At 34.0% G+C, this 72,089-nt stretch overlaps 2 protein-coding genes across 3 annotated transcripts; one reads left to right on the top strand and one right to left on the bottom strand.

The window, feature by feature from the left end:
• Nucleotides 1–29,466: 29,466 nt before the first annotated feature.
• LOC139098241 (uncharacterized) lies at nt 29,467–41,910 on the bottom strand. 2 transcript variants are annotated; one of them, XM_070650373.1, is made up of 4 exons: nt 40,961–41,910; nt 35,227–35,460; nt 30,673–30,927; nt 29,467–29,791 (listed from the first exon to the last, which is right to left on the bottom strand). In XM_070650373.1, exons 1-4 carry the CDS (start codon nt 40,962–40,964, stop codon nt 29,649–29,651), a joined length of 636 nt encoding a protein of 211 aa, XP_070506474.1. In that variant the 5' UTR covers nt 40,965–41,910; the 3' UTR covers nt 29,467–29,648. The 2 variants fall into 2 exon arrangements, with proteins under 2 accessions (XP_070506474.1, XP_070506473.1); XM_070650372.1 differs by lacking the exon at nt 40,961–41,910 and having other exon boundaries at nt 35,227–35,771.
• Nucleotides 41,911–45,695: 3,785 nt separating this feature from the next.
• LOC139098534 (nose resistant to fluoxetine protein 6-like) lies at nt 45,696–51,291 on the top strand. The gene is made up of 7 exons (XM_070650765.1): nt 45,696–45,762; nt 46,836–47,620; nt 47,764–48,182; nt 48,893–49,006; nt 50,482–50,647; nt 50,724–51,053; nt 51,130–51,291. The coding sequence occupies exons 1-7, from the start codon at nt 45,696–45,698 to the stop codon at nt 51,289–51,291; spliced, it is 2,043 nt and encodes a 680-aa protein (XP_070506866.1).
• Nucleotides 51,292–72,089: the final 20,798 nt, after the last annotated feature.

Genomic DNA, 72,089 nt, shown 5'->3' with positions numbered 1-72,089 from the left:
TCAACACAAAAAAGTAAGAATCGTCCAGAGCTCGAAGTCGATATGATTAAAGTCGACTCGAGTCGACTCGACACGACTTCGATCTCTGGAATAATCCAAAAATCTACCAAAATCTAATCCCAAAACAAGTCAATAACAGCAGCATGAAACTTATTACAAAGTATCATTAAAAATGAAATAGAGTTACTTTACTTCGCCCACTGCCGCGATATATACAAAATAAATGTAAAAAATAAAATAAAATAAAACTGAGAAAAGCATTGAAACAGAAACATATTTTTGTACGTCACGATAAGTAAGTGAAAACCATGAAACAAAAAACAAAAGAAGCCCGAAAGGATGGAAAATTTATTTTCTTACGCATGAAAAATAAAAATAAAATAAAAAATAAAAAATTACAATTTTACACAACAGAAAATAAGGAACAAAAAAAAAAGAGTAAAGTTACAAATTTCAAATTTCTTCAAAAAAAAGTTAAATTGAAACTGCCACAAAATGCGAAAAAATTAAATTATTATAAAGCCACAAGTCTTCAGGAATATTAAAATTATTATTAAATTCATTGCTGAACAAGCAGAACGAAAAAATAAAAAAAAAATTGAAGATAATGAATAATTTTAACAAGTAGTTTGGCGGAAATACAAAAGAAATTTCTCTCGTCATCATCATTATACTCATAATAGTTAATGTCAGTCTGTCTCATCATCATCATCATCATCATCATCCAATGTTTGACCATTTTTGAAATTATCTTATTCGCTACGGTAAGAATATAAAAAAAAAAAAATAGGAAAATTACAGAAAAATAAATTAAATTAAATGTGAAAAAGCGCAAGGAAGAACATTTTTTTTTTTGTTGCCGCTTTCTTTCTTCCGTGTTTTCTTTCCTGTGTTCAATAGAACTGCATTTTAGAGAAGAAAAAAAAAAACTTTTATGCTGTTGAAAATGATGTAATTTAAGGTCTTTAAATGGGGCATTTACTAATGACGTTTATCTATAAATAATGATGGGAAGAAGTCTGAAGTAGAGATTGAAGTATATAACATTAACTTTCTCTGATGATCCAACCATTAAAGCTGACTGAAAAAGCCATCTGTATAATGATTTTATTACCAGCAGATGTCTTTGACATGCTAACGATTGAGACATATTGAGAAGAAGCTCGTGGGGTCCAAAAATACATTAAAACTTTTAAAAAAGAAGTTAATGTCCAATTCGTGACTAGTTTTAACAGAAGTTCGTCCAAGAACCTACAATTCTGTAGTTTTAGACATTTCCATAAAGTTCGTTTAAGGCTGTAGGCCTAAATTTTTGAATGAATCATAATTTTAACGTATTTTTGTCTACTCGAGGTTTAAGCATTACTGAAGCAGACAGGATAATTAAAATCGAGCTATTGTCGCTTGACTGAACCTACTAGGAAAGCACATGACGTAAAATAGGAAAAAAATGTGGCTTCTGATCAGGTTTACACTAGAATTCGCCGAATTTGGTCGCATGTCAGAGTCACACCTGTTTGATAACACATTCTTTCCTCTTTTTTGGAACGTATGCCTTCCGAGAAAGTGGCTCTCAAGTTGTTGCTGCTATCAGTTGTATGATATGCTATGACCATCCCATGACACTCTAAATGAGTCTACTCATGAGTATACTCAATATATATAATCGAGCATGCTCCATTTCTTAATTATACTCATGAGTACGTTCGAGTGGACTGCATTCTAATGTTTTTTAATCGGAGCTGTTGGACACTTAAAGGAGCGCATCTCACAAACTACCTTAACTTCGAATAAATATGATGAACGTCATTATGTAAACGACCCCAAAAAAGCCATTAAAGACAGCATAAACAAAACAAAATATTCAACGATGAATAATTGGTGGAAAAATAATTTATTCTGGTAAGGAAGAATTCTGTCGTGTAAAAGCATGTCTTGATGTCTTTCGATGATTGAAAGTTCATTAAGTCTCTTTGGATGTGACTGAAATCTACATAAAATACATCGAAATACAACAATATTACCTTGAAATGTTCAAAAAAAAATCACATTGACTTGGAATTTTCAATTTTCGTAAAGCATCAAAGCTGCTTACCGCCCCCTATTCCTACCCCCATAAAATATGTAATAAGAAAATTATGTGCATTATCCGTTTAGACGTTCAAAAAGAAGAAAACTTACTGTTGAGGTTCAATATTACGAGATATTTTTAACCCTACGGCAGTAAATACAATGGAAGCCACAGAAGGTTTTCGGTAAAGAAAAATATAAAAGTTCTCATTTTGAAAAAATTTTCTTGACTTGCTCAAGAACTTTTCTTTTATTTCCTTATCGCTGATGAAATGTAACCAATTCGTTGGTGCAGTGTTGTCCGAAATGTGTGTCGCGGAACATTCGGGTACCGCTGAAATTGCTAGGAAATGCCATGAATCGTAGGCGGCTTCAATCAAGACTTACCAAGAACATGTTCCATGCCACAAAACAGTTTGGACAGCACTGCCTTAGTGCAATTCATATTCAAAATTATTGAATCGTTTTTAGATAAAATTTAGCATTTCATTTGAAGAGCTACTTTTATTAGCATACTTTAAACAAATTTTAGTTCCATTTCTATATCTAAATTTCTATCAAAATTTATTTGAAGGACATTCGAGTGACAGTTTTGAAATGGTTAAGGTTGAATGGATTTTTTTTAATTTAACACACATTTATCAACATTTTGGCAAGGATTGAAAGTATCAGAAAAATGTTGCTATTGAAATAAATTGGCAAAGACTTTAGATTGACAAATTGCCGTCATCAATAAAAAGAAGAAAATTTTTAATAAAGCATGATGTATGAGTTAAGCTTAGAGGAGTGGATGTTTGAGTAATGGGGAGGTTGAAGAGTTCAGCATATTGGAGACTTTTTAAGGTAGGCTGGAAGGATGGCAATATTAGGATGACTAGAAGATGCTCCCCGGTTAACAAAAATACGTTATAACTAGTTGATGGCAAATTAATATACAGTTGATGTCTAGTCCTAACATATTTTTGTTCACTCGGTGCCCGAGCAGTAGAATGAAATCACTAGGGCGCCGATATGCCACTGTGTAAGCGGCTAGATGCGAGGAAGCTCTGCCGACGCCCAAAGACTTAGTCAGAAATTTTTTGTGGATGAGTTTCAAATTTTTTCACAAAAAGTCCAAGGAAATTAAATAATTCATTCAAAAAATGAGAAAAGGTGTGAGTTTGGGGGTCAATATGCCCCTGCCGACACAGTTATATCCAGCTGTTACCGGTACATTTTGACTAATTTACTTACTTACGTACAGATCAAGTGTGCATATTGGATGGCCTCCCTCAGTCGGCTCCTGAAGCTGACTCTATCGCTGGTTACCGCTTGTCAATTTTGTCTTAGAACATTAAAATTCACCAATCAATAGCTTGATTGATCAATTATAGATTAAATTGATATATTGATACAAATATTTATGATTGATCGGCAGATTAGCATTAAGATTTGAGTTCAACACAACTTTCCAAAGGAATACAAAGAGAATGAAACATTAAGTCTGGATTATGCTTGTATTTGATACAATGAAAGGCTTTTAACTCGATTAAATGATACATTGTGATTAATATCATTCAATGACTCAGATTTTGGATGAAAAAGTCGATTCTGATTTGATCTGATTCATCTTAATGAGTATAGCCTGATCCAAATGAGTCTAGTCACCTAAATGAGCATTTTCATGAGTATTCTTAATCGATATAATTGAGCATGCTCAATTTTGTGAATAAACTGATGATTTATGAGTATGCTCCATGTTTGTTCGAGGACGAGCAGCCTTCGAGCTCTAAAAAATTCATCCATTTCTCTCGCAACCCTCAAATTAGACTCAACTCGAATAACCTTAAATGCAGCTTACATTCACTGCCATTTCTTTTACATATAACCCCTTTAATCCACGAAAATCTACTTCCATTTTGACTCAATTTCATCAACTCATACAACACGTCTTAGCATGTAAAACTCTACAAAGCAACCACAACGATACACAAAGTGTGCTAACATTTGAACAGAAAAAAAGTTCAAGGAATAGCATCCAATTTATTTCAAATACATTTTAAATTTTTTTTATTTCCATTCGTTGGAATTAAAACCATAAATCCCTAAACTGCTTCATCACTCGACACTCGAAAGTTCACTGAATGAATTTTTGTTCTTTTCATTCATCCTAAACTCACATAATCTTTTTTTTTATTCTATTAAAAAAAGGGATTCACAGTTGAATGTCCTTGAAACATAAATGATTCCATTTTCACCCATCACAAAATCTGAAAAATGTTTTTATTACTTTTTTTTTATTATTTGTGAATCAAATCAAAATGAAATTAAAATGGGAAATCAGTTACTTTTTGAATTAAATATGATGAATAAAAAATTTTGGGTTGGCGTTTGACTGATCTTTTTTTTTGGGTCAATGATTGGATTGGAATTGCTGATGATTTTAAGAAGTTATTTTTGAAGAATTGGTTGTAAATTTGTGATCTATTTTTGAATTTTTATGAGCTTTTGGCAGATCCTGTGAACCAGTGTTGTCCAAATTGTATGCCGGGGCACACTGACGTGCTTCAGAGTGCTTCAGGCATACATAAAAAGTATGCCGTAGGTCAAATAAGATCGGACAACACTGTTATGGGCTGTTGAATTTGAAAATTTGAAGGCAGACTGAGGTGGATTTAAGTCGACTTGAATTCGAGTTGATTTAGAAGAAAATGACTAAGCCAAGTACAGAAACAAGTTCAACAGCTTTATTGACGTCAAACAATTTTCATTAGATCGAGAGAGTTGACGGTCTATTTATCTGGAAAAGCACATGATGCTGTTATTGCCGAAAATCCGGTCTAAGGTCGACTTAACTCTGACTTTAGGCTGAATTCATCAATTCTGGCATTTCCGTGTGTCACATCTATGCCGAGTGCCTTCCGGGTTTAGAGCCAAAACAAATGATATTCAAAGATAGTCAATAATTTACATCCAGTCAAATGTGCACAGTTACACAATTTATCCCGAATTAGTCTTGGTCAAGTAATATGACTCATATTTTTCTATTTTTGTAATGAGATCAATTAATTAACAAACTTGCAAAACTGCTTTCATATACCAAATTACTCCTAAATCTAAATCTATATAGATCAGTGGTTCTTGAACTTTTCAGCAGACGACAAAATAAAGTTTTAAAAATTATTTGCGACAAACTAAAAGTTCTATCATGAGTCTCGAAAGGCATACAATCTCATATGAATCCCAAAAGGCACAAATTTCATCAAAAAAATAAAATTTTGGAAGCAAATTATCATTAAAAATGTTTATGAAATGCACACACCTTGAAAAAGTGTGTCTCCAGGCCATTGTGACCCTGACTTCCAGTCAGATTGGACACACGCTAGAATCACAACAGACTGGGACACTATTTTACATCAGCGTGTTTCTTTCAGGAACAATTTTGATTAAAAAATGCATAAAATCAAAATTTTTGTGTTTTTAATGAGACAACAATCTGAATAGCACTATCCGGTTAATCAATCCGAAATACGGCAACAGATCGAGGTAACTCTGGCATGATGCCGAATTTAAATCAAATCCCAAATAAAGTCACGCTATCCTGGTTCCGGATTATTGATTGATTCAGAAATGTGTGCTATTTGGGTGAGCTTTTTGTGACAATTTGGAGATCACGTTGCTATCTGCTTTCTTTAAAAACTTGTATTAAAATAAGAATGCAAAAAACATAGTTTGTGAGACCCTGATTCTAGACCTAGACCCAAAAAACTCCATCAGTCACATCTCCAACTCACCCCAAAAAAAAGTTTAAATAAAATAAGAAGAAAAAAAAATATTTAAAAAATTTGAATGAAAGGTCATACAAAAAAATGACGTAAAAAGGTGGGCTGTGTTCTATTATTATATGTAAATGGTTAAATATTAATAAATTCATCAATTAAATGACACATTTTTTCGACTAAGAAATTTGTATAAAAAAATGTTAATGGAACAAAAAAAAAGATTTAATTCGAGAATTTATAAAAAAATTAAAAAAATTGATGAAAATTATCCTCCTATTTATAAAGAAAAACTATGTTTTTATGTTAATAAATAAATAAAAAAAAATTCATACTTAAGCAGTATACAGTTTAATTCAAAGTAATCAACCCGAGCAGCATAAAAAAAATTATCCGCGAATAAAAATTTGACAAAAACTCGCGTAAAAATTTTTACAAATAAATATAAAAAATGGTGCATAAATCTCGATAAATTCCGCATGGTCGCCACACGAAATCCACAAATAAAATGTTTGTGCTCCTCGGGACGAAAATTATAAGATTTAAAACTAACAAAATATTAAATTTTCATATTTAATTTCCATACCTTATTTAAGTTCTTTGTAAATTTCTGTGCATAAATAATTTTACAATTATTAATGAAAAAAACAACACTAATAAGTACATAACTATGTGAAAAAAAGTACATCCTTTATTTACTCTTCTATCGTATAAAATCACATTTAAAATGAAAAAAAGAATTAAGTAAATAATTTGCAAAAAAATGAAGAATAAATTAAGTGAAAAAAACACATTGAAAAGAGAGAAATTTTGTAGATTGTAAAAAGAAAAACAAAAGCAGATAAATAAAAATGCTATAAGTGAATAAACAACAATAATTTTGTGGAATTTTGATGACTTCTTTTACAGGTCCTTTTTTTTAGCTCAATGGATGAAGACATCAATTAATTCCAACGCTAAATATGCACCCTTACATAGCCGTATTAACTGTAACATAAGAAGTTGTCTTGATGAAATCGTGGCGGCTTATTTGGGTCTATTTTACAGCAAAAATGCGTTTCTTCGCATTGTACCGCTCGGGTGAAATGGCTACATATTCAAAGCTATCTTTGTGGTTATACGGTCAGGATCCTTTGTCAAATAAGAAGATCTTTAAATTTTTGTGGGTTAAAATTTGGTTCGATGAATTCAAATTGTGTCTTAATTAATTTGTTTCATTTGTCTGCACTAATCTGACCAGAGCAGTACATTGTAACAAACCTCTGAAAACAGCAATAATCCCAGAAACTAGATAATACAAATTTCTGAAATAGATGTAAATTTTTCAAGTGATAAAATTCGAAGAATTGCATTTTTTGCCGTAAAAGTAGATGGAATTCAGTCTACAAGATACCATCAGTACAACTTCGAGTCTTACCGGCGAAGAATCGAAGTCTTTATGAGTATGTTGTGCTGTTCGCATTTTTAAAGTAGCCCAGAAGACTCACTGCTTGAGAAATTTGTAAAACAATATCCCCAGCCACAGTTTGTCTCTCAGTAGTATCTTGAAAGTAGGATTATTTTACATCAAAGCTTCACACCTTATAAGCACACAAAACAATCAATCTATCAAGCTCTTCTTAAATCACAATATGCTCATCTGTGAAAATTTTACAAATGTCAAAGTTCATCCACCTGACATCGATCTGAAATTTCCGTTTGACTGAACAAAACTGAACGCTTAGACTTTTTGGATAGGAAATTGACCTAATAAATATTATTCTAAGCTTAATACGCAAGAGGCACAAAGTTAAAGGTCGATAATTATGTGACGATAAAAAGTTCACTTAACATTAATATCCAAAAGAATCTGAAGTGAAGCTTGTGAAAAGCTGACACAGGAAATGTGAGATTTATTCATCAAAGAACTGTGTCAGTAAGTATGCAATTTCTTACTCTTGACATCCTACAACATGTAATTAAGCTTTGTGAAATGAAATGTAGAACATCAAGTTCATGAATTTAAATTATTCCTATTAAAAAAGATGTAAAAATTACGAATTTCAAAGAGAAAACTTTTTTTTCTCATTTTTATGCAGATAATTACATTTTCAAACTTTTAATCAGCACGATAGTGTCGTTGACGTCTGTAACAATTTCTTCTTTCACTTTTAACTTTGAAATGAGAAGTAAAAAAGTAATTTTTATTATGAATAAATGTAACAGAAGCCACTTTCATTAATCTTACTTTAATATTTCCTTTTTAACCGAGTTGATGGAAAAATTTGAACGGAAAAACAATAAAGTTTTACTTCGTGCTCATTTTTGCCAAGGGCAGCTTTGCTGATAACTTTAATAAATTTCAAAATTTTATAAAAAAAAGATGCAATAAAAAAAGTGTTTTTTAGTGTAATAAAAAGAAGATTAAGAAGTTAAGTACATTGTAAATATGTTGGTGGACTGGGGTGAAGTCAGAGAAATTTTATTAGTTCCTCCTCTTCTATTAAGGGTTGAAATCTTGAATTTTATTCAATTCACACTCATACACCGACCATCTCCGAAATCAACTTGAAGTATAAATAATGCATCTTAAGGTAAATAGGACTGGAACAACAACGAAGACCCAACGAAAACGACTCATAAATCATACACATTGCTAGGAGAGCTAATGATGCTCATATTAATAAAGTCTTTAAGTCAGATTTTGTAGATGGCAAAAGAGCACGAGGATGACCTTGAAGAATTCTTAGAATGAGACCAATGAGACTGTTGATAGAGACAGTGTACTTAGCACTTGGTATTGACAATTAGCAAGGGCAGCCAGTGATAAAGTTAGGTTTAGATTCCAACTGAGAAAGGTCATAGATCACAGCTGATCAGTACGAAATGGCCAGCGAAGACAAGATAAATTTTGAATCCTTTAGGGTTAGACAAAGAACTGTAAGGCCGCATCAAATGCATTTTAGATGTAAAGACCTGTAGTTTTTGGCTCTACCTTATCATTCATCCAAGACTGCAGGTCTGCAATTTACGACGAGCTCTAGAATTTTCAAGGCATTGACACACGTTTCATCCGGATGAAAGGATTCTTCATCTCCATACAAAAATTTCATCCGGATGAAAGATTGAATGGGCCGGATGAAAGCAGATGAAGAGTGTCAATGCCTTGAGAATTTTACAAACGATTTTTTCAGAGCTCGACTCGAATTTTGTAAGAAGAATTCAACTGCATATAAAATTCGAGTTAATTTCAAGCTCTAGATTTTCTAATTTTCAGAGGGTAGCATATACCTTTAAATAGCCAATCGCCCTTTTCTTTCGTTTAGCTACACCTCTGTTGCAACATGCAGCTGACGTACTAAAGCATAAAAAATTAAATAAAGTCCGCGGAAAACTTTAATGCTGCATAAACTATAAAAATGCATATGCATGGACAACAAAAAATCAGCAGCAATAAAAAGAACAATTTAGTGCTAATAAAAAAATATATACTAGGAAATAAAATTCCCTGACATTGCATATTGCAGCATGAACTTGAAAATAAATAATTCTATAAACATTTCAAGGATGGCAAAAAAAAAATATCGAATATCAGTAAATCTGACGGATTATTTTCTACAAAGACAGTACTTGGAAATAATGGAAATTCCACGATTCTTGTTAATTGAATATGTGATGCTTGTTATGTCTTATCCTACATGGCATGAAATCATGATATGAATTGACAAATAATATTCCTGTGGCGCAGTTTAATAATAACGGCATATAAATTTTGCTGTATTGTTGTTTATTGTCACGGTCTTTATTGAATTCATGACTTTCAATGGGCCTGAAAAATTGACTGGATTTAGTTGTGATGTGTGTAATAAAATTGTATTTTTAATGAAGAACGCTAAAGTGTTTTGGTAGTTTTGTTGGTGAAGGTGAAGGTCAGGAAAGTTGGCATCGAATTTGAGCTTTCTGGTTCAGCAATAGAGCCAGTTTTAGGCGCAATCTGAGAGAAAAGGATAGAATAAAGATTAGGGTCCGTCGATGACGAAATGGAAACAGGGATCCACGATCTCTTGTACTACCTGAGGAAAGCCATGGATCACAATTGATCTGTATGGCTAGCGAAGTATAAATGAAAGGTTTAATTGCCACTTGGTGATTTTTCAGAGCTTTTGGATACCTCAGCTTCGGAAGTGTAGCGATTTAATAATGAAAATTAGAAACACCTGAAAGTTGCAAGCATACGCAGGATATGCAGCCTGTTTGAACTCTTGACTTATCCATACCCGCCCAGTACAACATGTTCTCTGAGGTACTCGCTATGCTGCGGTATTAATAGGGTAGGTTGCATAGTTGCCATAACGGCACTTGGACTGTCATGCACCGTTATTGCTGATTTTGACCAATTCTTACAGCAAAATATGCAGTATGCCACATTGTGTCACTCCGGGATATAAAACAAATTTGAGGTTAAATAAAAATAATATTTTTTAAAACTCATCAATTCTTTCACATGGAAATTGAATTTAAAAATACAAAATGTGTATCAGCCTCATTAACCAATTCATCAATCATAAACACCTAAATAAACACTTTCAATAATTAATGAAATTCAATACGATCCATTTAACAATTTACAGCAATTAAAATAGGTGTCAAGAGTGCCTCTCAACATATTAAATTTAATAGAAATTTTCTAATTAGATTGATTAATATTTTAAAGATGTGAAGACCTTGTACTTTATATGATGCTCAGCGATGTAATAATTTCATAGAATTTTTTGTCGAAAATCCAAAAGTGTCATTAATGTGAGAAAAAAAATTATCACAAAAGTTTATGTCCTGAAATTTTCCACTTATTTCAATCTATAAAGCCATTAGAACAGCAATAATGGTTATTTGTAAATGCTTCTTTTACACAACAGTCTTGAGAATAATGTCTATTTTTTTGTACGATTGATGTGGTATAATTGCCAAGTCTCGAAACATTTATGAATTGATGTGGGGCCTGTGGGTTGTGGATGTGTAGACATTTGAAGTGATTTGGTGATCCGAAAATTCTATTTCTGAGTGGATGTCGAGTCTGGAGTCAGGAATATGAAAGATGATTGAGTAAAGCCGTGGGAATGGTTTAAGAGAGACTTTGGGGGCCAATGCTCTTCTAAGGACTAAAAGAAGGCAGTTAACATGGGTTTTTTTGGAATTGTAAGAAATTCAAGTCGAAAATTTCATTCCAAATTACTTATTTTCTGACGAAAAACTGACAAATTTTGATTGGAAATCATTTTTGAAGTGAAAATTGAAGAGAAATTGTCAAAATTCTGGCATTTATAAGCAGTTATGGATGTTTATCGACCTGTTTTAAAAATCATAAGAGAAAAGGCATTTTGGTGCTCTAAAAGCTACATGGCGTAGGACTATAATGAGAAAATGCCAGTTAGAAGTCAAAACTGTGAATTTGTACAAGCTTTATGATTCGGATTGCAATAAAGTCAGATGGATAGTCTTTTGAAACAATCTAGGCTTCAACATGGTTCATGCAAGTAAAAACATAAGTCCAGGCTGAGAAACTTCATGAGTATCCATACAAATACCGTCAAATACCGTTAAATACCGCGGTATTCATACAAATACTGCTAAATACCGCCAATTACCATGGTATTTCATATAAATACCACCGATACCACCTAGTTTCTCAGCCTGAATACAAGTAAGTATTGGCCTGTTTTCCCCAAAAATTCATTCCAAACTGCTGCCAAAGAATTGAATTCAATTTCACCTACCTTATTGATCAACGTCACCACTAAACAACCCCAAAATGGTCAAGGAAATGAAAATCGAGCAAAAAAAAAATGACCGAAGCAGCAAAAAGCTGTGTCATAATAAATGTAAGAAATGCGAGTCTGAGGACGAAAAGAAGCCATGAGAAATGTTATCAAGACACTTCAATTCAAGGGCAATGCAAACAAACCACTCACAATAATGGAATATTTGTTAAAGTATTCATGTACCTAGTTGAGGGTTTTAAAATTTATAATAAAATGTTGTTTTTCATCTCAAATGGATTCAAACCTTTTTTTTCCTTTTAATTTGTGTACTTCGTCTTACACAAGAACAAATTTCTCATCTTTTATTTATTTCAATTGAATCTCAACAATTGCATTCGATATTGTTTAATGGATATAAGGTCAAGTGCATTCCTATTTGTCATCATATTGATTCCATGCTATTGTTGAACAAACTCGAGACGTTCGTAAAGCTTCTATTAAAAAGTTTTTTTATTTTCCTCATTTTTTCTGCAACTTTTTAAAGTTAAGTGCAATTTCAATTTGTAGTCTTACAATAGGAAATTTTTCCTCATTATTTGAGTATTGTTAGGTGGGTTGGGACTCTTTTGTGTAGAATAAAATAAGGTAAATTTACCAGTAGGCTAAATGAGGTCAAGCTCAGCTTTAACTTAATTTGTCAATTTTCTTATAGTTTCAAGAATTTGTATCCCATTTTAAGTCCATTGAACCCAATCAATTAGCCAAAATCAATTCAATTTAAATCTGCCAACATTGCTGCTGGAATTGTTGAATATTCAGGCAATTTAGGTTCATAACAATTTGTAACACTCAATTAAATAGATCCCCACAGAGCTCGAATTCGACACGGATTTTGTGTGAAAACCTCGACTCAAGTTGACTTGATTTAATATGAAATTTGAATCGACTTCGAGATATGGATCCACATATATCGTTTTGTAGTAGTTGTCAAGGTACTTGACTGTAATTTGACTCGGTATCTCCAAAGACCATCTGTTTGAGTCCAACCATTTCTTATTTTGTGCCATTATAGAAGTTTCGTTCCTTCAATTGCTCAATGTATGCGGTGAAGCCCAAATTGGAGAACAAGCAACGTTATATTACAGAACAGACAATAAACATACAGCCCTAACTGACAAAGAGCCTACTAATTATTATACTAAATCAATATGATCCCAGATTGACAAAACTACGTCATTAATAATTGATGGCAAGTTTATGTCTAGTTGATGACTAGTACTAACGAATTTTTGTCCACTAGGGGATTGAGCATCATCAATTTTGTGCATTTTTCTTGTCTATTAGGGGAATGCTGCTAAAAAAATCGAAAAGAGAGCTAAAAGGATCACCTTACGAATGTAATATCGAATAAACAGACCTAAAAGTATCAAATAATTCCAAACGAAGCCTGGTTATGAAAAATAATAATTATATTCATGCACATGTACAATATGATTTATTCCGGATGGAAACGCCGAAATATAAACAATAATACTAATTATCCCTTATCATTTTTCAATCAATTTGATGCCTGCCCACAATTGGATACATTCTGAACGACTCAAATAACCGAGTTCCAATCACTGATTGAATCATTTTCAAATGAATGAATCTTTGTATCTCACAAGTATTTTTAATGGATGATTTATAGTTAAAAAGTGCTGGATAGTGCAAATAAAAAAAATCAAAATTAATGAATTGCTATAAACTTTATCGACATTAAGAACATAAAATTGTAGTTTACGGATATAGATTGTCTATTTTTAAGATTAATGAAATGTGCATTTCGACTTCCTTGATGCTATATTTGTGTACAACTGCTAATAATGAGAAAGATATAGAATTAGCTTTAATTGACTGTAAAAATGCTTCACGTTCCTCATACGTGTTCTATTAATTTCCACCGTATTTCCATTCATTGTGATTTATGTGTGTATTATCTATCCAAAAGGTGAAGATGAAAAGGATTAAATAACGAGTTTTTATGCTACTATGCATTATTTGATGCTACATCCTCGCTTAATTAGATAAAGATTGATGATCAATGCATAAAAGATAGGAAATAACAACAAAAACAACTTATAAAGGAAATTCTCATAATAATGAATGAGTCAACTTAAAGTTCAATGCCTCATTAATGACAAGGTTGATTGAAAAATGCTCATAAAGCAGATCTGAGCTTTTGAAATTCATTCGAGTGCGAAAAAAGGAGAAAAAAAAATAATGAACAGCTGTAATTATTTTTCTATAAAAATACGATGAGAGTACGGTTGCTATCAGCATCGTAGACGATGACTTTGTAGGCTTAACGTGGCACTTATTCTTTACATCAAAAAATGAAATCAACAACTTGAGGGTAAGCACACGAAAATTGTGTACGAAAAAAAATTGCATTAATATTCATTAGAGTAGCAAATTTTTAGACTCAACGTGAGCATGTTGAGACAAGGATATTAAAAGACTCAGCTGAGCTTTAGCATGCTCTATGAAACGTGCCCATTTATTATGCAATTAATGAAGATTTGGGGAATTTTTTAAGAACGACGTTAAAAATTACTTTAACATTTGTTCTTGAATTTTATGGCAAGCTTACTGCGTTGTTACTGTTTTAAGATGCAAAATAGAATTCCAGACGTCTCAATGCTGCTAGACTCTTATGGAAATTTAAAATAAAATTAATAACCATGGTTAAAATTGCATGGGAGTAAAGTCGTCATGATAAAACATATCTGGTGCATTTCCTGTATTAAAAGCAAATTGTTGCAAATTGGAAGCATAATAGAAGCATTCATTACTACCCACATCTGCTGTGTAATGCAAGTAATTTAAATCATATGGTGTTTTTCTTAATAATTATATAGAGAGATGTTTTCTTATGACGTCATTCAATAAATGGAGTTTTTAAGACGTCAATGGATGTATCGAGGAGGAAAAGGATGTGGTTTGGAGTCAAGACCATCTCATTTTATGTATCCTTTGTCAAGATACGTACATCTAGGTGCCTATGAAAATTCAAAAATTGGTACAGCCAGTTCAATACTACGATACAGTTAGGCCAGTAGTGAGCAACCTGTTATTTCTCGCGGTACACCTTGATAAACATCGATCAAAACTGAACACGATACAAGATGGCATTTGCAATAAGATTTGGAAGCACATAGATGGTCCACCACTGAATTAAGCTATTACCAAAGACAAGAATTTAGCAACTTTGCAAGGATCCGAAATCTGATTCAAAAACTTGAATATTCTGGTTTATTAAGCCGCGTTTCGAAAATTTCAAAATTCACTGCCTGTACATTCCGAACATCATTGTAATTAAAGCCCATATCTGCAATTTATTTAATTAATCTTCATGTTACACACTGCGAATGAATCTGTATTCTGCTGCTTTATTCATTCATAATCTACAAAGAGCTGAATCTGCGATAATAATTTGAATAGTCATCATGCTTGAATCAAGGTAGAATATTCGTGGATTAGGATTTAATTAATATAAATTTAATTAAGTAAGTAAACGTAAAGCTCAAAGTATAAAAGTCATCAAATAATAGCAAATGAGTTGAAAAGTAAATAAGTTTTGAGAACAGAATTAGTATGAAGGTTGAAGGCAGGGAGAGATGCTATCGTAGAAATTGTGAGTTTTAAAATTCCTTCAAATGAAAATTGTTAAAGTCGCGATTTTTATGATTTTAATGCGACAGAAATGAAAAAAGTCCTGTCACGGAGCCTTTAAGGTTCCACTAAATCTCTTTTACTAACACTAAATGGAAATCATCCATTTTTTGGCAGCTATATGGACACAAATCGGAGGCGTCTTTCATTTGGTATTATAAAAGAGATTACTTCCTTGGCTGGGGCGCACGAGGGTCCATCATAAAAAAGATTAAAAATTGTAAAATCAAGATTTTGATGATTATTGATGATAGTGTCTTACCCTTGATTTCAAGTACAAATATTTACATGCGGTTTCATATAAAATAATATGGAAAATATTAGGAAACCTTGAAAATTCTATTTAATATGGAAAATTTTATTTTGAAGAGATTTTAAACAATTTTTGTTTATTTCATAATCATACACATTCCTAATAAGAAGAGTTAGACGTGATCGTGATTAATTCAATATTTATTCTGACAAATATCGATTTTTACGATTATTTGAACCACAAACTTTAACTAAATTCGCAAAAATGCATGTTTTTAAATCTCAATTTTCAAGAATTTAGAAATTGTACTTGACCTTTACATATTAATTTCATCGCTATATTACATTGGGAATTCAATATCAGCATACATTTGGCATGCATAACCTTATTACCAACAGCCAGCAATTATTTATGTAACTCAGAATTAGCAACCATACTTTCTGTATCTGAATATTTCCAATTACCTTTTGACATATAAAAAATATCATACAAATGTGCTGCCAAGAAAAAAATGTCACTTGCCTGCAGACATACATCTGAATATAATAATGAAAAGCATGAATATTACGTTTTCAGCATCATTTTTATTCTGAGGAAAAAAGTAACGAGAGTTCCTCTTTTACAGGCACAAAAAACATACAAATTCTCATAATATAATTTTTTGCTGTATTTCATTTATTCAGCTTCAATACTTACAATAGACAAGGATGAGATTTCTGTACCTTAAAACTGAAAATTTCAATTTTAGACATGCTTAACAGCTCTCATTTCATTGGATGGATAGGAAAAGGAAGCCATAAATTCAAAATAAAATTGAGAATCATTATCCTCAATTGTGAGCTGATTCTTCTGGAGAGCTTGAAAGGATTTTGAATAAAAAGAACTGGTTCATCAATTTTGTGACCCACATGCTGAGTATTTAAATTTTTTTTTTTTTGAAAAGTTTTTTCCAGTTTTATCTTGAAAAGCTTCTTAACTATTGTAAATTGACAGCCCGAATGGCACAAGTCGGGTAAAAGATTCCAAATACAGCACCAGGCCTGATGACCCTTAGGCACTCAGCGAATCTGGTACTAAGTCATAGTCACTCTGAATAATCCTAGAGTTAACCGAATTCGACTCCAAGTCAGAGTCATGCTGGATGTACATGGCATTAACCGAATCCGACACCAAGTCTGAGTCCCGCTTGATGACTCTGGCATTAACCGAATCCTGCAACAAATCAAAGTCATCCAGGTGTCCTTGATATTTATCAAATTCATCTCCAATTCAGAGTTACACCAGATGGCACTAGAATTGACCGAATTCTGCACCAAGTTGGTTCACGCTGAATTACTCTGGACATTGACCAAATCTGACATCAAGTCAGGGTCAAGCCAGCTTGGTACCCAATCTTGAATCGATTAACCCACTTGTACTCCTCGGGATGGACTATCGCGATGAAAATTGTCTTCATTCATTCAATTCATACAATTTCTTATTCCATTTCTCTTTCTTATTCCATTGTCAACAGATTGAATTGTCAAGAAAATGCAAAAACTTCGTTTTTTTACTTTTCTGCAGCACTAACTTGCATGTCGATGCATTTTCCATTGAGTATGAAACGATACAGAAAAGCCATAAAGAATTTTCAATTTCGAAATCCTGCAGTGCTGAAAGCAATTACCTCATGTAGACCACAACAAAAGTGAATATCAGTGTGCTTATTCGTAATGATATCAGAGAGAAAGTCCATTAATGTGGACAGTTGGAAATGAAATGATAGGAACGGAATGAGTTTGGTTTGAATTGACTTGGACGCATTTTCCATACCCGAATATTTATACCATTCATCGGGATAATTTTTTAGTACTTCTAGAATACCAGACAAAATGACAACATAACCTCAAACCTGCTTAAAACATCCGAAAATCCTAATACAAATTCGCATGTGAATATGCTATAAAGACAAAAGAAAATCAAAGTATGTAGACCATTTCAACCACTTTCTGCTAGTTTCAAGACAGATGAAAATGAAATTAATGTGTATCGTCATTCCTTCAATTTGACAAAGTCTTTTCCATGCCATTTCCCAAGTTCATTATTATCATCTTCAACTTATTTGAGATTATAATAAAAAGTAACACACAAAAAAAAAAAAAAACAGTCAAATGAGCAAAAAAAGTCTCTTGTGTGAGCTGAAGCACAAAAAAAAGCGAAAGGATGTTTAACATTGAACTAGAAATGCAATCATATAATAGATGTTAAGACAATGAGAGGAATAAGAAGCATAAAGCTACGATAAGAAAATATCATTAAAATCAAAGTGTGGCCGTCTCAAATTCGAATATTTCGACATTCGATTGTCGAACATTTCGAACTCAACTTATTTTAAAATTAAAATTTACGTTACAAAGAAAAGTAAAAGTAACGGTCAAACAAAATTCAAATTTTTGAAAAAAATTAACGGTCGTTTTTAAGGCAGCCACACTCTGATTAAAACAAGAAATGAAAATATCCTCGAGTGCTATTTATCTCCGTCATGGAACAAAAAGGGGATGAAATTTTATTATTTGTGTGTAGGACATTCGTTCTGGATGAAGGAATAAACGGGATGATATCTCCCGCCCCAATTTATTAAGGCTCTTTACAGTCAGCATTTAATGTGATAAAATAGCAATTTTTGTGATAAAAATAAAATTCGCACAATATGTGTTTGTGGAATTAAGGATGTAGATGGAAACAAAATAAAGGAGGGAAATGATACATGAATGGAAAATTGTTAAATTGGCTTCAAATAAATGGAGATGGATTTAACGCATTTTTTGTTCTTTTTTGTCATTTGGTGCTAAATTTTTTGTAAAATAATTTTGTAATTTTAGGGTAGATTTATTGAAAGATTAAGCAGGAATTGGAGAGGAAGGAAATTTAAGAGCATATAGGAATTAAAGTAAATCTTAAAAGCATTTAGGCACAGAGAATTTTATTCTTGGAAAAGAAACACGAGTTTTGCTGCACGACACTTGAATGGAATCCGCAAGGAAAAAGGCATTCTGAATCTTTAAAGGCTTTACAGGATAAAGCAATCAAAGAATGCGATTTCAACGTGTGGGCACAGAAATTGTACATAATAGTTGAAATAGCTAGTCAGAATGTGACTTTCTCAAAAACGACCGTTAATTTTTTTTTCAAAAAAATATATTTTGTCGTTAATATTCAAATTATTTTTGACCGTTACTTTTCCTTTTCTTCGTAACGTAAATTTTTATTTTAAAATAAGTTAAGTTCGAATTTTTCGACAATCTAATGTCGAAACTCGAATTTGAGATTGTCAAACTCTTGTGCTAGCAATAAAGGAAAATGAGAATTAAATTTTGGACTTGCACTTTTTGACTAAACCTTACTACCATTGTGCAATACTTAGACAATTTACTTGTGTTGCAAAACGTGCAGTTTATGACTTAGAAGCAATTTTCGTTTGTAAAAGCTAAATTGCACAGACTTTGCACAGACCATAATAGTTAAATTCTCAATTAAATCTTGAATATATGTTTTCAAGTTCAGTGAGTTTTAGTGACTGTTGCATTGTTATGACCAAATCTTGTATAAAGAGACTTCTTTTACTATGTCTAGTGGTTTGAATGGAAAATATTAATTCGATGACTTCACTGAATTGATTATTTACTTCGATAGTCATGCAGATCATTTGTGGTCGATGGGCTACATCAGATGATGTAAGAATCTAGCTCTATTGCTGGCTTCCGTCTGCCATAATCAAAAACCAAATGCCATACTGCCGATGAGTTTAATCGTTTTTAAAACTTGGAATAACACTACTCCTAGTCAACTTGGAAATGCTCTTTTGTACGACTTGCAGAGGCTTGTCTCATTTTACCGTAGGGCAGCCATCTGGTGTACTTTTCATCCTTGCTGCTGCAAGTTTCAAACCTAATTAAACTAGTTTGAATATTAAGACTCAAAACAGTCCAAAAGAACCCCAATAGTGCCAAACTTAGAAGTGTGCCGATATTTTACAAAAAAATTTCCGGCCACCTTAATTTTACATAAAAAAATTTCCTAAACAATTAACTAACGAATGAAAGTGAACAAGGATCATGGGTATTTACGTGTTATAAATAGTTTTGTAGAAGCTCTTTTAAATGAGGTCATCAACTTTGTAGATGGCAAAACGATAACAGAAATATAATTCTTGGAAGGATGCTTTTGACAGAGACAGTATTGTATTTGGTATTGAAAATTGGCAAAAAATAGCCAGCAACATCGCCAACATTCTAAGAGAGGTCATAGATCAAAATCGGTTTGAACGGCCAGCGAAGGAAGTCAGTAACTAAATTGCCCAAAAACTGCCAGAGAAACAGTTAACACCGCAACGTAGTGGTCCACAAACGACTAAACATTGCCTATCGGCTTCATCATTCTAGCACAGTCTCTAAAACTTTCACTTGTACTTCCTTTGCTGGAATAAAATGTAACAATTTACAATCAAATAAACAGAACCACAGTCAGAATATAAAAAGGAACCACATTTCTCCGACAATAGACGGTTGAAAAAAAAGGAACATCGGAAAATTTTCACCGTCCAAAAAATTTCATTTAACAAAATTTCATTTTAGCAGCATTTATGCTTGAAAATGGAAAATAAAATTTATGATGTGTGGTTTTACGGCATATGTATGGAAAAGGTTCACTAGAGAGGATCTTTAATGCTGAATTTCTTTTCGGTTCCTTCACTCAGAAGTTTTTGGTATTATTTATTCATATTTTGTAAATTGACAGAAACAATCGATACAGGACTTAACAATAAGCCTTATTTGCTCAGGGATATTTTTCATTGTTTGACTTAACAAATTAAACATTTTTGCTACCAAATTTGTCAGCTGTAAATAATAAAAATGTATGACGAATGTAAAGTTAAGTGATTAATTAGTCATTGCTTGTACTGTGGCGCCTGTTGCGGATGTGCTAATTAACATAATTTTAGATTTGTAATGGAATCCATGTGCGTTGGTGTGTTGTGGAAATGGTTGCGGATGTAAAACTTTGTATGAGGTCAAAAAGTCCATCTCTCATGATATAATTACATGGTTGTGTATTATGTGGGATATAACATAATATTTGAGGACATAAATTGCTGCTTTTAATTTTCAATGCTCTAGTCTCAATAATTACTATGGAAAAGCCATTAAAACTTTTTCATAAAATAGTTTATGATGTTTACAATGACATTTGCGAATAATTAAAGCGAAAATGTGAAAATGTGCTTGGAAAAAGTCAGCTACACAAATTGGTAATTGGAATATCGCTGAAATGATTTGATTGAACCTGTGCAAACTATTGTTGTTGAGTTTTTATGGGTTTTTACAATTTTTATTGTTTTTGAAACAATGTACAAATTGTGATCTATTGAATAAATGTCCACGTAAAAGCGGATGAAAATGACAGGTTCCGAAATGCTTTATTCGTTCTGGTTCTAGATATAGAAGCTCCCAGAATGCGGATAAAGTGTGGACAATACGCTCAGGAGCGTAATCAGGGAAAGAGGGTAAAAATAATCAAAATTTGAAGTTGGGTTTAGAAAAAACTCTAGCAAATTGAAGAATTTTGGTCACCAAATTCCAATAAATCCAACCGTATCATCTACCCACCAACCCTCCTCCCTAGATTCTCCCAAATTTCCCCCATCCCTGTATATTCGTCTAACTTACTTTCATTCTTCTTTGGTCAAACAGATCCATTGTGATCCATGACCTTCCAATATGCGCCTGATAGTAATATAAACAGATTGTTAATGTCTGGCATGAAATACTGAACATCATCGACATATAATGTGCAGCTCAGACACGCATTATCGCCAAGTATCAACTCCATTCTTCCAATGTAACGATTTCTTGAATCACATGCGAAAGGCTAAATCGCATTAGTTTGTTATTGTCGATTTGGGTTTATTTGTCATCTTGAATACATATTTGTCATGAAGGGTGAGTTTGTCTTGAATGGCACTGAATATTAAGGCAAGGGTGTTCAACCTTTTTGTTCGCGAAACACCTTGTTGGTTAGCCAGGACCGAAGCTGCACGCGCACAGCATATACAAAAATCTTATGAGGGATAATGGCTGCCCACAACTGTCTTACCCGAATAGCACAAGGCGGCAAAAAAGACGAAATCCGTCTTTAGGTAGACGTCACGGCGCCGCTACGTCATTTGCACGTCGCGCCGCACTTTTTTCGACGTAGACGTTACATTGACCAGACACTAACCTAATCCCAAATTTTTTTCCGCTCATACATTTTTTGGGTGTATCTCAAAATTAATTATTGATGCTTAATGTAATGTGTACACATGTCTCTATAATCACATCAAAATCATACTTTACCAGTATCATTAAAATAACAACCAATATTAATAACACATTAATGCACACATAACAGAAATGTTTGGGTGCTATGACTTACAATCAAACTGTTGTGTCTTCAAATTTTGGCAAATATTTGTCTAATTAAGATTAATTATAAGTAACAATGAATAATATTCATTGGGTTTATCTATAATTAAAAGCTCTTTCGTAGATAAACATCCAGTTCCTGATTATGGAGCTTTGCTAGTACTTTATCAAAATATTTGTGTATCAGGATTAATTTACATAATATTTTGGATATGATTATGCTTAAAAATCTCGAAAAATAAATTAAAATCTTATTTGGTTGAGATAAAATTTGCTTGTTGGCACTGATGTATACCGAATTTCCAGCAAGCTTTTAAGCAAAAAATCTCGAAAGTCGTTGCATTTAATGGAAGATACTCAATCATTCTGAATTATATGTCAGCATTTTCATGAAAAATATTTATAAATAACTCAAAAAAAGCTCTTTTTATTTTACGTCCCTGAAACATACCGTAACCTTTAACGTATAACTCCTTGTGTCGATATTTCAACAATAAACAATTTCAAATCGTAAAGCACATAAAAGTAAAAATTATTTTTGAAATTGCCTTTTTTTTCATATTTTTTCATCGAGTTTAATAAAATTGCTTTTGATTTTATTTGAAGAAATTTAAATTTTATTGATGTTGATTTGATTGGAATTTGAGTGTCGTATATGAAAAAAAATGCTGAGGGATACTAGGGATCTTCGTTGAAATATTTACGTTTGGATAGTGAAGTTAACAGGCATGGTTCATGGTAACGACCAAAATTTGGACAAAATTTCATCATTTTTCAACCGAATTTCGGTCAAATTTCGACCTTATTTTTGAAAAAATTGGTACAAGATCCAAAGTACCAGCCGAATTTAAACCAAAAACACCCTCCCCCTTGATTTTTTTGAATGAAATTCTTCAACTTGTCCAATTTCTGATGTGTTTTGAAAATGTCACATGTAAAAATGTGTGGATATGTGTGGAAAATGTGTGAATTTTCATATATAACTACACATATTCAAACATTTTTCGCTGTGCACATATGAAATATGTGGCATATGTGAACACATTATGCAAAGAAGAATCTGTTTTAACAACCCTGTCTGAATCCTTCCCGAATAGCACAAGGCGGCAAAAAAGACGAAATCCGTCTTTAGGTAGACGTCACGGCGCCGCTACGTCATTTGCACGTCGCGCCGCACTTTTTTCAAAGACAAAAGAGTGAAACAGATATCCGGTCTGTTGCCTAGCCAATCTACTACTAAGGTGTTACTCTCGCTCTGACAGATTCGCCTAGATATGTATAGCTCGATACCTATGATCTACATCTGCTGAAAAACTCTACAACTAGTAATAATAAAGCAATAAAATCAATTTTCTGCTTTAAAGAATCTTAAAAATTTTAAAATCTCCTTAAATCCCAGTATATACAGTAGACTAAAGCAGCACAAAAACTTTCAACTAAAATTCCAGCACGTCTGCTTAATTTATTAGCTCATAATTTGAAAAAAAGCTTTAAAAAAATTGCAGTTTATTAAACTTGCATGTATAAAAATTCCATCTGTGTTGAATTTATCCTTATTAAAGTTTCATGAACAAAAATTACTTCATTTTTTTTTTTTTGGAAAAGGAATGAAAAATTCAGTCTTGAAATAATTATTCTTTCAGTTTCCAAAAAGAAGCGTCGAGGACATTAAAATATTTAATTTTAAAAAATTTTCATGCACATAATTTAAATTTTTATACGACATTAGCAAATGCATACTAATGAAATGTTTATGAACTGTGACGATAATATTCATGAGGATTGTGGATCGCTTTAAAGAATGATAAGAGAAAAAGTTTCGTTTCGGCAAGGAAGTAAATGATAAATGGATGATTCATGATAAAAGAAAATAAGCTGCTTGGAGTGTTTTTGGCCACAGTAAATGACGATGGAAATTATCCCTGGCATTAAAATATTCTTCGATCATTTTTTTATTATCAAATAGTGTAGCTTAGTATCTAATGTCTTACGATGAGGGTTATTCACAGATGACGTCTGACATAGGAAAGGATTTGTAGGAGAGATTCACAGTTGTCACAGAATTTTGAGTCAGGGAATAAATTTTACACAGTTTTACACCTTAAAGCATGTAAAATAGCAAAGAGAAGTCATAAATAGTCCATACTGAATATAATCACTTGCTTTGGACTCCGAAGTGTTTTGAACTGCTAATTGATCCGTAATTCGGCACCAGATCGGAGTGACTCTGACATGGTCGCGGATTTAAACCAATACAGGAAGTAAGTCAGAGTCATGTCTGTCTTGGGACGAATTTTTGATCCACTAAATTAGTGTAACTTCCTGTTTTACTTCGAACATTTGGTCCCTTAATTGGTCTTTTTAGAAGAAAAACAGCTTCTATTTTAGGTCTATTCAATCCTTTCCTAAATATCCGACATCCTACATATGTGAATGACCCCATATAAATACAGTACAACTTCCTCATGCTACGATTTCTATCTAACATCCTTAACTTCATAAAAATAAAAAGTTTACAACATTCTCACGATATATTTAACTCCGCTACGGATATATGATGAAAAAGTTTTTCGATTTGACATAAAATAAGTTTGTTTTCTTTCGGTTTAAATGCTACAATTTTTTTTGGTTCTGATAACAATCTGTAAATGTTTACTTACTTTTCTCATATTCTTAACTTTTTTTTTTTTTTTTTTTTTTTTTTTTAAATAAACTTTTTATTCATTAAATTTTTAACTTAATTATGTACAAAGTTTGGATACATTTTATTTGTATTTAAATTTTTAAAGGATTCTGGCTTATCGCATTCATCACTTAGTTTTTGATTTTATTTTGAAATTGTTTTGCTTTAATTTATGTTGTGGTTTATTCGGTGTTTCGCGACGCAAGACGAGTGTTGAAATTCGCTTGCAACTTTCCGACGTAGTCCTCAATAGAGGGTATTTTTGCTTCAGTATGTAGATCTGATATCCTTTCGTATCTTGTTTTGTTGAGAACAATTCTCAAGAATTTGTTTTGTAGTACTTGTAGTTTTTGTAGATGTGTTTTTGCCATCCGTTCAAATGCTGGACAGCCGTATGTGAAGATGGGTCTCACGGCTAGCTTATAGATGAGAAGTTTGTTTCGAACGTCGAGATGTGAGTTCCTGCTGATGAGGGGATAAAGTAGTCTTAGTGCAGTGTGAGCTCTGTTGGTCACATATTCTACATGCTGCTTTAATGTCACTCTCTTGTCGATTATCATTCCCAGATATTTAGCTTCGGTTTCCCATTTGATGTTTTCGTTGAGGAATTTGATGTTGTCTCTTGGAAGTTGCCTGGAGTACCTATTTGTGATGAATAAGGCTTGAGTCTTCTGTTTGTTGAGATTTATTTTCCATTTGTTCATGTATTGTTGTACTTTTCTTCCAGTGTGTTGTAGATGTGTTACAATATCGGCTGAGTTTTCTGCAGAATGATACAATGCAGTATCATCTGCGAAGAGTGCGATATTGTTGGTTGTTTCTCTTACAATATCATATGTGTAGATGTTGTAGAGAGTTGGTGAAAGCACTGCTCCTTGTGGTACTCCGAATTTGATTTCATTGGTTTCTGAGAACTGACCTTTAATAAAAACTGAGAAAGTTCTTTCACTTAGGAAAGATCTTACAGTTTTTATAAGTGGTAGTGGAAACCCTAATTTGATCATTTTAAACAAGAGTCCGTTATGCCAGACTCTGTCAAATGCTTTCTCCACATCTAGGAAGATCATTCCTGTTGATTTCTTCCTGCTTATGTTTTCCTTTGCTGTTTTGATTACTTTGATGAGTTGGTGAGATGTTGATCGTCCTGTGCGAAAGCCACACTGCTGAGTCGGAATGATGTTGTTATCCTCCAGATGCTCGTTTATTCTATTCAGCAATACTCTCTCCAATATTTTGCTTAGGGAACTAAGCAAGCTTATTGGCCTATAGCTGCTCACTTCGTTTGCTGGTTTGCCAGGTTTTGGGATCGGGATTACTTTAGCTTTTTTCCAAACTTTCGGAAAATAGTTAAGTTTGAGACACGTGTTGATGATGAACTTCAAATATTCGAAGCCTTTTGGTGGAAGATTTTTGAGGAGTATGTTGTTGACATCGTCTAATCCTGGTGCTTTAGGATTTTTCAGATTTCTTACAATGTATGAGATTTCCTCTACATTTGTAAGTTCTGTGCAGTCACTATTTTCTCCTTCCAATGCTTCCTTCACTGTGTTGTCTACTTCCTGGGTATGTACTGGGTTGTTGTCCTCAAGTGGATTTTCGTGAGCTTTACGAAAATAGTCACTGAGAACGCTGGCTTTTTCCTTATTAGTGATGAACGTTCTATCTGCATCAATCAACGGTGGCATCGATTTTGAACCTTTCTTGCAATGCTTTGCAATCCTCCAGACTGTTTGGTTTGATGGTTGGATTTCTGAAAGCCGCTTATTCCAGTTTGTATTTTTGAGTTCCTTAATTTTGTCTTTGATGACTTTCTGTAGAATGTTTAATTCAGTTTTGATTTGATTATCTCTGCTACGTTGCCATCTTCGTCGAAGACTTCTTTTCGTCCTGATTAAGTCTTTGATTTCTGGTGTGAGCTTTGTCGATTCAAAGTTGATCTTTTTCTTCTTCACAGTTTTGTTTCTGGAATCCATGATGAGTTCTGAGAATACTTTGATATGATGTTCTATCTCCTCTACTGTGTTGCATGGGTTTTCCAGAGTGCTGTCTTCGATGCGACGAGTTATATACGATTTGAATTTTTTCCAGTTGGCATTTCTGTAGTCATATCTGTAAACTGTGTTGTCTGTTCTGTCAACTTTGGATGTCCTGATTTGAAAATACACAGCGCAATGGTCACTCATTGCCTCTGTGCATTTTAGTTCTGTAGTGTTCAGACTGGAATTTGAGAGCATTAGGTCGATTGTTGATACAGATTTCGTCGGATCTTCTGGATAATACGTTGGTGAATCGGGGTAGTAGATCATGAACTCCCCGGACATATCCTGTAGTATTGTCCCGGCTTTGTTTGCTACGTTGCAATTCCACTCTCGATGTTTTGCATTGAAGTCTCCGCAGATGTAGTAGTTTCCTCTGATGTTTGTTATTTTGTTGATGTCATCTCTTAGATGATCGTCTATTTCCCTTCTTTTGCTTCCTCCTGGAAGATAGACGGAGAGGATGTGGCAGCTTATTGATTCGTTGATGAAGACTTTTATTCCGATGCATTCTATTAGCTTTGTGTTGTAACTTGGTTGAAGCTGATGTTTTAGATTTCTTTTGACAATGATCGCAACACCACCTTTTGGTCTATCAATGCGATCAAATCGATGAATTACGTAGTCAGGATGCGAGTCTACTTTGGAGTTTGGTTTTAGGAATGTTTCCGATATGCACGCAACATCAACGTTTTGCATGCTGAGGTAGTCGAGAAATGCTAACATCTTATCTGCAAGGCTGTTAGCATTCCAGTAAATTACGTTGATTCTTTGGTGACTACAATCCATGTTGACTCATGTATATTTTGGCAACTTCTTGGCCGATGGCTTGTTGTACCTGTTCCTCTTTTAGGTACTCTGGTTTTTTGGTGATGATTTCGATGAATGAGTTGATGAAGAACATGCAATTTGATAAATCTGTCTCTGTGCTCATTTCATCGATTGTGCCTTGGGCTGGTGAAATTTGTTCCTTTGTATTACCACTGGATGAAGGTTCAGGATCGACCTTGTTTGTTTCCAAGGTTAGTGAATTGAAGTCTAGGTCCATAATTTCCACAACCTGCGTTGAGTTCTGTTGATGATTGTTATTGGTCTTTGGCTTTGACCTGTTGTTATTTCCATTCCTTCCCCTTCTCCTATTTCTTCGGTTTTTGTTTTGATTTCCCTGACTTGAGGGTTTCTGCTGTGGATGCTTATTTTGTGATTTTATGGTGACTGGTGCGAAGGTTTCAGAAGCTGGTTTTCTAGATGTTGTTGGTACCGGTTCTGGGATACTCCTAGCTGGTCTTTGTGATGTAAGTTGATCAGATCCGCCTGATCGTTCACCTGCTTTTGATGTTGGTGGAGCATTCCTTTGTTGTCCAGCAGGATTTCGTGAATTCCTTTGTTGTCCAGCAGGATTTCGTGAATTCCTTTGTTGTTCACCTGATGGTCTGTTTTGATTTCGGTTGTTGTCGTTCATTGATTTAGCTTTCCACTTCTCGATTATTTGTTTCCTGATGTTGCATTCTTGTGAGATTGCTGTATGTTTCTCGCCGCAGAAGTGACACTTTAGTTTTTCGATTGGGACCTTGTTGGTTTCAATCGAAATGTAAGGACAGGTTTTTGAATCATGCTGTTCAGAGCATCTGAAACAGATTAGTGGTTTGTTACAACCACGTTGTCCATGACCAAACTGCAAACATTTCGAACAGAAAGAAGGTCCGTTACGCCTGTTGTTGTATTTAGCCCATTTTACTTTGAAGCCGTAGACACAGTTAACCTTTCGAAGGTTTTCCAAAATGTTACCTTCCTGTACTTTATTAAAATACAGAAGGTAGTTCTGGTCGTCGTCGTTTTCGTGTCTCCTTTGTTTCATTGTCATTTTGACAATTTTAACTGGTGATATGTTTTCCGTTTTCAACTCCTTTTCCAAGTCTACGATCTCCATCATTGGAAGTCCGTAGAGCACGAATTTCATCTGTGGTTCCTGGTTTGCATAGGTGTGAAAGTGGTGTTGTTTTTCTCTGAGGAGTTTGATGAATCTGTCGTAGTCGTCCCAACTCTCCGTTGATACAACTTTTGTTTTGAGTTTATCCTTTTTGACGTTGATCATAAAACTCCTGGGTTGGTTGTTGATCTGGTTCATCAACCTTCTGATCTCCTGTCCTCCACCACTAGTTATATGGATCGGTGGTGGTTTTGGTTTCTGCTGTGATGTTACGTTGATGTCTTTCGATGATGATGATATTTCACTTTGTTTTGGTTGTTCTGGTGCTTTGCTGTTATCTCCGCTGAAGTTGAACAATCTGTCATCGTACAGATTCGTCCTGGTATTTGAGAAGTCAAATTGTTTTTTGTTGTCATCTTTCTTTTTGCTAGCACTAGATATCTTTTTGGCTGGCGCACTGAAGATTTCAAGTTGGCTGCGACGTTTTTCTGCCCTTAATGGTTGGACGAATTGATCCATTGTTGTCTGTTTTGTTTTGAGATTTTCCATCTCAATGTCATGTTGCTTTTCGTTGTTTATATCCTCGATGATGAGAGTTGTCACGGGTGCTGAATCTTGTTGTTGAGATTCAGGTTGGTTTTCCGAAAGTTTTTGGTTACTTTCCTCGTTGTTGAGATTTGTTGTTGTTTCTACCATTTTGCCGAACAAGTCAAAACACGTCTGAACAAGTTGAACTGAGATTCGAAACTTTAATCTCTGTTGTTGTTATCTGGAGCTTTTGAGAATTTTGAATTAATTGCGGAGCGAATTAAAAACACGTCTGTTCCCTTTGACGGACCGATGTGAACTGTAAAAAGAATCTCATATTCTTAACTAAATTGTTGCAATTTCTTTCTCTTTTTTGGTAACAAAAAACGCACAAAAAAATATGTTTCTTTTTTATTTTTTTATTCCCTAGAGATATACAATACATGACGACACAGGAAAAATGTTTCTTGCTGCTTTTTTTGTTGTTGTTGCTTCTCAAACTTCACATTCGGCTTCGCTTAATATAAGAGAATGAATATCAAAAGCTGATTTCGTTTTTCTTGGCGGTTGTGGTGGTGAGAACAGATGAGGACCAACAAAAACGGAATTTAATCGTGGTCGGTTGTATGGTGAGTAGCCTGAAGGATACATGTGAGATGAATTATAAAGAAATGTTTGAGAAATAAATAAAAAAGGAAATGTTTGAAAGTAAATACATTTGGGTATGAGTTTTGAGAGTTTGTTGTGGATTAACGCATTTTTTAGTGCAAGATAGCATAGCTGAGGACCAGAGCTCGAAGTCGACTCGAATTTTGTATGGAGTCGAGTCGACTTTTCAGGCAGAATTCGAGTCGACTTCGAGCTCTACTGAGGATAAAGGACTGTAGAGACCGAAATCAAGACTTCCCAGTGTCGGTCTCAAAGGTTTCTTAGTCTCGGTCTCCAAGTCTTCCCACTCTCGGTTTTGAGATTTGTCAAGACCGAGATTTTGAAGATTTCCTTCGTATTCTCGGTCTATGTTCCAGTCTTAATCTCAGTCTCTGTCTCTGACTCTGTCTCTGACTCTGTCTCTGACTCTGTCTCTGACTCTGTCTCTGTCTCTGACTCTGTCTCTGACTCTGTCTCTGACTCTGTCTCTGACTCTGTCTCTGACTCTGTCTCTGACTCTGTCTCTGACTCTGTCTCTGACTCTGTCTCTGACTCTGTCTCTGACTCTGTCTCTGACTCTGTCTCTGACTCTGTCTCTGACTCTGTCTCTGACTCTGTCTCTGACTCTGTCTCTGACTCTGTCTCTGACTCTGTCTCTGACTCTGTCTCTGACTCTGTCTCTGACTCTGTCTCTGACTCTGTCTCTGACTCTGTCTCTGACTCTGTCTCTGACTCTGTCTCTGACTCTGTCTCTGTCTCAGTCTCTGTCTTGGTCTCGATCCTGATCATGGAGGACTGATGAGCATTCCATCTTAATAACTCTCAAAACTCATGACTAAGCTTAAAATCATTTTTGCAATATAAAACTCACCTCGACTCGTATTGAGACCAGTTTGATTCCATTGTATTGACATATGACCGAGTGACATTCTCTTCGTTGCAACAGCCTCCAAAGTCGTTAGTGGACAACTCGGACGATGTAGCGCTTCTTCAAACTTCGGTGTATATGGCTCAAGCATTCGAATTTTTCCCCAACGATGAAAAAACAATGAAACGGCTCCAACCCATAAAACCAAAACAAGGATAACAATGAGCGCTTCTTCGGGTCGTACAATAATTCTGTTTCCTGTGAGTGTGAAAAATTGATGAAACAGTAAATCAAGATTGAGTCATAAATCAAATTGAGGATGTATGCGAGGATATAATTTACAATGCTTTTTGGGGAAAGAATGTTTTATGTCTTTTTATTTGTCTATAGATTAGACATGAACAAATGTATGCGGATGTCTATCATCTATCAAGCCACATCATCTTATTTACGCATATTTAAGCTTTAAAATGCTTTCTCATCATCATGGATTAATATATCCATAAAAAATGATAATTTTTGGTTCATATTATGACATTAAATAAAATAGAACGCTTAATGCTTACAGATATGACATTTTTCAAATATGTGGGATTAAATGCTCAATTTCTGCTTTTTTTTCGTCGTAAAATTTGCAGACATTGTAAAAAAAGGAGATCAATTTCGATGAAATTCCCATGCGAGCCATCAACGATGTTGTGTGAATAAGATTCATGTGAAGTGAATAAGAGCGATGGATAGCTCACATCCGTATGGGAATTAAACATTTTTTTATGCTCATATTCAATATAAAAATTGAATTTCGATTCACATAAAATTGAATTATTTTCCTGTGAATGTTTACTGAAAATTGGAAGCAAAAAAAAAAGGATTAATCAAATCAAATGTATCTCTTTTGGATCCTATTGGAAGTGGATTTGATCGAGAAATGAATTATTGAATTCTGATTGAGTTTTTTTCTGTTGTGTTGGGATGCTTTGAAATTTAATTGAGCTTCATAGTCAATTACGTTTGGAGCTTGCTATGTCATATCGAATAGCCTCCGGTTGATATCTCACTTATGAGTAGGGACAAAAAGCTATAAAATACGTGATATTTTTTTAAGAATGGAAAAGCTGCAGTGATATATTTCTAAAATGTTGATAACATGACAACTGAATTTAAATTCTCTCGGTAGTCAGCTCCACCAGCAGTACAATGCGGTGAATCATATTTCTTCCAGTCATAATGAATTGAAATCCAGCGACACGTTGAGCAACTTTGTGTCTTACAGTTAATACATCAACGCAAACGAGTCTTAGTCAACACGGTGTGTTATTCGGGTTATTTTGAAATTGTCATAAAAAGTGAACAATAAAGTCTGAATTGTTTTCGGAATTAAATTGGTCAGTTTAAACACGGAAACTATGCAATGATAAATGTCAGTTACATTTATCGAATATCTATTAAATGAAGGGTTTTGGACAGATTTCTATCAATAAAATGCATTTTAAAGGGAGTGCAATAAGGAAGTAGCATTTTGAGATCTGGAGCTTTGATGAAACTGATCAATCACATTTTTATTAAACTTTTGATCATTTTTGATGATTTTGATCAGTTCCACACCTTTGGTTTCAATTTCTCATTGCAACTATTGAAGTTGGATTGCACAATCAAAAGATGCTACAGATGCCCACCGTTCAAATCAGGAGTATGTCTAAGGGTGGAAGATGGGAGGTTGGATTTAAACATCTTCCCGGTTTTGAACGAGAATCTTCAATTTTCTGGGATTTTTCATAGAAATAATTACAAACTCCGTCTCCCTCCCACAACTTCTACTTACTTACTTCCTTAGCAAAGGCGCACGAGAGCCTATTGCCGCATTTAGAGTTCGTCGGAAGCTTAATTTGTCTTTATACTCCTCCAACTTCTAAGCTTTCCAGAAATCCCGGTCCTGGCAACGAGAAAGCATACCAACTTTTGGCTACGATCTCGCTTCAATGCATTTCCCAACGCCAACAAATGCAGCTTTAATTCCATCCAACCCAAAAAATCCATCAAATTAACTTTAAAAACACACCGCAAAGTCATTTTAAATCCATTTATTTTTCATTCAATTGATCTGATAAAATGTCAATTCAATCTAAAGATAGTTTTGTGCTTACTCTCAATTCTGTTTTTTTTTTTTTTGTTCACCATGCGGTAAAATGCAAATCAAATATTTACATTTCATTACAAATAACGATGCATGAAATGTGTCAGATTGAATTTCATGCTGATGAAAATTTCATTCGGGTTTTTTCAGTTAGTCAGGGTTTTTTTTATTCATAAATACGTCAGTCAACAGAATGATTTGTTAAAGTGTAAAAAAGTAAATATTTAGTTTAACGTGTCATCGAATTCAAAAATTTATTCATTTTTGCTTTGGAATTTAAAAAGGAAGTTTGTCAAGGAGTTTGTTAACTGGTTTATTTGAAAAAGTTGCTTATTTCATAATATGGAATAGATTAGCTGACTTATGACAGTCAGCTTTAGTTGTTTAATGATTCATTTTGTAGTTCTGGTGAATTAAAGTTAAATTTGCAGGAAAGTTTTTTGAGTTCTTAGCTTAGAAAGTCAACTTGAATCAAATCTAGTAATTATTTTCCGATTTTATTCATGGATGCATCTTCATTGTAGGAAGGCACGCGACGTACATCATCAACAACCGACATTATCCCAGCGAAACTCTGACACCAAACCAGATTCGATGAAATTCTATCTCAAATCAGAGTCAAGTTTGCCTGGAGCATGATTTTCAACCAGATTGACGTCATAAACTTTCCGAATTGACATCATGAACTTTCCAAAGCCCCATGTCAGCGTGACTCTAGTCCCAGACCATGCTCGACAAAATCAAGCCTTGAAACAGAGTCAATTCGATCTCATACCAGATTTTCAGTCATTTCTACATCACGTACTTTTCAAGATTATTCTCACAATTTATCGTATTTTTAGAACGAATCTCAAGCCACGCGTTCATCCAAATTCAACAAAATTATTCTTTCCAAGAAGTCCTAACACAACACATGAGAATAAATAGATTTCAGCCTTGCTTACTGCTAACTCTTAATTGACTCAAATTACCAAACAATAAGAATATTTTTCCCAATCATCTCACTTGAAGGTTCATTAACTTTCGAAAAACGCAGTCAATGGAAATACACCAATGAAATCCCAAAAAAAATTCCAATTCAATCATGAACAATAATTTGAAATATTTATTGGATATATTGAATGGAAGTATTTATTTACTGTTTAAATTCTTAAACGAATTTCAAAATAAGTACAAAATTACATTGCAATTTAATAAATATCACTTTAGTCAACAAAACTTTCTTTTTGTTTCATTCGTTGACTTTTCTTGGTATGGGGGATTGTGCGGATGTTACGTAATGCTAGGAGATTGCAATCAAATACCAGAATTGAAAGCCCTTGCTTAATGCAAAACAGTTTTGAGATGAATTGGCGTCGATTAGTCGACTATATGAGACATACCCGAGTGACACAAATGCAGAAGGTTCCGCAACAGAGTTTTTAAGGCACGTTAAACATCATAACGCCATTTTGCCTCCACATGGCGACATCTTCCATTCTGTATTAATAAAAGAGACTGAACAGGGACTTAAGAGCCAATTTCAGAGCCTTGTTCGTTTGTATTGCTCGGGTATGGTTGCCAAGTTACTCAAATATCAAGTTTATAGCTAGTAATACAGTCGACTAATCGAACCCTTTCCTGATCCACTCGGAACCCAAAAATGAAGTGCCTTGATGTCACCTAACATTTACTCGACCCCACAGCAAAGCATTTTAACGTACAGAGTAAAAATAAATGGCTGTCATGCCCATCAACAGTTTATAAAACTTTGTTAAAACTTTTGAGACTTTCAAACTGCATGAAGACGGGAAAATCACCAACAAATTGAATCGAATTTCTCTCAGTTTTGGGAATTGAAAATTGTCTAGAAATATAAAAGTTGTCAAATGACTCCGTAGTTCTGGAAAAAAGCTGCAATCATAAATAAGTCAATTGATATCAGCTGTAAATTGATACAAAACGCCTACGACACATCCAAAATCATGTTTAAAACATCATGTGATTTTCTATTTTAAGCCATAAAATTTGATTCTGAAAATGACTTAATGCCTGAATCTTTACAAGACGTTTCATAAATTTTTTTGATCCTTAAATATGCATGAAATGTTTTCATCGTTAAGAAGCTTTAATTTTTAAGGAATAAAATATTCAAGCTCCTTACAAAAGCTTATTATAAATTTTCTGACATGCGGGGTTGTTTAAAGATATTTTTTTTTTGTGTGGATAATCAACGGTATACGTCTTGTCAGTGCTTATGGTCTTTAATTAAAGACATCTTTTGGGATGAAGGAAAAAATATGAAATTTAAGAGGATGATAAGGATCCACAAAATCTCGCATCTTAAATGAGCCAACCATACGGCAAGCATAATTTACACAAAAAATGCAAAACCTTGAGCACATCCACATCATCCTAAATTAAAGAATAACTGAATAACTCACCATGAAAATCATATATTGATGCTGGTGTTGTTGTGTTAACCGACGACTTTATCACATTTTGTATTTGATTTTCTTTCGATGCCTTAAGTTCAACAATATAACCATCTGGTAAGATTGGAACTGTTGGTCCCCGACTCCATTCTTCACCTGAGTCATAATCTTCATCACTAATCTTAATGCTACTATCGTCGTAATTCGTTTTCAAAGCCAGGATTGTGTCTCTTTGTAAATGTGCTATATATTTTTGGGTAGAGAATATTAAATGAGTAAATGAAAGGACGGACATAATGTGTAAGGACAGAAGAGAATAATGATGTGGAAGATGCTCTGGATGGATTTTTGTGGTATGTTTTGAAGGAAAAGTTTGTATGAAATTTGGAGTTTCGAATGGAATCGGTTAAAATTCAGTGAATTATAACAGGCATGTCTAGTTATGAACTTGATATTTTTGGAACATCCATAAAATCACAAATTTGTAACTAGACACATGGCCGACTAATTTCAGTCTGTTCTACTCGAATTTGGTATTTAAAGAATGGTAATCCCTGAAGGTACACGGTGTAGGAATAGCTAAAAATCAATCCTGAGGCACGCTGGACGCTAGACTGAGGCCGGGTTTACTTGAACCTAGCCTAAGACTAGAGCCAGGACAACTTAGTACCGGATTTCCGACTTGATCTAGATTGAGATCGAATTTCATTGAATTTGACAAGAAGCCAGAGTCAAGTCAGTATGAGGCTGGATTTTCGCCCATTTAAACACAATATGACTTCTGGGGATCGTTGATTCCAGTGCTAAACGTAGGTACCACTGGTTATCGTCACTTAGTTCTGAGTATGTTGACTTTATATTCTCAACATTGCAACATTTTGCGTCTATACCGTATAGTAAAACTCAATTAATCAATCAAAAGTACAGACATAGCCTGACGTGACTGGAATTGGTTAAGTATCTGAATCGAATGATTGTCTTATGATATTAGGGTATGTTTGCCTCTTTCGTGTCTATAGCCTCAAACGTCAACAATAGAAAACTCACAAAACTCTTTCAATCCATAGCAACTGCCACGAAAATTTTTATAAGATTAGTTAGATGATAAATGCTGGTAATATGGATATAAATTGAAGATAAACACAAGAGATTAATACAACTTAATAAAAATTTTCTGCAGCCCATACATCCCCAAATAAATTCTGTGCAACTTGTGTGTGCCTTGATGACCATTAATGAACAATGTCTCGTGAGATTAGGTCATAAGGAGAATGATAAGAACAATAATAGTAAAGAGATAGATGACCAAGGAGGTAATTAATTGACGTGATTTTAATTACTTGCTTCAATTGCTATGATGTGCCATTTTGCGCGTTATTTATGAGACACAATTAAAGAAGAGCCTCGGAATTTTAATGGCCACTAATGGTTGACACTTTTATGTGCTAGAAATCACATTGACTTTTTTTTCTATGTCATTTCGAGGTCCTCTTAATAGAACTGAAGACTCAAGATGATGAGTAGACATTTTAGTGGAAGGACTTTCTGTGAAGATTAAATGGAAGTAATTTGTAATCTTATTCTTGTCAACAACAACCACCGAAGGCACTTAACGTTCTTTTTTTCTACAAAAACCAACGTAATTTGTTACTGAAGGAATGGTTTTCACACCTTAATTGCTGCGCACTTTTAGTATTTTTTTGTCTACCTTTTTTTTTGTTATTGTTGAAACACATTTATAATCATGGCGGGTGATATTAATTTAATTTTATTTATTTACACAAAGTATTCCCTCTTCATTATCCTTAAAGTTATCTTAAATCGCATGTAAATGCCAGTTTTTTGGTTCTTCTTTGGGGGTTATTCATAAATGACGTTATTTAGAAGTTGGTACACTAAGGATAAAACCCGAAGTCTCAAAGTGCTTTCTGCGCTGAGTTTTTGTCTAGCCTGGCAGTCAGTCAAAGCGGGCCTTCAAACGCATTGCTTTTGAAGGAACATAATCAGTGGGCAAACTTGCCAGTGAGCAATCGAACCAGACCCATACTGAGACATACTTAAACGACAAAACTTGATCGTTAGGACATCATTAAGTAGTCATATTAGCGGTAAGACATGAAGTTGCCCTAACGAAAATGTGACGGTCGATTGAACTGTCAGGATTCTTGTAACGGTTATCAAGTCCAACTATTGATTCTCTTGAAGACTCCTCGAAAGGCACACGGCGTAGAAACGGAAGGATATCTGGTCCCTGGTTAACGTGACTTTAACTACAAGCCTAACCTATTAAACAAGCTTGTTCAAGTTTTGTGATACAGCCAGCAACAGATTAAGATGGAAAGCATTTTGTAACAACCTAGGCTCCAAATCGGAGCTTGGTTCTAGTAAGTAAGTAAGTATATCTTATGAAATTTTGATGAAATTCGGCCTCAAACCAAAGTCAGATTGTCCTGGCACCCGTTTTTTGGTCATTTCTTTTCCAAAATGTCTCGTAATAAACAATCCCCTAATTTATTCTTACATTAACCTAGTTCATGCTCAATAATTACCATCATACCCAAACATCTTCAATCTTAATATCTTCACGAACGGAAACGATATCGCAGTAAACACAATCCTTAAATTTTTTGATATCTTATTTTATAGGATAAAGCATTTTAAATTCGCATTTACATTTCATTTCCGAAAGCCTTCATTTAGTGTCTGTGTGTTAATAAAAAAAATTGTCTTAAGTTGACTTTATTGTTTTGGCATTTTCTTCAGTCTTAAGTGTATTTTTTTATGGGGCAGAAGTATTAAAGATTGAATTGATTAGGCTGGGAATGATTTTTGATGCACAACATGTTTTATGTCTGCAGCAAAATTTAATTATGTCCTTAAATAGAGTTTAAAATCCAACTGATTTTCTGGATATGAGAAAGGTATGAGCGGTAGGGAGGACAGCTTATCCTGACAAGCAAATAGATGGCTTTTAGGTGCCGTAGAGGTTCTTTAATTTAAAAGCATTCTCTATGCCTGTTAGGGTAAGGTGAGAAGTGACAAAATGTGACAAAAGACACAAATTTGCCAAAAGTGTCAAATAGTCGACAAAAGAGTCAAAATATGAAATGTCACAAAAATATGACAAAAGTACCAAGCCTTGCCGCCTAAGTTGTCCATCCCCTGATAAAAAACTGAATATCAACTCCAACGTAGCCAACATTTGATGCTTGAATGATGCTCGGTTTTTGCAAATGTTAAAAATTGCATTCAGGTATTTCCGAGAACCACTTGTCAGTCATATGGCTAGCTTGTGTGCTAAAATTTGAAAAATTCTTCAACAACAGATAAGTCGTAAGCGATGTCAGCATTTGAATGAGCTTGTAAATATGTTTTTGAGCTCTGCTACTCATAACAGAACATTTGTTGAACGAAAAACATTTCTTATCATGGTTGAAAGATATTAAAAAGTTTTTTTTTTGGAGACAACTTGACAATTTTAAGTTGTTTGATCCCTGAAAAAATGCTTGAAACTTTGTCATACTTCAAGTGCTTGAATTTTTTTTTTGAGTTAGTGAAAGTTTTTAGTATTGGAAAATATAAAAGTTTATCTTATGCTTGATTAAAGGTGTCTTGATGTCATTAGTGCAGTTTTTTGAAATACTTTCATTTTTTAGGAAGCAATTGATGACTGGAAATATAAATGTTTCTGTTAACTGGGTCAAAATTGTTGCTATCAATCAAAAACTTGCTGGCTTAGTTTTAAACGGAGCCTTTGCTCAAATAAAACCTCATTTTCATGGTATTTGAATCAAAAATTTAAGGAATCCATCTATTTTGGTTTACTAGGTATTACCGGGTAATTGGCAAGCGGTAGCCAGCGATAGAGCCAGATTCAGACGCCGATTGGGGGAGGTCATGGATCATACTTGACCTGTACGGCCAGCGAAGTAAGTTAGTAAGTAAGGTATTACCGGGACAGAGACGAAAACGGAACTTTCTCGACAATTCTCAATATCAATCCCGACATTGTGAAAGATTGTTCGAAGGATTCGGATTTCACTGGATCTGAATTCACATCAAGTACCGATATCTAGGGCAACCAAGGCCACCTAACATGCGAACTGAAAATTGATGTTCTATATTCAAAAGTTTAGTTTAATTTGAATCGTTAGTAGCTTAGGGTACCCTAGGTTGTCTTATAATCCAACTCTAGACTCAATTCCGGCATAAAAACACTCATTTTCATCTTTATCTTGATGTGTTCCTTTCAGGTAAGGCACAATTCAATCAAATCTCAAATTATGTCAAAGTCCACAGATTGACATCGCCATCCATTGCTCGAAACTTGAAACTATATCATTTACATCATTAATTCACTTTTTTTTACAGATTTTACGATTCTCAATCACTCTTAGCACAATCTGTTTAGTTGATTACCTTTCAACATTCTGTAACATTTCTAATTTTAAACATCACAGTCACTACAATTTATTCAATCCTGCCTCATGCTGGCATTATCGCTTTCGTCTCCTACCCAAAAGGTTGCACAATGTTGATGAAATATATTATGAACTATGGTAGACATTATTCGACAGCATAATACCTTCATATTTTATGTTACTTGAAAGAGGTTTGTTAACGGAAGTCCACCTGCTATTTTTCTTGATGTGAATGAAAATAAATAATATTTGATGTAAAGCAGGAAGTGATTGAAAGAATCAACAGGAGATGGTTTAATATGCTTTCGGGGAATGTCTGTGGAAATAAATTAAAGCTCATGCATTGAGCTTTAAGGAAAAATTGGAAAGCAATATTATAAGAAACCAGCAATAAGATCACTTTTAGGTATCATAGTCGTATTTCTGAAGCATGATACATGCTCTTTGCCTGTTAAAGTAGTGTTTTATTCTGTTTGAAGGCATAATTCAGAGAATTTGGTAAAGAAGATGCTTTAAGAAGACACTTGTGGCTTTTTTTGATATTGATTGACAAATTTGGACATGGCTCTGATATGTTCATGAGTATAGGTGCCATCAGGTACGCATTCTGAAGATTTTGTTGTAGAAATATTCGTCACAACATATTAAAGATGGTCAAATGACCGTTATGTGATGTTTTTTCTGTAGCTAGCAAATGAGCTCACTTCAGGCGATATCTACTGAAGTTAATGGATGGAGTATAGTCTGTACAGAAAGAGAAGTATGTAAGTTTTGGCCCAAAAATTACTCATTATTCATGCTCTATACCAGTGTTGATATGGATTGCCTTCGAAAAAGGCATTGCCCTTGCCTTTGCAAAGTCTGCCTTTTTTAAAGACAAAGGCAAGATATCAACACTGCTCTATACCAGGGGTGGACAATCTTTTATTTTTCCCGGCACATCTTGGAGGTAAGCTTCGACCAAAATCACACAAGGCATACGGTAAATGACATTTCCAGACATTTTGACTGCACACTAGTGATTCATGACACACAGGTTGCTCACCACTGCTCTATAACCTCCGTTTTGCAAAAAATTAGACATCCTTTCCAATAATGACCAACAATTAATCAATAAATTCGATAATAAACCATAAATTTGGTGAAAAATCATTATAAACAATCTGACCACAATCCACATAATGTCTATCCATATGAAAATTCCCAGAATTATCCAAGTGGTTAGTAGTCCAAACATATCATACCAAAAATCCTCAAATACGATTTAGCACAAAAAATCATCTTCAGAACATCATCCAACATCAATTATTTCAGTTACGTACGCATTCTTCCAGACCACTGATTATCAACATCCACTTACATATGTATAACTGTATAAAAAAATTCCTCTTATCAAATTTTAACGCTAATTAATTAATCTTTGTTGGCAATTACGATGAAAAACGAAAATCTAATTAAAAAAAATCAATCAAACGAACAACGTTTTTACGCTCATTTAATTTACACTGTAAACAGATCACATATCCACTTTGTCATTGAGACGAAAAATGCTTATCAAACTTTATATTCTTTTATGACTGATTCGTTTCAATTACAGCTCTGTTTCATAACACAATTTATGCTGAATTTTATTTATTTTAATATTTTTTGAATTTTTTTTTTTGGTCTTGTGTTCCTCCGATGAATTCTAAATGATAACTGAATGGACGTCAAGTGAGCGAACGTTCTTTTTATGGATATGAACAATTTATACTGACTACCGTTGATGCTACAGCATGGTATGCGAACATATGATTCGGGGGAGACGACGAACAAAAAATTTCGCATTTAAAATACCGAAAGGCGCATGATAACAAAAAAGTATAGAGAATGAGAGGAAATTGAGAGAAGATGAATGCTTTTTTGATAGTTTCAGCATGATTCATACGATGTGAGATTCCGAGGTTTATAAGAAAATATGCGAATGTAAAGCTTTAAGATGTTCGTCTGGAGAGCAAAGAGAGGCAGCACAGAGAGCCCATGTTACCTTGAAATTGTAAATATTTATATTCCCGCATGGCATTTTTCCATAATTTGAGTATCATCGAAATAACCACGATTCTAATTATGTTGAGTATATCATCAACAATAAGTGCCACTTTACATCTATAACTTAGAAATATTCATTTAAGATATGGCCACAGGAAGGAAATGTGATAAGATTCTCAATAAGAAATCTGATATGTGCAAGGCGACAGGAAAATATTGACTGAAATTGTCAAACAATTTTTCCACACAATTTATTACCATGCCGACAGTACTTGATGAAATAAGCCGTGCGGTGACGAAATAACATTTGTCCTTTTCCTTTTTCTTCATACCCAACTGACATCTTTTCGTCGTTCATGTACCGAGATTATTGATATAAATAAGATGTATTTGAAAATCAAAAAATTCTGTCGTTCGTTCCTTCTCAAACATCATCAATAAGGGAGAGAAGCAAAGAAAATTTTGCTGATTCGATGGAGTCATGAGCAAACAAATTGACGAGCTTGTTTATGGAATAAATTGCTCTGTCATGAGTATCTAATGTAATGCAATATTTATTTGAAATTGGATTGAACAAAAAATAAAGTTATTTTCGAAAAAGCTTTTATTTTGCAGTAGATGAGCTTGTTGCTGTGGATTTCAGACTGTCTAGTGAATATGATGGAAGGAATATTGTGGATGAATCAAAATTCAATGACATAGTATTTAAGAGTTGAATGCACAAAGAATTCACTTACTTAACCCGAACGACGCAAAAAAAGAAGGCTTCTACACAGAGATTTTAAGGCTCCGTTTAACCCAAGGCATGGACACTCTTATTCCGCTTTCATTTTCTTTCATCCGGCTCATACAATCTTACATCCGGATGAAATTTTTGTATGGAAATGAAGAATTCTTTCATCCGGATGAAACGTGTGTCAATGTATTGGTTTAACCTCTTTTATTATCCATATGAAAACCCTTTAGCTGCCTTTTGGCCTCTACATAGAGGCGGCTTCTATTTTGTGATATTAATAGAGGGTAAAGCCTCAAATGCTTCGTTGCGGAGTTTTTTTCACTTTTATCTCTCAGGAGATTGTTTATCTGTGCAGTTTTCAATAAAACAGTTTAATTTTTTGACAAGAAGTTATTATTTTGTTACAGTGGTACTGATTGTGGAGTCTCATTGGGACACAAAGAGGAACTAGCTCGAAATCAAGGGACTTATCTTTAATCGACAATGTTTTCGACTTTAAACAGCTTGAAACCATCTCGAAGTTGACTTTTTAATCAAAAAATCTATCCAAACTGACTCATAGTTAATCGTGTATTTTACTTCAAGTCATGTTAAATCAGAGTCGAGTCGACTAAAATTACATCAACATGAGTCGACCAAAAGTCCACTTTATTAGAATTGAGATAAGCTTTGGAGATTTTGTTTCGAAAAATCATAGAAAATTAAAGAATTTTGTCCAAAAAGAGAGTTTACTTTTACCAGCAGGACTTCATGCGCACTAGCTTGTGAATTAAGCAACGCTGAGGGAGAGGTAAACGAGTTTACAATTTTGTTACAGAGTTTTAATGGTGACTCATAATTTTTTGTGAGTCGAGTTTGGCTTAAAGACAATATGCTGGCAATAACGTCATCAAAAGAGCGGGCCTGATACCACTATAAGCTTTAGATAGGGCGGCCATCTCAAAATGGTCTAAAAGAACCCCAGTAGTGTCAAACTAAGAAATGTCCCGATTTTTTTGCGAAAATCCTCTGGCCACCCTAGCTTTAGGTCACAAAATGTTACAGTGGGACGAGAACCGGAGAGGAGGGGTCTCAATTGCTATTTCTAGCGTCACATAATATCCTAACCTCCCCTCATTATCAAACCTAGTTTTCAAAAAATTTCAAACTTTTTAAATATTTCCTTCTTGTTGTGTCAATTTGTCTGATGAAAGAATTGTTTGTAATTCCAATTATTTACATCTCCGTATAAACGTTTTGCTTGCTATTTGCGAATCAACGAAAGAAAAAAAGGAAAGAAAAATATAAAAGTCAATCAATTGAAATATCTAAACGAGATGAATACACGGAATATGAATATTATCCATAATATTGAAGTTATTGAACGATCATAAAAAAAGATAGAGAAAGGTCAGTGATGACAATTGCTGTAAGCATTCAGTCGAGCCTTGAAATATTTTGAATTTTTCAAAATTCCAGCTTTATTTTGCTTAATTACAACAACAACAACAGCATTTCTGTGTAATACCAAATTTTATCGCCGATTTATGTCTCGATTATAATAACATTCGCAGGAGATACAATGTCGAGGATTACATTACGTTGGATGTTTATTGAAGGTAGTATTACTCCATTTACGTTATTATTGTTTGTTTAACTCGTAACAAAACAAGTAAATTTAGCTGTATGAATTTCATATCTCTTCAAAACAACAACAAAACACCCGTAAGCTAGAATTAACAGCATTAAAAACTCATTTCCTGTAATGCTATCAAAATGAATGAATATTTAATATGCCTTACACTAAGCTTCGCAAGAAGATTATAATAATTTTGCATACGGGAATATTTTGATTTAATGAATTGTTCTCAGAACTAAGTTAATATCTGATCTGTTTTACTGATTCCGATGTGCTAACATGTCTTGTTTTATTGTCTATTGTGTTTAATGTGTCACATCATTTTAAAGGTCCATACTATATACTAGCGTGCCGCGGCACACAAATTGCCGGCCAATGATCAACGTGCTAATTTTAGAAAACTTCGAAAACTGCTCGAATTCAATTGATAATGATTGGATTAATCATCTATTTAATAATTAGTTTATTAAACGCTCAATACAACTTCAAGATTTCTTCGATGTAATTAATTAGTCTGAGAGTAATAGACTCATAAAATTAGGATATCATTAACGATAATTATAATTTTTATCATTTTTCTTGCAAGAAACGAACAAGAAACACTGATAATCTATTTTTATGGAATCAACAACTTACTTTCTTACTTCACTAGTCGTACAGATGAATTGTGATTCATGATCTTTCTCAGACGTGTCCTAAAGCTGGCTCTATCGATGGATGTCTTTTTTTAATTGCCGATACCAAATGTCATGTTATCTCCATAAACAGCTTTTTTTCATGTGTTCTTCCTCTCTCGCGTTTTTTTGCAATCAGGAAAATTTGATTCAAAGACCTTGATTAATAGATGTTCCGCAGGTCAGGTGTGATTCATAGCCTCTCTCATTGAGCGTCTAAAACTGACTCTAACCGTTCTTCAAATAATTCTTTGGCTACCTTCTTGCTCTGCTGCCATCTACAAAAGGCACTAGAATCCTGAATATTCCAAATTGACAAAATTTTTCAAAAAACAGAACCATCCTCAGCTAAGAAACCAAGTAAGTTCATCTTATTCTACATCTTATTCTCCTTATTCAACATATTTTGCATAGTTCATCCATAATTACAGTTAAAATGATATTGGAAAATGAATTGTTTCTGCCTTTCCTTTCCATTCGAGAACACGAACCTGATACATTTTGACATAAACCTTGTAAAAGTCGAGATTATTTCACATAAACCTGTGATTGATGTCGAGATCAATTCAATTTCTTGTATACTGACTCAATCCTTCAACACCTGATCGTGAAAATGCCCACGCTTATCAGAATCGTGCTCCGCTTACAACTGCTTGACATTACATCCATTGATAATTTCCTTACCCTTCATTTCTTTTAATATATTCTCTTGCTATACTTTCATTTCATATTTAAGCTTCAAGTTCACATACCTCATAATAAGATTCATAATTTTTTTTTTCGTCTACGGTCTTTATCTTCTGCAGTAACACATCACCGGACCAAAAATGCAAAAACAACTTTCGCTCGCCTTGAAACGAAAAGAATATGCACTTCATGTAATGTAAACTTAAGCAATTCTGCTGTATCGATCGTCTTTAAGACTCTTGTAAAATATTGATTCTGATCTTGGTGGTCAGTTGCATTTTTGAGCTCGGAATCTTCGGAAGTATTTTACTACAATGGTGATATTATTGATAATATTTGTGCTGCAAAGTTTTATTGCAAGTTCAAGTTCGGCTTTAAATTGTAAGTTTGTTCACTTTAAACTGTAAATTATCACTGAAGGATTTCTGTCAGGAAATGGTGAAAGTGCTTTGAACTTTATAGCTGAAACAAGGAAATGTAGAGAATATTGCGTGCTTATGGATATGAAATAGAAGACTTAAAAGTGATAAATTATGGATTTATGGATCATATTTCATTTATTTGTTTTATCCCGGGTGGCATAAAATAGGCAAAGGAGCTTGTAGAGAATCCGTGTGAATAATTAATTGATTCTGAATTTGGTGTGCTTTCCTGAAAAGCAAACGGCGTCCAAAAATCCAACCACTGACCAACTTGACTCTGCCTTGTGTCCACGAGAGATACGGTGGTTTGAGGCTGGATTTTGTGTAATTTTAGTGATTTGTGTCACTCAGGCTTACAAATAGCTGATAAATTAAGCTCTATGTCGCTTGCCGGAAGGCACACGGCTTCTAAATTGTCGAAAATAAATTCACAGACCGACTTAACTCTGGCTTTAGAATGAATTTCATCGAATCAGGCTTGAAAGATGAGAGCCAGAGATGAAATGGTAGTCAGTGATTCGTTTGCGGATAATTTGGAAGCTCGTGTGACTTTCGAGCTTTCAAAAAGTTTTCGAATTGAGCTCTTTGTCGATAGCTGAAAAGCACATATCGTCTAAATAGCCAAAAATCCAGCCCCATGCCGACTTGACTCTGGATTGGAGATCGGATTTTATCGAATCTTTACAAAGCTTAAGAGACTTGCTAGAGACACGGTGACCTGTGGCTGGATTTTGAGCAATATTAATATTGTGTAACTTCTAGGTTTCTAAACAGCTGCCAAATTGACTTCTATATTGCTTATTGGAAAGTATATGACATAGAAATGGGCAAAATTTCAATTCAAGGTCAATTTGACTCTTTCATTAAGTTTAGTCTGTTGCTAGAGTCACGCAAGTCTCGGTTTAGATTTTCGACCATTTTTAAAATCATGTGCTTTTCGCACTAAGTCATAGAACAGCAACCAATAATTCAAAAAATCATCAAAATTCCAAATTTTTCCTCTCATTTCCACTCAAATCTCTATAATTTCAGCATCAATGTATTATCACATGCCACATATGTACAAATATGACGATTATGATGAGTGCATTGGAATTTTTAATGACGCTGCAATTTACTGCATAGCCAATGTTAAAATACAACGAAATTCATCATCCGAACTGAATAATTTCATCGTTGAATATTCAAGTAATCACAAGCAGCATTATCGACATGATAAATTGAAAAGAGGATTATGTGTAAACTATTGTCTAAAACTGATTGCCAATCTGACTGATATAAAGCAATATCATACGGGTATTCTTAACAATTCCCATGGATTGAGCTATTATAATGCTGAATATTATCGTGAAAAATATGATGAAGCAATAAATACATGCATTAATATGGAATTGATTGATAAATATGGATTGAAAGGATATACAAAAGTTCAAAACTGTATTGATATTGAGTATCAGAACTATCGTAGCAGTTCCGTTGATTCTCTTGATAAAATTGTCGCTGTTATGCTTGCTATAATTCTGCTATCAATAATTACGTCTAGTTTATATGATCGCTACTTACGCAACACAATCCACTTCAATGACAATTCAAAAGCTCACTATCAAGGCACACTGCAATCAAAATCCCATCAAATATTGACTTTGTTTTCCATCCGACGAAATTGGTACATTTTATCATGCGACTCAAAAGCTGAATTTCATGATTTGAAAATATTTCAATGGATGAGGACATTCACATTTTGGTGTGTGATTTTAGGACATGTACTACCTATGAGTATAGCATTTCCAATTTTAAATCCAATTTATATTGAAGATGTAAGTAAATAGTCAAATTTGATTAAAATTTTAAATTTTCTTAAACCTCAAAAAAAGTCAATTCCAACCCCTTTTGGAAGTAAATCCAAATCCAAATCATGAACACCCAATTAACCCCATTCAAAACAATTTTTTTTTTACAGTTCTACTCAAAGCTCACGTCAATGTTTGTTGTGAATGGCAACATATTCGTGCAATCATTTTTCTTCATGAGTGGCTTCCTATCAGCATACCTTTTCATGCTCTACAGAGAGAAAGATAAATGCTCAAATTGGATATTCTTCGTTAAAGCTATAATTTTTCGATATTTACGACTTATACCACTTTTTGTATTTATGATGTTACTTCATGCAACATGGCTTTATCATATGGGTGATGGACCATTTTGGGATGAAAATGTACTTGATGACCGTGAATTTTGTAGGAAGAATTGGTGGATTAATTTGATTTTGTTAAGCAACTACATTGGAATTGATCAAATTTGTATGCTACATGGTTGGTATCTGTCGGCTGATTTTTGGTTGAGTGTTTTAGGATATGCATGCTTGATTTTGATCTATAAGTAAGTATATTGTCTAGTTTTATGTGGGTTTATAATGCTCTCTTGATAGCAGAACTAGAAGTTGACTCGGATTTTATAAGGAGTCGAGTTGACTCATTTCGACTATTTCATACAAAATCGGAGTTGACTTCAAGCTCTACCGAATAGTACAAGTCAGGTAATCGATCCACAATCTGACACCAGGCAGGTAAGACTCTAGCATGGCATCTGATTTAAACAGAATATTCTTCTAGTCAAGGTCTCGACGGCATGAAGCCGGTTTCTCGGTATACACTTACTATTATACTCATACTTGGTGCATATCCTAGAACAGTGGATCAGTTCTAGGCACTCTTTTATTTTTCGCGGCACAACTTGGTTGATTGACACAGCAGACGGTTCATGGAATTTCCTAAAATTTTAAGCGGCACACAGAATGTCTATTACTGGTCTTTGAAATTCCTTAGGTTAGAGGCAAGGATATGTGTATACTTGGGGTAGAAGCAGGTTTAAGTGTATAGGCATACGTAGATGAATACCATGAAAGCACCTGTAATGTCAGATTTTGGATCAGTTAAATTATTGTACTATTCGAGTCTGAGTCATCAGCACAACTGCATAATAGAGCTAAATAGCAACAACTTCAATATCCAGATACAAAATATTTCAAACTTATTAATTTTTGTGAATTTTCAATATTCCTTACATGCAAAAATTATTTATTATTTTAGATATCCATCCCTCAAAAACTGGATTCTATCATCAGTATTAGGGATATCAATATTCCTCACAGGATATATTGTGTATGTGAATAAATTTGAGCCAATTTCCATAGTTTCGCCTGAGTAAGTATGATTATTGCTTAAATGTAAATTTTATAGGAACAATTTTCAGTTCATCTGTTCCAAAAAAATTGAAATTTTATTTATTCACATGAAGATAGTTTTTGATATTTGTGGAAATAAACTAGCAACTTGTTGTGCCTGTTATTTCCATTTTTGCTGATAAAATTCAAAGTCTTTTTAAGCATACAAAAATATCAGCAGAATACAAAGTTATGCGTAACACAATAAATTAAGATTAGGCTTGTTAGATAGATTAATTCTACTGTTGTAGCATAGATTTAATATCAAGATCTTAAATGGCCTCTCATTTGATGCCTTAAAAATGAAATATGATAAAATAAAAGTGTTTAGGTCCTTGAGAGATTTATATATTGAAGGATTTTTAAATGCCATTTTTTGGGTGCTTTAAAGGGCTTTTCTAGGCAGTTTAAGAGAACCGAATGGTATACGTCGGTTTATCGATCTTAAATCCGGCACCAAGCCGGTGTGAATCTCACTTGGTACTTGATTTGAACTGATTCTGCCGGATTTCAACTGAATCTGCCGTATTTTATTTGAATCTAACAAAAAGTTAGAGTCACGCCATCATTGGACCGAATTTATGGTCAATTGGTCGATTTGTGCTATTCTATAGCTGTTAGGGCACTGCTACATTGGATTGTTGACCGATTATTTAGGGGCGTTGTGACCTTGAAAGCATCTTGACATGATTGCTTCCAATCAGTATCCTGTACAGCACACCTAGTATGCTAAAACACCGAAACGTCATCGTATTGACGATAAGACGTCAAGTTCTATAGCCAGTACCATGACGGACTAATTTGAATCCATTTTTACGGTAAAAAATGCAATTCCCTAAATTGTGTCACTCGGGCTTACATTTTATTGAAGATAAAATTAAATTAGTTTTAGGGGATTAACAGTTTTATACAGGAAAACTTTATAGAAAGCTATGAATTATGTCACATTTATTCTGAAAGTTTCTCATACAAATTCTAGCAGAAATAATAATTAGTTTTCACTTTTATCACGAATGTGTGCTGTATAAAAAGTTTATTGTACCAAATCCATAATTTAAACATTATCAGAAGTAAGGTCACCAAAAAGAGTTCACTTGATATGAATGATTCATCACGATTTTCATGAGTTGACAGGATTTTCGATTGATTAGTTATCTCGGTCAATTCGATTAAGTTTCAAGTGTCACGCTACGTCATCGTATTGACGACATTAAGTGAAAATTGGCTGAATGAAACATGACGACTGTTTTCAGTTCAAATTGATGACGAGGGCAGACAACTTAAGTGACAAAAATGACAAAATTTGTGGCTTCAGTTGACAGTCCACTGATTTACTACAAGGAATTTCTCTAAATTCAGGAGCTTTAATCTTCAAAAACACAATTTCCGGCATCTTAAAATTGCTTCTGTTATTAAAAATTAATGCGAATTTCCATATTCCGTACATCCATACAGAACCTTCAGAAATCATCTCATGCCAGTTGAACCGAACGATCCTGACTATTTTCGACGATATTATGCACCAACACACATGAATTTGGGAAGCTACTTTATAGGAATATTTGCAGGCTTGTGGTATCGAGACATAAGAGCTACAAAAGTTGATTATCGCCGACGTTTTGTGAGTGCTGCTTATTTAATTATCCCTAATGAACTTTCAATTCTGCATGTTAATTTATTTTGTTCTTAATTTTTAGTACTTCCGGTTCATTTGGTACTGCTGCCTTCTTTTTGGATTCGTAATAGTTTTATCTGGATATCTATTTTATCAGTATGACTTTGCGAAGCCATCAATTTGGGTATCATTAGCAGCAATCATAATAAGACACAGTTATGGTGTTATCCTTGCCTTTGGCATCATTGGAGTTATTTATCATCATGGATGGTTTGCAAGGAACTTGTTAAGCTACAAAGGATTAAAGATATTGGGTAGAATATCTTATGCTGGATTTATTTGTCACGTATTCATCCTTAAACTTCTCATGATGAGAACACATCAAATGATGGAAATAAGCATGCAAAATATGGTAAGCAATACTTATCAAAATTGAATTTTTTGTCTTCCATTGAACTTTTGATCGGAACTCTTTTTTCCTTTTTTAGTTTACAATCACGATTGCATGCTTCGTACTTAGCAATTTTATTGGATTCTTTCTTACACTCTGCATTGAAATTCCAATCTCTTCGCTACTTAAAATGCTGACATTGAGGAGAACTGAAAGTATTGAGAAATTTAATGATTCAAATGCAGAGGAAAGGAACTAAAATAAAATTAATTTTAAATGATTTTTGAAAATCTGAATTTAAATTCTGTCCATTATAAGTTAAGATATTGCCTTAGTTCTGTGGTAAGCAAGCTTATTGTGTCATGCCACAACTTAACTCTAGAAATTTTTTATCGTGCATACATACATCTCAGATATTTTTCACACTGTTTAGTCACGACAAATGTGTGTGCCCACCACTGCCTTAATATATTTACAATTTAAATGCATGACGTTTTGAAATGTAAGATTCGAGTGACATAAATAGAAAAAACGACGCCACGGACACTTTGAGGCTACGTCTTTAAGTATACGACCGACTCGTCGCCGTGGTGGCAACATTTCAATTTGTGCCAATCGGACTACATATCTTGATCCACAGCATCTTTTCTACGAAGGTGTTTCCATTTGATATTAATAAAAGTATTTGCGATGAGAACTTAAAGAATCTGTGACTGAAGCTTCCTTTAATTGCGTCCCTCGAATGTTCTTCAATTTAAAATAGGAATTTAATTTTTTTAGAATTTTTTTGAACTTTTTCGGCTTAATTTTCACTTTGTCAATTCACTTGCTAGTCTCATCAGCACTATAACTATTCATACTTAGCCCTAACAATCAAAGATCATGATTTCATGATACAGAAACAACACTGATGTACATAAAAGCTATATCTCTGCTTGTTAGGCTAGGAGACACAATAAGCACAAATTTTAAAACGTCTAAGAAGTCTTATAATTCACCAATAAGTAAAAAGCTTTAAATTTTAAGCCAGACATAATACAATACGTCATTCAAGATTTCATTCCATTAACAAAAGCCAGCATGAATAAAAGAATGAAAATCACTATTGACATTTTGAACAAGAAATCTTTCTTTTTTTTATGGCATAAAGAGAGTAAATAAATTTACATGAACAAATATGTATTTTCTTATTACATCTGTCAATGCCTTTCATCTGGATACAAAATATAAAAAGATTATGTCTTTTTATTACGAAAGTAAAATGGAATCAAATAAGTCTTTATGTTTGTCATCAATTAAATGTCTTGAATTAGACTGAATAAAAAAACGATATTTTAATGCTAAATAAATTAGATTGTGCTTTAAAATGTGCTTTTATTTGAAGAGGATGTCCAATTTTATTGTGAAATTATGGAAAGAGAATTGTGAAGAATAGAAGGCCTTGTGAAATTATAGGATATTGACTTTGACTATATTCTTTGATGATGAATGTCTTAAAGATATGTACTTACTTACTGGAACTATACTCCGACTTAGAGCCTAGGTTTTTACAAAAGGCCTTCCATCTGACTCTGCATGTGACTTTACGCTACTCTTAGCTTAACTTCGCCATATCCACCATCCTCGCCTTCTCATGGAGGAAATCGTCAATCCAACCCTAATAGGCAAAGATCATGCTTTCTTGGTTCATAAATATCACTACGGTACCTAAAAGTCTATTAGGACAAGTCTATTAGGACTTAGGTTTGTCTTGGTCTATTAGGACAAGCTACATAGTAGGATGGAGTCAAACGAGACTCTGGTTAATACAAAGCGAGTTGGTCTAGCAAGCTGTCATCCTCAAATCCAAGCTAAGGGAAACAACAAAAATGATAAATATTTGAATTACGCCCAATGACAGAGTAACGTCGGTCTACGACTGGATTGTGGATCGTTTAACCAACGTGTGTTGTTTGGATCCGTTGAACTACTTGTGCTATTCGGGAATGTTAAATTCCCTATCTTGATTTAATAAGCCTAAAAAAATTACCATAAACATTTTACAGCAAGCTATTTCTTCCAGAATCCTTAGGCACTTCGTTAGCAAAAACATTCAGAATATACTTGGAACAGAATATACATAATTCAAAATTATAGCCATCCAAAAATTTACATCAACGACATTCTTCTATATCATAAGCATAACAAATGTTCGAGTTGAAATTGTCATTAGCATTTTTTTTCCTCATCCCCTAATGTCTTCAATTTTTCTTCTTTTATGATTTCAGAATCTCTGAAAATTTTAAGCATTGCAAGGTAGTAATATATTTTAAAATCTAGCATATATTAGCCCCGAGTGATGCAAAAGATGATGGTTGATATGGAGGTTTAGAACTGAGTTATCAATTGGACGAAGTAAAAATCCAGTTGATGTCTAGTTCTAACGTATTTTTGTCCACTTGGAGTCAACTATTCCATACGAATAGCCTTCGAGTTCTCCTTTAGAAGCTCAACAAAAGCTCTTTTACCAACACTAAATTGAAGTCCGAGAGGCACAAAAGAAGAAGCTATGGAGGTTGTTAACAAAATTGGGTTGACTTTTCCATACAAAATTCGAATAGACTTCAAGCTCTACTCTTGGCCTACGCCAAATGGCAGCCGTCTCTGTATGCCACACAGTCTCAATGCCGAACTCTACCTCACTTGCACCGCTCGGGTCTTGCTAGAAGGCAATCCTAAAAGGTAAATATATCAGCACTCGCTGAAGCTATTGCACAATGACAAATTTTTATAGAGACATAAAAATAATCTTTAAATCACATGCTTTATATCATTCCCGTTAAAAGTTATACATAGTCATTTGTTTAGCAAACGCAGTCAAAAAAATTATGTATCATATAGTAGATATGCGAGAGACATTTCGTTCATTCATTCATCTCTTGTGTTAACATTTGCATGAATGAATGAATGAATCGTTGAATGATACAATTAGGAACAGACATGAGAGGGAATAAATAGCTACAAAAACACGAGAGAGTAAAAGCTATTCCGAGAGAGAAAAAGCTCAAAAGCTTAAAAGACAGCGAGAGAGTGAAATGGACATGAAAATGGAATCGAAAAAGTTGAGTCAGAAGACTTGACATTGAAATTTCTTTTGATCGTTTCGTTGTGTTTCCAAGTAAGGATTACCTTGTAACTTTTTTGAAGTCTCATAAAATTAAAATTTAATGTGAAAAAGGGAGGAAAATTGGATGTGAATGTAAAATCAAAAGGAAAATGAATGATGAAAAGCAGCTGATTCATAAGCTTATAAGAAAGTTTTGCTTTTTAAAGCTTGTACCCGGGTGACACATGATCGATGGTTTTTGAATTTTGTAGCTATTTGAAGGTATGGTATCCTATATCCTATAGTCGTATGGCATCATAGCTCAGTCGTAATGAAGCTCGAAGAAGCTTAGTGGAATGGGACTATTCGAAATTTAATTCTTCTGTTGGATCAACATAGATTGTCCCACGAGTCAAGGTATGCGTCAGATCAACAGTTTAAAGTGGCGTTAAGCCATCGACCCTGCCTCGATCAAATGGCAAACGGGTACATGGTATTCCAATAACTATTTTGCTTCACACTTACGTGCCGCGATACAGGTTGCCCACTACTCGTTTAAAGTGAAATCAGAAGAATTCCTTTGAGTCTCGAATCAATGTTGCAATAATTGGGTATCGACGTATTAAATCATTCGGTCTATCTCAGATGGCGTCTAAAGCTGGTTCTATCGCTGGCTTCCGCCTGAGAATTTTCAATACAAAATGCAATACTGTCTCTTTCGACAGCTTCCTTCCTAAATCTTTGGACATTTAATTTAGTTCCTTTACTTTACCTGGCAAATTAGTTAATAATGCACGGTTGCATATTAATATTTACAAAATATGATTCTTGAGACTTTATGTCTTACTTTGTATGTACAATCTCAAAACTAGAACCAATTTAAAATCTACAAATGGTACTAAGATCCTCATAGCCTCATTCACTTATTACGTAATGCTTTTTGAGGAGTCAGACAATATTTGATGTAGTCCTTCATAGAAAATCTGTTCAAAAGGTAGAAAAAGGACTAAAAATTCATTAATTTATGCTACATAGCAAGCAAATTGCCTATCCAATAAGATATGCACTTTTTGATCTAATATTCAACATTCAGATTCAATCTACAGTCTATTGCTTTATATTAGCATGTACTCATTCACAAAACAAGGTCAATATAACATCAATTTTTGATACAACTTCCAATCAAGTGAGAGTATCACTCCAAAAATTCTCAGACTGAGATTAAATTACTACAAGAAAGTTCATATCCAAATTTCTCAGTAATTCAACCTTTGACTTTTCTTTGAGTCAACAAAATGCTAATTTTTCGCTTCAAAGGACATGAAAAGGCTTGATTCTTAATGTACTCTCTCGCTTACATTCAGGTGCTTCTGAAACTTTTCATCCGTGCTTTTTATGCTATCAATACTTTATTTTTGCTTACTCTAAATGCTAACTAGATTTAAGATCGATGACTTTATTCATTTAAATGCACAATTCGAATTAAATGAATATATCAATCAGATGATATAGGAGTTGAGGCAAGGGACGGGAGAGGAATAAACATAATCAATTCTGAAATTAAAACCCTGACAAATTGCTGAATATCTTAATGAAATGAGAAAGATGGAACAAAGACTGAAAATAAAAAGTTTTGCCGTCTTCTTATTTTCCAGCGTACAACGACAGTCAGTTTGAAAATATGTGGTGAGGAATGACTTTAAGGCGTACTTTTAGGGTGCATTGAATATTTCATGATCATGAATTGTTGTGACAATGTGCTGTCTTTTAAGGTTTTTTATTGGGACAGGGAAGTATAGCAATGAATTGGGATTATAGCAAGATTGAGCTATCGGGATATGCTTTAATCCTCTTGTGGATCCACATACAACATGATTGGTGATTTATTCAGCAATTTTAAATTTATTTAATCATACAAAATTCAGCCAAACCCGTTGAGTTACCTTCATTAAGAAAATGTCAATAATTCAGACTTCCAGTCAACATCCTGAGCAGCACGTTGTAATCGCAAGGGTAAGGGTAGGTCACCACGTTGATTGCATGACTCGAAGTGCCATAGCCCCTAAGAGGCATAGATTTTGCGCTTATATTACAAAAAGTCCACTGCGGTACCTAAAAGCGGACTCTTTGCCTGTTAGCACTGAGTTTGGACATCTTTGACATTTTAGCTTCTTGTCAATCGAAGATCCAAACCATAGTAAGTAGGGCTTTGGGACTACAAACTCCATTTCTTATTGAGAGTCTGGTCTGCAATAGAAATGCCTCCACAAACTCCTGCCACTTCTGATCCAAACTGTTCCCTCAATTACTTACTTACTGGAACGATACTCCGGCTTGGAGCCTAGATTGCTGCAAAATGCTGTCCATCTCACATTATTGCAGGCCAAAACTGCTTCCAAAATCTCATCCAATATCCTCAAAATAATGCTAAAAAAACACCAACTTTTCGTACTTTTCTGTTATTCGCGAGCTCATTTGTTATTCTGGCAGGTATGAAAATTTTGTATACAGAAGTGAATTAAGTTTACTTTCAGGATGATGAGAGGATTTTTCTTTCATACGCGAGGACAAAAAAGAAGTAAAAAGCAATTTTCAAGTACTTAAACCTTTTTAATCAAATTATTTTTTTATGGACACAGGAATGAGTATTGAATGGATGTTGATGCGTGAAAACTTGAAAAAATAACAGAATCAACAATGAAAATTCTTCATCATTCCTTCATCACATAGCAGTTCATTCAAAATATCAGCATGAAAATAAGTGACAAAGCAATATTGGAATTCGTTTAAGAATCTTACTGTTTTCAAGATACAATGAGTAAGGTGTAAGGACATGAAAAGGGATAAATATTTTAGCATGTTTGATGCTTATTGTGTAGAAATATTTGAAGTATTAGAAACAAAAAAATACAAAAGGTTAAAGGTGACATAAACTTTTCGGTACCAAATCTTTTTGAATTTAATCGGTTGTGAACTTGAAATTTGATATTCTTACAAGGTTTTACAGAAGATGTAGGACTGTTTTCATTATGAAATAAGTAAGTGGCTCCAAAGGTTAGGTACTAAATTATAAATTGATATCTTTCAAGGTGTAAAACTTGGAGAGAGTACGGCGAAGAAGTGGTGAAAATTTCAGAGTTAAGCCAAGCTAATAATGGCACATTTGGAATTGGTAATTATGTAGTAAACGGCAGCCTGCGATAGAACCAGCTTCAGGCGCCGACAGAGGGTAGGCCAGCGAAGTAAGTAAGTAAGTTAGTAAGTAAATGCCATGTGAAATCACATAGCTTCAAAGCCTGGTATACAAGCAAAGTTGACATATTAATACGGTACCTAAAATCGATCTCATTTTCTGTTAGGGTATTTAAAAGAAATTTGAATTAAAATCACCACATTGACACACAGAAAACATTGAAAATCCAAAAATACATCTTTAATGTCTTGCAGCTACATGAAAAACAAGATCATCAGACCACATTGTTAATACGGAAATTTAGAACTCAGCTATGAGGTATTCAATTCTTATCGTACATTTTCGATTTCTGTAAGGACATTCATCTTCTTGTTTTAAGTTGAAAATGGGTTAAAGTTCTTAAATACCGAGAAACTTTTACTTTGAGAACTTATTATCTTTATTGTAAAATGGAAATTTTTAAAGGGGGTTGTTTGATTAATAGGTAGCGTCTTTAAGCAGTGGTGGACAATCTGTGTGTCGTGGTTCATTATTGTGCCGTCAATAAGTTTTGGAATTGCCATGAATATTATGCCATATTCGGTTTCAATCGTGGCTTACCACCGAGGTGTGAGGCCAAAAATAAAAGGTTGCCCACCACTGCTCTTAAAGGCCCTCTATGCTGCTCTTAAGGGTATCCTCTATGAGAAGTTAAATTTTGTTTTACCCAAGGTACACCTTCTACAACAAGCGGTTCCAAAAAGTAGATTTTTACATTACGTAACAAGTGATCGACCCTATATGACGTAAACATCCCATTAATCCAAAAAACTATCTCTTCTATAGAATCATCTACTTCATAATTTGACCAATTTTCTAGCATAGAAACTTCACGACTCTCAAAACACATTCGATAAAAAGTTTCTCAAATCCTCGTCACTAATAACAAGTTTTAAATTTATCAGATCCACAATGACATATTAAACATGATACGTGGGTCATAGACTTGACAACACAATACACTACATGCATCATTAAAAATTAAATGTACATCAAATGATTTGAATCTTGTCATTTTTCATGTCTCAAATACACCACAAAATTTACAATACATGACTGTACCAGAATACATTTTAATGTTCAATGAGTAATATGAGGAGTTTTGTAGGATGTCGCATGTTAAAAGTGCGTGAATAAAATATGAGAGCATCATGAGTCTTTTTAATCAAAATCAAATCATTTCCTTACAATCTCGCAAATTTTCTTTCAATTTGTTGGTGGTTGAGTAAGGAAGTTGAAATGAAAAATGAGATGGAGATTAAGAAGAAGTTTTTAACTAAGGAATAAAAATTTATGAGATTTATTCATGAAAATTAATTCAAAAACATAAAAATTCCAGCATAGATCTAATTTGAATTTTAAAGTAGCGTTGAAAATTTAATTCTCAATGAGAAATCACCAAGTTGGAGTTTAAGATTGACATGGAGTGGGCACTTAGATGGAAAATTAACATGTAGTGAGCGTACACTGGATGGTTGGTATTAACGAGTGGAATACGCTGCGATTATAATTGGTTAAAGGCTTGGCATTTGTGGTACTTGAATCACACCTTGTTTCACTCGGGAATAGAATCCTCATTATTGGTCACCTAATCAAACCTAATCGAACACATATTCAGTATTAAGAAGCACAAAATAACATTCATGTTACGCTAATTTGGCTTAGATTCTTGTTGCACCATAGATTACCCTATCGGTAGACATTGAAATGTTGCAAACACGGCATCAAGACAGCACTATACTTAGAATCAAGTTGCAAAAAAATTGGCAAATTTGATTGTACTTGTCAATTAACTGCCTTTGTTTTAAGTTTTCTGCCACTTCAGCACCGATACCGTAAATGACATCTGTCAACCTGTCAATGTGTGCTGATCGGATCATCGTTGCAGATCGATGCTGGAATAGCAATATTCTAAGCCAAATTAGCGCCACATTAAAGGGATTTTGTTCGTCTTTCTATTGAATTTTGGGCCAATTGAACTGTATCGAATCTCGAGCTAGTAAGGAAAGCGGCTATGGTGCTTTAATAAGCTCGAGACATTTTCATTCAACTGTTGTATCTTGTAACGCTCCCTTTTGAGCCTACAATTTATTTTGTTAGAATCTGAACAATTTGCAACTTGCATATTGCCAGGACACGAGTATGTCGATTAATTGTGCATCAGGACAGCGTAATTGTTGCCTCTTCTACGCCGTGTCTCTTTCGGAACATTTAAACAATTCTGTTGATTTTTTATATGTTAAGGGAACCAATAGAAGCATACTAATGAAAATCTTAAACTCACAAAAACCCCAAACTTGATTTTAAGCAGAGTTACAAAACAGGTACCTGTGATAGGCAAAAACCGTACAAATTCTTGATAATTTGTATGGTTTCTATTACAAAACTATACAAATTATCAAGAATTTGCCTGTTTTGCAACTCTGATTCTAAGTGTAATACTCTTCATATCACCGACATGACATATCACAGTACAAATACTTCATTATAAAATGAAACAAAAGGCATCAAGTTCCACCTGAAAAAAATTCAAGTTTCCTCAAGTGCATAAACCTTGTCAACCGTTTATATTGCAAGAGTTGAAGTGATTCTCTTTTTTTTTATGCACTGAAAAGTATCTCAACCAAAGCTCATGCAGTGTTGGCTGTGAATTATTTTTATGCATGCCTTTATTATGCGATGAAAAAAAAATGCTCCGATGTTAATGTAAATACAACATTTATGGGAGACAAGGAGCACTGTAACATTTTAACAACATAAATTACATAACAATGAAAGTGCAACGGATGTAAAAATATAAAAAAAAGTACAACTTGTATAACAATGGCAGCGATGATTGTTAGGATGAACATGACATTGAGACATGAGAAACTTAATGTCATCCTCCTTTACAAATTTAAATTAAAACTGTGTAAATTTTCGCTTCTATCTGTTTGATTTATTGTGGAAACAATGGATATGACTCGAGAATACTGATTCCTTTATTATGCACGAGAAAAAGTATCTCGTACTGGCAAATTGAAAGCACAATTCACGGATTTAGTTTCTCTCGTTCACAAATCATGCTTACAGTCAGATTTTTTCACAAATCGTTTATCATGCTCACTTCCGCTGATGAAAATGAGAGTTTAATTTTTGATTGATGCTCTAGTTTCTTGTTGTCCAGTATAGTTCCTGAAGATGGCATTAAGAATAAAAGTTGTACTTTTTAAAAATAGCAGAAATAGTTTGCAGAATGTTTAAAACTTTTATGAAGTTAGTTTTTCAATTAAAAAGTTTTTATGATTTTTTGAATGCATTATGATTAAATTTAATGTTTGGAATGAATCCAAATTATTTTTAATGATTATTAAGTATCAGGGGTGCAGCCGTATGAAAGTATCATCGTATGTATCGCAAAAACCAAAAGGTCTGCTCATTTCAAAGTGGCTCGGAGGGGCTACCTTGTTATTGAAATAACGACCCTTCACTCATGATCGCATTGTGTCTCTTTTTCTAATCTCATGAACCCAAAACACGATTCCCAGCCTCCATTTGTAGGCTATTGGTAGGGCGACCATCTGCTATATTTTTCCAAAAGACCAATAGCGCCAAACTTAGAAATGTTCAGATTTTTGTGAAAATCCTCTGGTAAACCTAGATATAGGCTAAAATGTCATCAAAGGAGTGTTCTGATATGACCTGCCCATCTCAAGCAATAGGCTACAAAGCCATGAATGGAGTGTTCTGATTCCACTGGTCTTTTAAGTGCAGAGGTCACTCTCACTTACATCCTCTCTTAAATTGCCCTAGCGCAACTCTAGTACACTGCTTCATAGCCATGTTGACTTACAATTTGAATAGTACGAGTCGGTATTTGATCCAAAATCCAACAACAGATCAGCATGACTCTGACATGATGCCGTATTTAGAACAAGTTCGACATAAAGTCAGAGTCACGTCACCCAAAGATCGAATTGATTTGTGTTATTCGAGAAAATGTCTTACAATATTATAAACAGACCAACATTCAACATTATAAAACCCAAGTATAATACCAAAGCAATGAAACAACACTCGAGGGAAGAGATGTAAAGTAAGTTGTTATACATTCAGCACATGCATCAATGATACTTACGCTAGAAATATGATTATTTTTCACTGTTATAAATTGCTAAAGGATATGCTAATGCAAACAAAAATGAAATTTTATATCTCAATGATTTTCTATTTGAACAATTCATCACAAGCACTTCGTGAAAATTTGTGTACGGATGATTAAGAAACGCGAGGCATTTTGGTTCATTTTAATTATCCATTCGCTTATGAACGGATAAAATGTCTTGCGGTTGGATTTAAAAATGCTCAAAATATGCTCAGAATAAAGCTTTAAATTCCAACAATCGCAAGAAAGATAAAAAAGTCAAATGAATTTAATTAAAAATTACTTGTGCTTCATGTGCTTGTGCTGTTCTAATTATATGTTGTAAGCTTTGCTTTTATGCTGAATATATATTGTGGTGAATGAAATGAAGAGCAAGATTTTTTTATTAGCGAAATTCATTATGTTCAGAATTAAGGATTCACACCGTAAGTTAACGGGGAGACAAGATAACGTCATAGCAAGTTTTTGGCAAGATAAGCTCCAGTTGATGTCTGGTTCTAACGTATTTTGTTCCAGTTTGGATAAACTTGAATAGTTCAAGTTGGGTAATTGATCCTAAATCCAGCATCAAACAGATGTAACTCTGATTTGATGCAGGTTTTGGTTTAAATCTGACTTTTTGTGAGTTGAAGTAGCTCGGAGGTGGAATGGTTTAGTACTTCAGAACAAAATTATTACAATGGCGACCCTGCAATCATCAGTTCAAGATTAGACATGTTAACTTATTCAAATGACCTTATTTGAATCATATGGAGTGGAAACGTGGCTCAAATACTTTCATTGTTAGACTATAGGCAATAATATCGTCAAAAGAGTGGCTCAGATTCCACTATAAACTGTAGGTCTGGTACTGAGACGCATATAACGCAAAGCTTTGGATCGTTCAGATCTTGAATGGTTAAATTTTATTTTTTACTGATTCCATGTCAGAGTCATGCTGCCCAGAAACCCGATTTTGGATTTGAATTTGTGCATTTTGAATTACAAGAAGCAATCATCACTAACAGGCAAAAAGACCGATTTTAGGTATCGATTTAAGTACCATGAAAGTAAGATCTTTGACTGTTAAGGCAATAAGGTGTGAACATACTTACTAACTCCTCCTTTTTCCCACAATAAACCAATTTGTTTTAATCTCAAAGAATTTATATTTCCTACACGAAAATTTTTCAGTGGAAAATTTATAATAAACACAAAAATTATTTGATTTCACAAGAGCATAAAATTTGTTACAGCATAAAATTTATAACATAAAAATGTGCCATGAAAAGAAAAAAAATTTATGCTATCGAGCTTATGTGCTTCATTATGCATATAAATATCAATACAAAAGTAATCTATTTATGCATGTTCCTATAGGTATCTATAGAATTTTTTTAAAATTTTCATGTGCATCTCGTAAATTATTCGAAATGCTTTTCATAAAGGCTGATGTTTAAATTTTTAATGCAGCGGAATTCATTTTTGAGAGCTATAATTTTATTGGAATGAATGTGCTATTATAAAATAAAAAACATTAATGCTGGGTGCATATTTTAATGAGAATTACCTATGCGAATTTATGCTTAAAAATTCATTTGAGAATTTGCATTTACCTTAAATCATAAATATACAGAGACAGAGAAGTTAGGATTCTGGATACTGAAATCGAGATTTTAAAGAAATCTTATATAGCCTTGGTCTTAATCCTGCTATCGATCTCGGAATGGAAACATAACTTTATGCTTATTTTGAAGTTCTTTGCCATTCCTAAGCTGTGTGCAGATATAAACAAACCTTTAAATAGTCATTCAGAGCTCCTGGAATACAAACAATTTTCTTTAGCTTTAAAATTCGTACCTAAAATTGTTAAAAACATGAAACTACCCGAATAGCATACATCTATTAATCGGTCAAAAATCCAGAACCAGACCGGAAGAGTCTAGTTTGATGTCACTTCCTTACTTGGCTGGTCGTCCGAATCAATTGCAATCCATGACCTTAATTCGAAGTCTCTTAAAGTTGGCTCTACCACTGGCTTCCGTTTCAATGACGGATACCTAATGACTTCTCTATCAACAGCTTCTGTCCATGAGTTTTTGGATCTTGATGTCAGATTCAGTTAAACTCCAACACCAAGCCAGAGTCATGCTAACTTGATGCCGGAATTTGAGTCGATCAACTGACTTGTGCTATTCGGGTTAAATACTTCTTTACTTCTTAACAATCCAATTAAATACAGCTTTTCTTATTTTAATCAAATTAACACAGTAATGACACGTCAATTCCTTAAACTTAAACATTTTAATTGAATCCTTTGAGACACGAACATTTCACAAACTTTCTTAAGTTTAACTTTAAACTTTCTTTTGAAATATTTTCATTAAAGCTCCGGAGACATAAAAAGCACAGCTGTTGTAACTGAACGGAGATGGAAATTAATCGAATTTTCTTATCAAGACATGCTTAATACTTTGTTATACATAAAACTGTGTTGATAAATTTTGCAATATTGAGCGTCATTCATAATAATTATAAAAATTTTAATAATTTATCACCAAATATTGTCATGTTTACAATAACATTAAGTCACGCTGTCAAAAGATTTACTTTTTCAACTAATTAAATTGTTTCCTTTCCCATAATTTCCTCATTATCTTAAATTAATCGCTTGACAATGATTTGACGGAAAAAAAGTTTAACTTTTCAACTGTCAACATTAATGAGAAAATTCAATTTATTATTTACGCTTGATACTTTAATGACTTTTCAAAATACTCGGAATTAAATCATTTCCTTCAAGTTTTGTGAATTAGTACCGATCAGCAATGGCGTGCTGTTGAGTTGTTGATGTTGGTTGCAATTTTCTTGTCATTCTGTTGATGTAGACAGAAACAAACTAATATGATACGAGCAGCACGCTTCATTGTGCTATTTTTGCTAAAAAAATGAGTCGAAATCATTGACGTCAGAGCAGCTTCGCGACTTTCCGTTAATTCGACGACCTACTTGTACCCTAGCTAACATGGTGTGCTGTTCGATGATAAACCTGAGTAAACGGTGTTTTGTCATACTAAAATTGCTATTCTGGATAACTTTAATTCGCAATACTTACTTATTTCCTTGGCGAAGGCCTACGAGTGTCCATTCTCGCATTCAGAGTGCGACAAAAGCTTGATCTGTCTTTGAATAACTTCTGCCAGTTTCTAATTCTCAGCACTTTTGCATGGTTGCTTACACTGTAATCCTATGATCTCTTTGGTCTTCGTCGAGATCTCTTTCCATCTCAGAAAGTCAGTTAGCTTTACAACTATGGACCAGTTGTTAATTTAAATATTTAGGCACCATCTGGCCTAGAGTTGCAAAACAAGTACCTGTGACAGACAAAAACCGTGCAAATTCTCGATAATTTGTATGCTTTTTCTTACAAAATCAAACAAATTATCAAGGATTTGCACAGTTTTAGTTTTTGCCTGTCACACGTGCCTGTTTTGAAACTCTGATCTTGTTTTCTATTGTCATGATCAGTCCATTTATTATAATACGTCATAAGCAAACAAAAACTAGGAGTTGAGCAATCGTTAGCGTGATGGTCTTCTACATCAAGAAATCAAGCTCGATCATATAAAATGTCTTGTGAAATTCGGATGGTTGTTTACCATTCAAGATAAGCAATTCAGTTTGTACTAGAAATGACCAAATTCTTTCATTTTGGTGATTATAAACTCAACTGTCCATCGAGCATTTTGGTATAAGTAAAAGCTTAAGCAGAGCATCCAATGACTTCATGGCGAAGCATCCGATGGCTCCATGACAGAGCCTTCTAAATTGATGTCCCCTGACACTCATTTGTCACTCGGAACCTTAACAATGAAGAAACCGGGAAGAAACAATTTAATTTATGGAAATTAGATACAATAAACTGTTAAGTATGGTTATAAATTAGCAACATTTTCCTCCAACAGGAAGGAGCATCAAAAGATTTAAAATTCTCATTCAATAGCATGATAGGAAGCGGAAGTTTGTGAATATTTAATCTCCTTCCTATCGTCTCATGATGACTCAATTTTGCCTTTTTTATTTATGTAACCAATGAATCCATTTATTCAGCAATACATTCACTGATGTCATGGTTTTTCCTGCATAGAGTCTCATTTAGTGTCTTTGAAGATTTCAGTAAAATGTTAAATTGTGTGCATTTCTTTTCATCCATTCCGTTCGTGCTAGAAGCATGATAAGAAGATATAACATCTGAAATACAAAAGTGTTGCACATTTAAAAGGAAATAAGAAAAACAGAACTGAATATTTTTCTTTTGCCAATTCTGTTATGTTTTTTTGTGAGCTTCTATACTGATACTCATGCACATCTCTAGCTTTTTTTAAATAAATTGTCTTTGATTTTCTCTTTTGAGTGTTCTGTCATGGCATCTGAATAAAACTAAGAGGCAAATAGAACAGAATGAACTCTTGAAATATCTACATGATGACAATGTCAAGGTATTTTGTTTTTTTATGCTTACAATGTATTGCAATATCGATAGTTGTGATGTTCTTTACAGAGAGTAAAATTGAATTAATAGAGTAGCTTCATTGGCATGTCGATGATTGCGGCTTATTGAGTGGGTTGACTATGATATTGATTTATGAAATGCTTTTAAGCAGGCAAAGTGGATGCTCTTGAAGGAAGCTTGATTTACTTGATGCTCTTAAAGGATTCCTTTACTTAATTATACTAGTTGGTCATGCTTTCTAGCATTGATGATAATTAGTTCCCGTTGATCCACAGTGAATTGTAGAGCATTGATGAAGCGATTGAAAAGGTTCATGTTCGTGGCTAAAACGGCTACTTTTGCTGGTTTCTTGTGTTTTTGCTCTACCTCCTTCTTTACAGTTGGACGTCAAGTGATTTTCCTTTTGTCAACATTCGCGAGCGTTACTTACTTACTTCGCTGGCCGTACAGATCAAATGTGATCCATTGCCTCCCTCCGTCGGCTCCTGAAGCTGGCTCTATAGTCAGAAGCTGGCTCTATCGGCGTTACTCTCAGCTTAATTTGTTCATGAAAGCACATTGTTTACCTGATATGGGTTGGCAAAGGACTACGTATAGGTTTCTACAAGGTCGATTACCTTTTGACTACATCTCTGTAAAGTCAACTTAATTCTTTACAAAAGATAAGATTTATTTGAGAATTTTCAATTTTTAGGGCAAAGTTGATATTATCATGAGCATGCTCCATGTTTGTTCGAGTTGAACTGCTCTCAAATAGTCAGATTAAGAAGAATTTCCCATGTCTATCTCAAGCAACATCGACAAGTGGCAGCTCTGAACCTAAAAGCAGAGCTCGAAGACGAGTTGAGTCGACTTGAGTCGACTTGAAGGCGAGTACATTTAAGTCGAGTCGACTTCAACCATATCGACTTCGAGCTCTAAACCAAAAATTAAACATTCTCAAACATCCTCAATGAGCATCCCCAAATCCCCCCCTAGCCATCCAACTCCATCGATCGATTAATTAATTTTTGTCGTTTTTTTCCAGTCCAACCATTCACATAATAATGGATGATGTTCAAAATAGAATGTGTCTAAAAAAGAAAACAATAGAATCGATATGTAATTGTGATGATGACAGCTGTCCGTTAACTAGTCACTCACAATACATTTCGTTCATGTTTATTTGCTTTTTCGCATGTAAATGAACTATAAAAATAATATTTTTTTTATTCCTGTGCGTGGTTGTTAATGCATTGACTTTTTTTGTCTATTGACCTAGGCTGAAACTCATGTAAATGACTAATAGTCCTCAATGGATTAAAAATGGACAACTGGCATGATATTGGAGTGACGTTAACATTTGGTGATGGGACATACAGTCTCAGATTAAATTTTGGACGGTAAAAATGGATCGACTTTAAATTTAAGGAGCTTTTTTATGCATATGTGTTGCCTGCCATGCAGCATCATCATCTTTATTGTCCTTTAATATCACCTATGTGTATCAACTTCCTCTCATAATTTGTATCAAGGGAAAAGTAAGTGAAGTAAGTGGCACTTTAGAATGAATAATGATATGCGGAAGCTATGACAAGCTGAGGCGTTGTATTTCAATGACAATTGTTATTGTAAAGAGTAAAAAAAATTCAGAAAAAAGTTGAAAAAGTTTTGATAAATTGCCCTCAATTTTGGACATGTGACGTTTTATGATGCATGTATGACACAGACTTGAAAGACAGTAATCGGTTAATCGATAAAAAATTCTACTTTAAGCCGGCGTGACTCTGACTTGGTCTCAGATTCAGTGTGATTCTTACTAGATCCTGGAGTCGGCGTGATTCTAGCTGTTTTGGTCCCAGAGTCGACGAGACTTGGTCCCCAGAGTCGACGAGACTTGGTCCCAGAGTCGACGAGACTTGGTCCCAGAGTCGACGAGACTTGGTCCCAGAGTCGACGAGACTTGGTCTGACGAGACTTGGTCCCAGAGTCACGGATTTTAAATTGATTACCCGACATGCTATTATTTCGGAAACAATGCTTGATTGTTCATTTCATTCCGTTCATGAAGTTTAACTAAACGAGGAGCAGAAAAATGCTGTAATTTAGTTTTAATTGAATGTAGAGACAGATAACAATAGGCGCGGTGCCATCCTTTATCAAATATCCTTCCAACCAATTTAATGTTTAATCACATGATGAATAATTAAATTTACTGTTGTTAATGGCTCAACTCATCACATTAAAATTCTATTATTTCATCCACAATTTAAGTCCATTTGTGCTTAAAAAACTATTTGACATTTTCAGTTCATCGTATCACATAATTTGGAACAAACTTTTGAACTTTTTGGAACTAATTTTAAAATTCTGTGAATTTTGTTTGTTATTCTGCATGGTTCTACATGTTAATGATAACTTCCGATGTTGTTTGCTGTCTGTTATCAACCTCGTACGCTGAAGGACAAACATGTGAAAATTTTCCTTTACTGTAATCCATTCATGTGCTTCTCTTTGTTCTACTATCATCATTTTACCATTTTATGCTGTAATAGCATGTGCTGAGATAGATTTTAAATATTTTCAGCACAAAAAAAAAAGAAACAAAAGCAAATTCAATGAAATATCCTTGGGGAAATTTGTTTTGTAACACGAATCGAGCGTAATCGATGGCTGCTAAATTTCCAACACTTTCGAACAATAGAAGCTTAAAACAAATTTCAATGCATCAACAAGCCTTTTGAATTTTTTTAAATGTATTATTTATTGTTCCATCCGTTCGTGAACTGCTGCCTCGGTGTATTTTTAAATAACTGTAAAATTGAATGTGTTCACAAAAAATTTTAGTGATAAAATATTTCATAAAAACATCTGGAGAAATTTTTGGATGAATAGTGTATAACAGGGGTAAAGCTAGAACAGGGACATTTCAGGGTGGCCTATGGGGACACAGGCTCCCCTCCAAAAATTGGAAACCGTTTGAAAAAAATCAAAAAATAACGGGCCACTTAGTAAAATTTTCTGACTACGCCTATAGCTGGAATTGTATAGTGTCGAGGACCTTCCCCTCTCCCGGATCCTTTTCAAAAGGGGATGGAAGGGAAAGAATGTGTTTGCCACAGAGTTGCGAAAACAGGCACTTGTGACAGGTCGCGTATGTAACAGGCAGACAGATTTGACCTATCGACAGGCCATAACCTTTGACAGACGAGACAAAGCGACAGGTCAGGCCTGTGACAGGTCAAATCTGTCTTCCTGTCAACAGGTATTGATTTGTGACAGATGGACTGTTTCTGTTGACCTGCCTCAGATTGCAACACTGGTTTGACCCTCAAGCAACCTAAGCCCCCATCCTCCTGCCCTCGAATCCGTCCCTGCTTTTAAAAAATACCATTTCAAGTATCATCAATATTTCATATTAGCCTGTTATTAATTTCTCATTAAAACTTGTCTGTTCATTAAATTCCAAGAAAATTTTAACATTAAATAATCAAAAATATGAAAAATTATCTTATTTTTGGCATGCTTTAAAGATTTTTCCAGACCGCAGCTAACAAGATTATCATTTTGGTATATATAAAGTCATAAGTACATCTTTGAAGTCAAAGATAAAGAAGCACATCAAATATATATATTCAGAACGCAAAGCACTGTGTATATTGACACACATATCTATAATTTACGCGGCTTCTTTTTGTTCCTTTAATACAAGACTATCGATTTATTCAGCTTTTGTGTGTCAATCGCATACATTAATTTAAATTTCATATCATTCCACTTGATCTGTCAGAAATAATAATGATTCTAGACTGTGGTAGGCATGTAATAATTTTTTTAAGGATAAGGTTGGGCTGACTTTGTGTCAAGGCTGAGAAACTAGGCGGTATCGGCGGTATTTTTATGAATTACCGCGGTATTTGACTCGGTATTACCTCAAAGTATCTCAGCCTGGTTTTGTGTTGGTTTGTAAAAGTAAAATGTAGAGTTTATCATACAATTTTCATGTTGGTTAAACTGTCAACTGTTATTATCTAAATAAACTATTTGTTTTACTATTACTATCATTTTGTTTTGGACTTTTCTTTGGGTTCCTGGAATAAACTTGTACAAATAATGAGTTTCGGTCAATATTCTTCGTGTGCATGGAAGAATTAGAAATTAGACTGGCATAGGTTAGGGTAAAACCGGAATAGACACAGAACCGTAATAAATTGGATCTGTTCTAATGCAACATTATTGGTGTTTCTAGCACCACTTGGCATCTAAGGTTGTTTTTGTGTAGGCTTTAAATGGAAACCAATCATCCTTAGTTTTGCTAACAATACGAATTCTTTGCTGTTACGATCTAAGTTAAATGGCGCCTGAAGCTGGCTCTATAGGTTATTACAACTTAATTATACTACAGTATGATGATAAAGGGGATGGGAAAATTGTTTAAAATCACTCAGTTTTAGACAAGACTGTTCCGATCGGTAAATATTGAAATGTTGCCTCCAAGACGACAAGGTGGTAGTATACTTGGTGTGCCGATCGTGTCTACAATTTGCTTAGAATTTTCCACAGTTTATAGTAATCAAAAATCTTCTGTATGTAAAATTTTATATATACTAGAGTACACTGAAGTACGGACTCCCTAAACTATGGAGTCTTCTCAACTCGGGTCAACTTTTACACACAAAGTCCATGTCAACTTCGAGCTCTGATTTATTTAAGCAACTTTGATAATCAAACTAAATCAAGCAATAGCTTGATTAAATAGTTTGAAATCAAGCATTCTGACGTAGCTATGAGTTGATTTCAAATTTTTTAATTATTGACTTGACGTCACTGATTTAATTACATTTTCTACATTTTCATTGCCTCCCGAAATATAAATTGAAATAGAAATGAAAAGCATGCCTTTATAGCCAAAAAGTCACCCCAGCACTACAATTTTCTTACAATTCTTACAACCAATTTTCTAAAATTAAACTCAATTCGAATCATGTCCTTTTATTCATTAAAAATTCATAACAATCAAGTAAGTCGAGGAAGCAAGTCCAATGCAAATAACAAATTACTTTCTTAGTAATAATTTTGAACTTTTGTATATTTTGACCTTGAATCGTATAGCCCTTAAGGAGGCAATGTTTAAAGTATTAAATTACATAGAACAATGCCCGATGACAATAAATAATATTTGACATTCCAACAAACTACAATTGACAATCTGACATTTTCATTTAGGCTTGTTTATTGATCGAAGTCATGGAAATTTATCATTCTGAATTACGTTTTTGAATTATTCATAACGAAAAAAAAGAGAAAACTATTTTTGATGTATACATTGAAAATAATTGAAAAAGTGACATAATAGGCATTTCGTCTATTAGGGTGAATGGAATTACCCGAACAGTAGAATGTGGAAAAATTTTGGGATATCAGTCGTCATGTTAAGGCTTTGATAAAGGTCCGAAAATTACCGATAATCGGAAAAAGAGGTATGTTGAAGGTAATTACCGGTAAAGGACTGTATGGATATTCGTCATTCGACCCCTAGTCTTTAAGTCAAATTTTGTTGATTTAGAAAAAAGCACGAGGAAGGTCCGCGAAGAGCTCATGCTTTAGAAGCTGTCGATAGTGTTGCCATGTCGTATCGGTAATTGGCAGTCGCTGGCTTGTGATAGGGCCAGTAACAGAGTACAGGAGACATGTAAGGGAGCTGATGTATTTGGATAAAATCTACAAGGCCACAAAAAGCTCCAAATAGCTACTGAACACAGAACAGTAATGAATGAATGTCAGGTTAATGTCTGGACAGACAATTTTTACAAACTAGGTGACATCGTCAGCAACAGAGTCAGGTGGAAAATCTTTTGTTGTATCCTAAGCTCAGGAAAATAGTTGCAGTAAGTAAGTAAGTGATATCATGGATCGCAATTCATCTGTATGATCGGCGAAGTAAGTAAGTAAGTCATCGCGTAGCTGTTAAAATTTCCCGAATTCTTCGAGACCGAGACTACTCGGAAAGTCTCGGATTCGGTCTCGGCAATATGAAACCTTAGTAGCTGTCAGAGCATGTCATGCCGTCCACACAGCTACTTAGCGACATCCTAGCAACTACATTGTGCTGCTCGGAATTGTAT

Source organism: Chironomus tepperi, unplaced genomic scaffold, assembly GCF_022539635.2.
Source record: "Chironomus tepperi strain 1889 unplaced genomic scaffold, CSIRO-AGI_Ctep_v1 contig_445, whole genome shotgun sequence".
Taxonomy (NCBI): Eukaryota; Metazoa; Arthropoda; class Insecta; order Diptera; family Chironomidae; genus Chironomus; species Chironomus tepperi.
This window is presented reverse-complemented; position numbering and strand designations above follow the sequence as displayed.

What these genes read in the sequence shown, in the direction of transcription:
- LOC139098534 (XM_070650765.1), top strand. Translation starts at nt 45,696, where the DNA reads ATGGTGATATTATTGATAATATTTGTGCTGCAAAGTTTTATTGCAAGT. An exon ending in TTCAAGTTCGGCTTTAAATT is followed by an intron (nt 45,763 to 46,835) that starts GTAAGTTTGTTC and finishes CTATAATTTCAG; the next exon opens with CATCAATGTATTATCACATG. An exon ending in TGCTTGATTTTGATCTATAA is followed by an intron (nt 48,183 to 48,892) that starts GTAAGTATATTG and finishes TTATTATTTTAG; the next exon opens with ATATCCATCCCTCAAAAACT.
- LOC139098241 (XM_070650372.1), bottom strand. Translation starts at nt 35,512, where the DNA reads ATGTCCGTCCTTTCATTTACTCATTTAATATTCTCTACCCAAAAATAT. An exon ending in ATCAATATATGATTTTCATG is followed by an intron (nt 30,928 to 35,226) that starts GTGAGTTATTCA and finishes TCACACTCACAG; the next exon opens with GAAACAGAATTATTGTACGA. An exon ending in TGGTCTCAATACGAGTCGAG is followed by an intron (nt 29,792 to 30,672) that starts GTGAGTTTTATA and finishes TGTATCCTTCAG; the next exon opens with GCTACTCACCATACAACCGA.